The following is a 72089-nucleotide window of genomic DNA, read 5'->3' on the forward strand; positions in this document are numbered from 1 at the left end:
TATGAGACGTACTAATTATTTCCAAGGTGAAGCCCTGTAAATGTTATTGTCAGCCTTAAAGCTGAGATCAGAATTATGCAAAACCATCAACAGTTTAACATGCATATCTCCTGAACCAATTGCATTTCATAAAATTAATCAGACCAGTAAAATTGTGCAACAGTCTCCAGCATACTGTGTCCAGATGAAGTTTTTTTTAAAAAAATGATAACATTATTATTCTAAGTTAAGAAAGGGAGTACATACACCAATTATCTACTCTCATATTTCTACTCTCATGTTCAACTGAAAATGTACCTGATCTTTTTCCTGTGTAAATAAGCACAAATTGTGTTATTTGTAACCTCTGCAATGCTGTTTAATTTACTACAACTAGATGAGAGCCCTGTTCACTCCCTTGGTAGCTTACTGAGTAAATGCACCTCCCAGTGATGCACTGAGTTACAGACATCAGAAACAGCAAGGCCTTACTCTTTGTTCTGTTTTAAGTTAGGAAATTGCAGCAGGATAAGCAGTTAAATTGCTGTAACTGGTTTGAAATTATCTAGGGTTCTCACTTATGTTTGCTACCATGTAATATTTGCTGAAAAGCTCCTGCACGCAATATGAAGACACACTCTGGCTTGGCTTACATTCCATAGTGAAATGCCCTGCAATAACTTACTAATATTTACTTGAAGGACAACAACTTGATTGATACACTGGATGATCATCACCCTCGTTTCCGAAAACTGTCAAGAGGAGTCACAAGGTTTGAAATTTGTAGTAGTAACTATTCTTTGCCTGAGGTAAATTATATTTACTTGCATTTATTTTCAAGTCAGAAATTAAACAACTATGAAATAGCTAATGTGATTCTGAGCATGTAAACTTCAATATGAATATTTCACTACATGTACACTTACCAAATTAAAAGGCTGTAAAATGATGTCAGAAATAGTGAAATATTGAATATTCACAGCCCAACAAGAAACCATTCATCTCACAGTGTCTGCGTTGGCAAAGAAAGAATAAGATGGCCTAATCCAACTTTTCAGATCTTAATCCATAGCCTTGTAAGTTTCAGTACTTTAAGTCTATGTCTAAGAACATTTGAAAAGTTATGTGCACGTCCCATTGTTTCCAACCACGTGTTCCAGATCCCTCAAAACTCTGTGTCCAGCTGCATAAAATGCATACTTCTATGAACCAAGATACAGCTTGAAATAAATCGTGGATCACTTAAATTGCACCTCAATAAAAAAGCTCCATTATTATGCACGCATGTTGGATATCAATGTGGTGCCAGATATACGTTTAGCATACTGTACAAAAAAAATCAGTAAAGCCAATTTATATAACTTGAATACTGATAATTCTTATGCATACCTTAGCACAGTTGCCTTCAGCAACTCCAATAGACCAGTTGTAGGTGGTATTATTGTTCTTAACCAAATGAACTAGCTTTTAGGTTTAATATCTGGACTATGGGGCCAGTAGGTTATTCTATTCAATCACCATTTTTGGAGGCATTCCTAAGTGGTAGGAAAGATGCAGTTAGATATACCTGTGCACAGCAAGGTGTAATATCTGCACCTTCATAATAATATGCAAGTTATTACTTTCTGGAGAAGAAGAGAAAGGGGGAAAATGGAGGATGAAAATGAAATGAAAATAATTTTATTCCATGTGAAAATGCCAACTTAGAAAACATAATAAGTATCATTGTAATAACCGTGACTAAAATTGTGAAGAATATTTCCTCTAAGATGCATTCTAGTAATGTTAGTTAGCAAAATTTCTTTATGCTGTCATTAAAGTTAATCTTTAATCACTGACAAAGTAAATCAAAACATCTAAAAATTGGAGTCATAACAATGTATTAAAATATTGTTCCAAATTTAAGTTACAACAATTATTTTCTTAGTCTTCTTGGAGTATAGTTGAACTAAACAAATCTTTCAATTTTCACAGCCTGCGACAAACAACTTAATAGTTTCTACATCAATTTAACCTGATTGCTATTATGCAGTTTTTAACATTGATGGGGCTGTCAACTGCTCCACTTGAAGAACTAAAATATTAATCTTGGTGAGTCTGATGTGCAGGGATATGAACATTTGATTGTTGACAGTTTCAAAATCCTGCCTGTTTGATCAACAGAAAGAATACGGACTTCTAAACGACAAAATGGTTTCTCTTTTGTATGTATCTATCACCTTTAAGCTCCTTTAAGTCTGGTACAGGCGTATTTCCCCTGTGGCACTTTAGAGTTGTATTGCAATATTACTGAATCATTACCCTTGCCGTGTTTCAAATGAAGGATATTATTCAGTGTACACAGACCTTACCTGAGTCAACAATATTCACAGCTACAATATCATACATTCCAGTGGTTAGTCTTGCAAATTAAACCACCCCCCATATGCAGGGATTTAAATCAAGAATTACAGCTTGCTTACAGAGTTAAACAGCTGGTACAATGATTTCTGTTGAATTTTTAATCAGGTGAATAAACCATTTGCAAGAGATGTTTTTCAGACCTCCTGCAACCTTAATACAATACGCAGAAAGTCAAATAACAGTCAAAAGGTGAAACAGCCTAATATTCAGGCATAATCCATCATTGTATGCGCTAATTAGAATCAGCCCCCTCCTGTCATTTAGTTTCAAACCAGGTTTAAAGGCTCAGTACATTCATTCAGCTGTTAGCTGACATGCTCCAGTGCATCCTTGTAGGATCCGCCTCATCTCCCTCTGGAGAAAATTTGTGCATGCATAGAGTATGTGAACTTTAGATAAATAAATAAACAAGAGAACAGCTTCCAGATAATTGAAAGTGAGTGAAGGAGGGAGCAGAAAGAAAACAGCCTCTCAGAGGGGGGATGCAGAAGAGTGTGACAGGTGTGATTAAATTCCCAATGATTTATGACAGGTACATCACTAACAGGATGCTCAACCCCCTTTAATGTTTGTTTGCATTCTAGAATAAAGATGTGTATTTTGCTTCAGGTTGTGCTCAGGAGATAAGGGGAGTTCAGTGCTTAAGAATTCCTTGTGGCTGCCTGAGCAGTAATTTAGCAACTACTCCCTGTCAGCATTAACATGTCAATTCATTTTAATCGTCTGGGCATGCTCATTGGGTGAGCTATTGCTTAGATGCAAAGCTGTGATTCTCCCATGAGCCCCTGAAGTGCAAGAGTATGTATTATGGCCTGTTGTTGCTCAATAAGATTTGTGGGTTCTATACTCTAGGTGATAAAAGATCTTCTGAGACAATTAACATAAAGCATTGGAAATTTAGATATGCATTATTTTTGACATTAGGCTATGCTGGATACTAAACTGCAGTAATTATTCATGTATACACATTGACTTTGATAGAAGTCAATTTAGGAACAGAGGTTGGTTAAACTACGCTTCTCCTTCAAAGCTTATCATATCCATGGCCACAGTCCAAAGGTACTGTGCTTCATATTTGAAAAACAGCTTTAAAAGTCACTGGAATGACAATGTCATATTAGCATTATGTAGTACTGGCACTGAGTTTGAATCAGGTGCATAAATTGATTGACCTAACTGTATAATTTGCAAAGCAATAAAGTCAAGAGTGGGTTATGTTAGGCAAGGCCATTTGCACCATGTGAATTACGGCCAGAAAATCACTATGTGAGATGCTGCCATATAAACTCTGTGAGCTATTTTAACAAAATATCAACCCATTTATGTGACCATTATAATAGCAGAGGAGTTAGTTGAAAAAGTATTCAATACTCCTATGATAATATTGAACAATATCATTTCAAGACACATTTTGCTGAGAATATCTGTGTATTTTAAATACTACGCCTCAATATTACATTTACTACTGAAGATGATATACTGTAAGTGCTACAACTAAAGAACATGTACAGAATGCTGTGTGACATGAAAGACAGCCAGCTTTGTTAATACAGCATTCTGCATCCAAGGAAAAAGAACAGGTGTTTTTTTTAGTTATTTATTCACCTGATATTGTGGACCAAATGAAATTAAAGGTTCATTTTAGTTTTTGAGTATAATCATGTAGACCTACTTATGCTTTTCCCTTACTGAATACTAGATCTTGCTCCTTAATCTAACCATATTTTCCGCTAAACTTCTTACTATTTGGAGAAAAAAGCATTTCAATACAACATTATTAGAGAGTGCATGGCGCATAGAATTCATCTTTATTCCAGGGAACATTTAAATTTAAACCAATTATGTAAGACTCATAAGAATGTGCATCCATCAGCAAATCATTCTTTCTTTTAATTGTTATGTGTTGAAAATATTAAATTTTACTTACAAATAAAAGCAGTATTTAAAAAAAATTACACAGAGCTAGGAGACATTTCATCTGCACTAACGGTGCAAACTTTGGCCGTATCCTGCATGAAAGCATTGATTGACTGTGGCCTTGAAATTATACTGTGTCGTAGAGTCATAGCATCATACAGAATGGAAACAGAACCGCCAGTCCAACTATTCCATGCCAACCACATTCCCAAACCAAACTAATCCCATGTGCCTGCGTTTGGCCCATATTCTTCCAAATCTTTCCTATCCACGTATCTATCCAAATGTCTTTTAAATGTTGTAATCGAACCTGCATCAAACTGTATGAGTGCCTGGTGTTTTGCTCTGCAATACTTTAACAGAGCTGTTAACTGTTCCAAATAAGTAGGCTACTAACTCAGGGCATTTGGCTGGTTCAGTTGGCAGGATGCCCAAAGTGTGATGCACAGTGAAGACACTAGGCTGCATTTAATTTCTGTATTGATTATGGCAGCTTATGGAGGCATGGCTTCTTGTCTTGCTTAACACATTTAGACTGATATGCCTGAAGTTGTGTATAACCAACAGTCTATCTGACGGAAAGAGATGCATATAATGCTTTGTGGACTACAGCTAATATCTAATGTTGCCTAATATTTCCAAATACCAAAAGAATTGATCTGCTAACATGAAGTATGCATTGTCAGGTGTATGATATCAGAATGGCACCAACACAATAAAGGTGAAATCTCTGCTATCCTTATAACACATATCATGTACATCATCTCTCAACCTTAACCTTAATGGATGTGGTCACTCTAAACAAGCTGTGGCTTTTCTTTTGTCCATTGATGGACAACCCATACTGGACAACTTGTCATCAAACTAGGAAGTCTTAAAAAAGACCAAGGAAGAAAAACTACAGAAGCAATCATGCATAGATTCCCTTGTCACCCTGAAACACGGGATTAACATAATCAGACAAAATTACGGAGTGAGCATATTGATGGTTTATTGTAGAGATCTTTATTTCATATAGTTGTTACCAACAATAAAAGCAGACTGAACAATTTGTGAAGGCCCATTATTGCTAAGGTGAACAAAGCAAAAATGTGCTTGAAAATACAAATTGCCAAGGAATTCAAAATATTAGCATTTCTCAAAATGAGCTTCGGTCAGAGAATTGCTTCAAAAATGCAACCCATCTCCAACAGTGTTCATTCCAATGCTTTCGAGACAGATTGATTAATTGACCCTGAAGTATAAACTTGGAGAATCATTAGAAAATTTGAATTTGCACTTCCAAGAAAGCATGTATTAGTATAACATCCATACACTAAATAATGAACTTGACTTTTATCGAGGTTGTATTATATATGAAGATTCCTTAATGAGCAGCCGCATGAATGGAACATTGTAAAAAATCTGGATAATGTTTTCTGATGAAGGGCAATCCCTGAACAATTACTTTGTTGCTTCTGTTCAGCAACACTATGCCTGGATTACTGAATGGTTCCAATATGTTCTACTTCCATTGTTAAAGGGAATAGAGATAGCATTATATTGACTGAGACAACCAATGAAAATAAATAAGGGTCAATATCCCAAAAGAGCTGGAGGGAAATGTCAGTGTGAATTCAAAAGCTGAAAGAGAGTCAATTTTCTGACTCAAGTGTTCCACTGTTTACATACATGAGGAATAGGGGGGTGGGGGGATGCAAATCCAATTGAATGATCAAGTAAAAACCATGTTTAAATACTCTACTGTGAGTAATTTTGTATAGAAAAGGAAAATCACATTTCAAGGAATGGTAAATAATATAATGGAGGACAATGCATTTAGAAAAACTCTTGAATGTCTTAAAAGATGTTTTAATTTATCGACAAATTGTCAATGGCGATGATATGGTTCAAGTAGTGGCAAGCAAAAGTTGAAAGAAAAGCAACTCTAAGTCCAACCATGAATTACATGCATGAAACAGTAAGGCTGTACCTTGAACCTTGTTTAATATTGGCTGAAGTCTGAGTGTTTTTAACCCTTTCCTAAAATGTGGAGATTGTGGACGAGGTCTGCATTTGTTGCTCATTTCTGATTGCTCTGGACAAAATGCTGGTGATCTACATTTTGAACCACTGGAGTTTATTCTGAGCAGGGAAACCCAAATTGCTGCTCTGAAATGCATTCCTGAACTTTGACCCAGCAACAATGAAGCCATGGTGATAAACTTCCAAATTAGGATGGTGTGTTTCTTGTAGAGGGATTACAGGTGGTCATGTGTACATGTATCTGTGTTCTTCTATGTGATAAAGGTCACGGGGGAATGTGCTAAGAGGTGTTACAAGTCACTACTCTGTGTCTTATAGCTGATACCCACTGCTGTCATTGTGAATTGGTGATGGAGGGAGTAACTGTATAAATATCTGGATTCGGTGACAATCAAATGGACTTTTTGTCCTTAATTTCAAGCTTCTTTGAGCATTGTTGGAACTGCACTAGTACTCCATCACACCCCTGACTTGTACGTTGTCGACTGTGAACTGACTTTGGGGAGCTAGGAGGTGAAATACTGCAAAATTCATAGCCTCTGACCTGCTCTTATAGCCACAATATTTGTAAGTCCTGTGTTGCATGCTTGTTGTACATATTTATCTCTCTGTTGATACAGATCATGCTCATCATCTGATAGGTAAAGAAGGGTTTGGCTGAAATGATTGGAAGCACTTGATTGGCCATGAACTAATATATGCAGTCATTTGGAGAGTTCTGAAGAACTAGGCACGCTCAATAATAAGTCAGATAAAGTAATAGTGGATTGAAGTTTGGAAGTGCACCTTCCTTTAAGTAGTCACCAGAATGTTGTGGCAGGGGCCCAACATTGCCATAATTTTGTCTGTGGCCTCTCTCACGCCTCAAGTGGTTTATCGTGGCTTATGATACTAACCTCTCATCTAAGTACAAGAGTTTTGTTGAGTAAGCAATGTGAAGCTTGTTGCATCACTGTAACAATTTGTAGATTACCTACATTACTACAGAGATTGTAAGAACATAAATTTACAAAAAAAACTTATGTAAAAAGAGTCACGAATTAAATTGTTTTCAAGAGAATATGGTTGTCATGAATATAATAATGAAAGTTCTAAACAGTCAGACAAACGCAGCAATTTCATCACCTGAAGTGATATTGAATAATTAAATTCCCAGGTCAGTGTACTGTACCAAAGTTCTGCACATTTGGTTTGCAAGATGTGCCCTAATATTGATGTAAACTGAATTGTAAATTGAAATTGTGGTAATGAAATTAAGAATCTAATACAAAACAAGACTGAAAAAACTGGAGGTTTGTTATTATGTACACTAACCCTAACAACAATAAAATCGAAGAATGGTAAGATGCCTTACTAACAAAAATGAACTTCTACTGTGTCCAGGAGGGAAAAGATGTTTTAATGAGAAGTTCATGTTAACAGTTTGTGGAAACAAAATTCTGATGTAATAACTTCAGATTTTAATGAACATGGCATTTTTATTGTATTGGAGCTTACATTTTATTGTAGCTTGTTCCAAATTCAATTTCTTCACTCGCCTCAACTGCAAATACTAGCGGTCTCTTCACACTCAATATAGGTGTTTTTCGCACCTATTTTCAGTAAATGAATAGACGCCTAATTACATTATCATAGCAACAGGAATTGGCTATATTCTCCTCCAATTACATCAATTAAGCTAATGAATAATGCCCATTAGTGTAATTGCCAGCATGCATACATTAGTTGTAACATTTCAGTTCACCATCTTCATCCCTTTTATTGTCTGCACATCTCATTGTCACATCTATCTTCAAAACCCTCCTTGAATATTTTCTATATCTTTGACCAACCCATCTAACTCACTTACTTCTGTGTGGATCTACTTTCCAAATGAACGCTCTATGAGATGCTACATTATGGGGTCTATATAAATGTAAGTTATGTTTTTCAGCTGGCGTTTAGCTTCATTTTTCTGACAGTAAATTTAACTTTAAGATTTTATTTATGCAACCATCTGTATTCTTGAACCTATGAATTTGTGTATATGTTTTATCTGCACCATCACTTATCTGATTATGTAATCTTTGTAAGTAACAATCAGCTTTAAAAATAATGTTCTGTGTACCAAATCAAGAACCAAACAGAATCTCTATCTCTATTCCAATTTTCCCTACTTTGATATATTTACTAAAAAGAAAACAAAATCTTTCTTAACGTCAATCTTTCCTTTGCTGCTTTTCCTGGAACTCGTTGCCTCAATCAACCTCCAGATGCATTCACAAGTAATTAATGTTCATGAAAAATTCTACGTGTATATCATACAACAAGAAAGCTAATTAGTGGGAGAAGGTTGTTATCCTACTACAGATACTGGAATCTGACATGTATATGTAGTATGGCTAATCCGCAGCTTTAAACTACGATACTGGTTCTACCTCAAACTCTGTTGCAGCAGCAATATTCAAAAAGCTGTCAAACTTATCATATTTTTTGAACATCAAAAACATAGGAAAATAAATTCCTGAACTGATGAGCCGACTGAGCTCTTTACAACCTTACCTTGCTCGTAGATGAGATCACACAATTCCAAATGATATGACACTGCCTATTAGATTTGGTGTATTTTCTTCAGTGCATTTGAGAATAGATTGGTGATCCAAAGCTTGAGGATCTACTGATTGTTTTGGCTTACTATTTAAACAAAACAGTTTTATACCTATGTGAACACACAGTGTACTGTTAGCATAAATGATGAGTGAATGACATCAATGCTTGTGGAATAAACCATTTAATTTTGCTCTTTTTGTCAATAGCTCAAGTTGAACAACACCTGTTGTACATATTTTGCCTGATTAAAATACAGTTTTCATGGAAAACTTCAAGAATGAATAGTTAGCATATTCACAATATATCCCTACTGTTATGATCTCAGCTGGTCTTATTACTGGATATCAGATCCCAGACTAAAATCTGGCCTGATAGATCATATTTGTTTTTTGAATAAATGGCCCCTCCCTGAAATACAAACAGACAGTGTTGCAGTGTCAAGTTTAATTATAACATAAAAGTTTATTACACAAAAGAAATGAATTTAAAACAGAGTAAACAAACCACTTACATATAACACAAATGTAAGGGTTTTGAAAGACACGAAAAAATATAATCCCTGTAACAATAGTCACACTGGAGAGAGTTTCCTTCTCTTCCACGTCAACAAGCCTTTTAATGTAATGTTGTTTTCAATTCCCTGACTTGAAAATCTGTTAGCCCCTTTCTGGACTTTTCATATTATTGAGCTTAGATTTATTCAGCTTCAAGTAACATCTTTCGAGTTTTCATCAAACACTTTTGGCCTGGAACTTATGCTAGGGTAACTCTTTTTTAATAGTTCTAAAACTCCCTTCTTTTCTCACAAACAAATGATTTGTACATCTAGCTTCAGCAGTACTTCTACAAGCTGCCATAAACTCAAACTCAAGAGTTATTTTTATTTTTTTTAAAGCTTTGAGTGTTTCCCCTTAACATCCCCCTGCCAACAAAAGGAAACTATTCCAGAATGTTTTGTCTGATAGCCAAAATTACTGCACTATTTACTTTGTTTGCTCGTAAACTCTCGGTTACTCTCCCAAAATCTCCATGACCAAAGAAATACTTGCCAGTTCATAGCTAAACCCCTTCAAACACCGAAATCCATACACAATGGGATAAAATACAAAAGTCTGAAAATGAAGTATATTATATTGTAGGAATCATCAGCCCTGCATCAAAATACAGAGTTGGCCATTAAACTTGAGTATATATTATATTACATTGTAAATAAAAAACTGTAAACTGCATGTACAATGTAAATATTTATGTTTTCATGTGGGCTATTTAAATTTCCTAGCCTGTATTTCAACTTCTACATAGCTTTATACTCTGGTTTTATTTAACCTCCTTGCATTGTGATTTCTTACTCAGTACTATCTTTTTTGTCTGCAAAGAAAATTGATAATAGATGTCATCCAACATGTCTCTATGACTTATCTATTTATAACAGCAACTTTAACGTATTTGATATGCAATCTTAGTTTGCAATACTAAATGATATGATTTTCAAAGAACTGGCATTTCAGAAGCAGGACATTTTGGTTTCAGGCATTAATTTAGAATTAACTTTTTACCAGCAGAATAAAAATTTTACTGAAGGATAGTTTCCTGCTCATTTGAAGCATGCCAATTCTCTGAAAAAGAAGCAACTTTATTTCTGATAACAAGGTGTAGAGCTGGATAAACACAGCTGGCCAAGCAGCATCAGAGGAGCAGGAAGGCTGATGTTTCGGGCCTGGGCCCTTCCTCAGAAAAGGATCTAGGCCTAAAACGCCAGCCTCCCTGCTCCTCTGATGCTGGTTGGCCTGCTGAGTTCATCCAGTTCTACACCTTGTTTTCTCAGATTCTCCAGCATCTGCAGTTCCTACTATCTCTGATACAGCTTTATTTAAGGTTCTTCACATTTCCAATAACTTTTTCAGTGGTCAGCTTTTTATTCAATTTCTTTTGAAAACCTGTAATGGATTCAGACTTCAATATTGTCTCTGGTTGAGCTTTTCAAGTTCAAACAACATGTACGTATTAACAAGTTTTCTTCACCTCTTTATTCAATATTTGGCTGATGATCTCAAATGTACTGTTTCTCACCATTCACTAGCTCGAAGAAATAATTCATCTTGAAACTGATACACTGTACCATAAATTTTGAACAGTTTTATCATATCCTCTCTTGTGAAAACAGGAGGTTATGCCCTTTGGCAGGAAAAAATTGAGATGGATACTATTTAAATAGAGAAAATCTGTAGAAAGCAGCAGCACAAAGAGGTTTGAGAATCTGAATGATGAATCATAAAAAGCTAGCATCCAAGTTCAGCATGTAATAAGGAAGATAAATGAACACAGGCCTTTATATCAAAGGCAATAGAGCAGAGAAATAGGTAAATCATGATAACACTACAAAAGACACGAGTCAGACCACAACTGGAATATTCTGCACAGTGTTTGTCTTTTTATCTAAAGAATGATATACTTGCTTTGGGGCAGTTGAAAAAAAATGTTAACTGGTTCTAGATAAGGAGGGAATTTCTTATGGGAAGAATTTGATGAGCTTTGTTTGGATTCATTAAGATTTAGAAGAATGAGAGGTGACCCTATTGAAATATTGAAAATACTTAGGAGGCTTAACAGCGTAGATGTAGAAAGATGAGCTGGGCTAGTTGCGTCATGCAGTGGGGGGAGGGGACGAACTGGTCTGATTTTGGGATGCGGTGGGGGAATGGGAGATTTTGAAGCTGGTGAAGTCCACATTGATACCATTAGGCTGCAGGGTTCCCAAGCGGAATATGAGTTGCTGTTCCTGCAACCTTCAGGTGGCATCATTGTAGCACTGCAGGAGGCCCATGATGGACATGTCAGCTAAAGAATGGGAGGGGGAGTTAAAATGATTCACGACTGGGAGGTGCAGTAACCATTTTAACTCCTCCTCCCATTCTTTAGATGGCATGCCCATCATGGGCCTCCTGTCGACTGGGAGGTGCAGTAACCATTTTAACTCTCCCTCCCATTCTTTAGATGAACCATTTTAACTCTCCCTCCCATTCTTTAGATGAACCATTTTAACTCCCCCTCCCATTCTTTAGATGAACCATTTTAACTCCCCCTCCCATTCTTTAGATGACATGTCCATCATGGGCCTCCTGCAGTGCTACGATGATGCCACCCGAAGGCTGCAGGAACAGCAACTCATATTCCGTTTGGGAACCCTACAGCCTAATGGTATCAATGTGGACTTCACCAGCTTCAAAATCTCCCCTTCCCCCACCGCATCCCAAAACCAGCCCAGTTCATCCCCTCCCCCCACTGCACCACACAACCAGCCCAGCTCTTCCCCTCCACCCACTGCATCCCAAAACCAGCCCAGCCTGTCTCTGCCTCCCTAACCTGTTCTTCCTCTCACCCATCCCTTCCTCCCTCCCCAAGCCGCACCTCCATTTCTTACCTACTAATCTCATCCCACCTCCTTGACCTGTCCGTCTTCCCTGGACTGACCTATCCCCTCCCTATCTCCCCACCTATACTCTACTCTCCACCTCCATCTTCGGTCCACCTCCCCCTCTCTCCCCATTTATTCCAGAACCCTCACCCCATCCCCCTCTGTGATGTAGGGTCTAGGCCCGAAACGTCAGCTTTTGTGCTCCTGAGATGCTGCTTGGCCTGCTGTGTTCATCCAGCTTCACACTTTATTATCTTGGATTCTCCAGCACCTGCAGTTCTCATTATCTCTGAGACTGTTTCCTGTTGTGGGCCCAGAAGGCATAATCTTGGACTGAGGGGGTCAGCCATTTAAACCAGAAATGAGGAAGAATTTCTTCTCTCAGGGGGCAGTGAATCTGTGGAGTCATGGAGGTGTGTTGAGGCTTAGTCTTAAGGAATATTAAAGGCTGAGACAGATTCATCTCAAATAACAAGGGAATCAAAGAGAAAACACAGGCAAATCCAGTTGAGCATTATTTAGTGAACCATAATCACATTGAATTGCAGGGCAGATTTGATGGACCAAATAGCATACTTCTGTGTTTACATTTCACCTGTCTTGTCTTCAACTTCTATTGTTCAATGAAAACAAATTCAATTTCTCCAGTCTTTCCCTAATAACAAACCAGCCAATACTGGCGATCACTTCAGCAAAATCTCCTCTAAATTCTCTGCATGGCTTTGATTTCCTTCTTACTGACAATAATGATGAGAAACAACATAACTGGCAAATGCATTAACCTCTCCACACTCTGGTGGCTCAGATCTTTGGCCACCTCTTAAATTGGACTCATATGTTATTTTATGCTGTTCAGCCTATGGAAAGAGTGTAACATTGTCTTTGCAGAAAAGCAGTACTTTGTTCACCAATTGAAACTTTACTTATTCTTTCATGTGATGTGGGAATGATGGGCATTTATTGTCTATCCTTAATTGTTATTGAGCTGATTGGCTTGCTGAGACTATTTCAGGTGATAGTTAAATGTTAACCACAATTCTGTGGGCCTGAAGTCACATCAAGTTCTAAAAGAGTAAACAGAGAAGATTCCCCTTTCTAAAGGATAGCAGTGAACCAGATGGACTTTTAAAAGCAATTGATAGATTCACGTCCTCTCACCCACCTTCCTGCAAAAATGTCATCCCCTACTTCCAATTCCTTCACCTCTGCTGCACCTGTCGCTGAGATGAGGCATTCTACTTCCGGACATCCCAGATGTCCTCGTTTTCCAAGGACCTCAACTTACCCTCCACAGTGGTCGAAAAGGCCCTCAGCCATGTTTCTCACATTTCCCGCAACTCATCCCTCACACACCCTTCCCGCAATAACAACCAAAACAGAACCCCCTCAACCTCATGTACCACCCCACCAACCTTCGGATCCAACGCATCATCCTCCGGCATTTCTGACATCTGCAATCTGACCGCACCACCAAAGACATTTTTCCTTCCATACCCTTACCTGCTTTCCGGAGGGACCACTCTTGCCGTGACTCCCTTGTCTGCTCCACAGTCCCCACCAGTCCCACCACACCGCCCACCCCCCCCCGGCCCTTTTCCATGCAACCACAGGAAATATTACATCTGCCCCTACACCTCCCCATCACCCCATCCCAGGTCCCAACAAGGCCTTCCACATCAAACAGGTGTTCACCTGCACATCTGCTAATGCAGTATACTGTATCTGCTGTTCCTGATGTGGCGCCCTCTACATCGGGGAAAACAAACAGAGGCTTGGGGATTGCTTTGTGGAGTACCTACTCTCGGTTCATGAAGAAATGACTGCACCTCTCAGTCACAAATCATTTCAACTCCCCCTCCCACTCCTTGGATGACATGTCTATCCTGGGCCTCCAGTACAATAACGATGCCACTCGAAGGTTGCAGGAATAGCTTCTCATATTTAGCTTGGGAACCCTTCAGCCCATTGGAATCAATGCGGACTTCACAAGCTTCAAAATCTCCCCTCACCCGACCGCATCCCAAAACCAGCCCAGCCAGCCCCTGACCCCAACCTGTCCTTCCTCACACCTCAAGCTCCACCCCTATCTCCTACCTACAAGCATAATCCTGCCTCTTTAACCTTCCTGTCCTCCCTGGGCTGACCTATCCCCTCCCTAACTCCCCACCTACACTCACCTTTACTGGCTCCATCCCTTTTTCACCTGTCTGTCTCCTCTCCACCTATCTTCTCCTCTATCCATCTTCTATCTGCCTCTCCCTCTCTCCCTATTTATTTCAGAATTCCCTTCCCCTCCCCTATTTCTGAAGAAGGTCTAGACCCAAAACTGATACTGGAGAATCTGAGATAACACAGTGTGAAGCTGGATGAACACAGCAGGTCAAGCAGCATCAGAAGAGAAGGAAAGTTTGACATTTCGGGTCGAGACATTTTGGTGAGAGGAGACAGGCAGGTCAAAGAGGCGGGGTTAGAGCCAGTGAAGGTCAATGTAGGTGGGGAGTTAGGAAGGCGGTAGGTCAGCCCAGGGAGGACGGACAGGTCAAGGAGGCGGGATGAAGCTAGTGCGTAGGAGATGGAGTGGGGCTTGAGGTGGGAGGAATGGTTCGGGAGGCGGGGACTAGCTGGGCTGGTTTTGGGATGTGGTCGGGGAGGGGAAGTTTTGAAGCCTGTGAAGTTCACATTGATACCCTTGGGCTGCAGGTTTCCCAAGCGAAATATGAAATGCTGTTCTTGCATCTTTCAGGTGGTGTCATTGTGGCAATGCAGGCCCGAAATCTAGACCCGAAATGCCAGCTTTCCTGCTCGTCTGATGCTGCTTGGCCTGCTGTATTCATCCAGCTCTAAACTTTGTTGTCTCAGATTCTCCAGCATCGGAGTTCCTACTATCTCTGATAGATTCATGGGATGTGACATGACTAGACCCTGAAAAATGTGCACATGGTGAGAAATCTGGATGAATAATGTAAAAAGTTATACAAGGCCTCTCTCAATGACAGAAGAATCTAGCTGCATCTTCCAAAATACCTCAGTGCATGAAGATAAGTATCTCACTGGGCAGTGAGTTTCTATTAATGAGATTCATTGCTTGCTTTCACTCTGACTAAATGCAAATTTTGCCTCTTTAATATGCAGATTTCTATTGTACCACCTACCACAAGAAAACTAAATGCAAAATTTCATCCAACTCACTGATTTCTTCTCCACATTGCCAACTTGCACACCTGGCACCAGCCTCTCAGGACACGCTCCAGGGCAGTGACCACATACACCCTAACTCTATAGACATTGGCATTCAACACATTCTAACCTCCCTGCTCCATTTCCAACCTAATTAAAGTATAGCTCTGTACTGTAATGTTGCACTTTGGAGCACACCTGGCAACTATCATTGGCATACACCTGCATGGACATTTCGCAGTGACCCAGCTCACAGATTCAACCAGGCTGCATATCAGGGCTATGAGCACAAAAGCTGACGTTTCGGACCTAGACCCTTCATCAGATGAAGGGTCTAGGCCCAAAACGTCAGCTTTTGTGCTCCTGAGATGCTGCTTGGCCTGCTGTGTTCATCCAGCCTCACATCTTATTATCTTGGAATCGCCAGCATCTGCAGTTCCCATTATCTCTGCATATCAGGGCTGCTAGCCAGCTCTCATAGAGCTCAATCACTACTTCAAAACTTACAACATGGCCTTGCTTTTCCGTTTTACACTTTAGTACCGCAAATATAGCTTAAGGGCTCAAAGATCTGTTGTATTTCCTTGCCGTTTACATAAAGCCAGGATACTTTTTCTGAAGCTCTGAAGAAGGGTCACTGGACCCGAAACATTAACTCAGTTTTCTTCCCACAGAATCTGCCAGACTTGCTGAGTTTTTTCCAGCAAGTTTTGTTTTGTGTCTGAGTTTCAGCACTTGTAGTTCTTTTGGTTTTTTGTGGTACTTGTCATGATTGTTAGCAGCCAGAATATTGCTTTATCGCACTATGCTACTTCAATCTCACAGCTGTACCGTGGTCCAGCAACATACACAGCAAACACAGTCAATGTGCTGTCAGCAAATGGCCAGGTCTCAATATTTTAGGGGGCACAGTGACGTCTGAAGATATCAGCACGGGGGCAGCATTTGATATCAATCTTTGGGTTGGAAATGGCTAGTTATTCGATTTGGAAGCTAATGATCGGGAAATCGTATCTGTACAGTTCGGGAAATGGGTTACGGTCAGTCCTGTGGGTCCAAAGCAGCCAAACAGGGGAGTTCTGGAACACAGTCAGGGAGTTGTACAGATACCAGTCAAAGTAGGTCGTCGCATAACACCAGATTATAGTCCCGAGATAATGGGAGCTGTAGATGCTGGAGAATCTGAGATAACAAAGTGTGGAGCTGGATGAACACAGCAGGCCAAGCAGTACCTTAGGAGCACAAAAGCTGATGTTTCGGGCTTAGACCCTCAGGTTTATTTGAAATCACAAGCTTTTGGAACATAGCCCCTTCATCATGTGAAGACTTGACCTGGTGAAGGGGCTATGCTCCGAAAGTTTGTGCTTTCAAATAAACCTGTTGGGCTATGACCTAGTGTCATGTGAATTCTGATTTTGTCCAGCCCATTCCAACACCGGTACCCCCACATCATGAATATTAGTCAAGAGTCATTGCTTGGAGCTAAATCGCTCAAAGTGATTTCCTTTTTACATGACTAGAGTTCCTCAAGCTTTGGAGGCCATCCCTGTTCAGGATGGTGGCTTCAGACCAGGCTCACAGCGTCAAATTGTATGGCGTCCTCTGTTAGTCCTGTACAAAGAGGACATCTTTTCCCTATACCACCCCATCCACTGCAATACCAAAATCCCTGTCCATAAAGCTGGGTATGAAATCCCCTCATCTGTCATCCCATTGCCAAACTGGGTGCAGCCGTACAGGGCAGCTCTGGAAATTCAGCATTTTAGAACATAGAACATAGAACAATACAGCGCAGGACAGGCCCTTCAGCCCTCAATGTTGTGCCGACCTGTGAACTAATCCAAGCCCCTCCCCCTACACTATCCCATCATTATCTATATGCTTACCCAAGGACTGTTTAAATGCCCATAATGTGGCTGAGTTAACTACATTGGCAGGCATGGCGTTCCACGTCCTTACCACTCTCTGAGTAAAGAGCCTGCCTCTGACATCTGTCTTAAATCTATCACCCCTCAATTTGTAGCTATGCCCCCTTGTACAAGCTGAAGTCATCATCCTCGGAAAAAGACTCTCACTGTCCACCCTATCTAATCCTCTGATCATCTTGTACGTCTCTATTTTATCCCCTCTTAGCCTTCTTCTCTCCGTTGAGAACAGACCCAAGACCCTCAGCCTTTCTTCATAGGCCCTGTGCTCCAGACCAGGCAACATCCTGGTAAATCTCCTCTGTACCTTTTCCAATGCTTCCACATCCTTCCTGTAATGGGGCGACCACAACAGTACACAATATTCCAAGTGAGGCCACACTAGCGTTTTGTATAGTTGCAGCATGACATCACGGCTGCGGAACTCAATCCCTCTACCAATAAAACCTAAAACACCGTAAACCTTCCTAACAGCACTATCAACCTGGGTGGCAACTTTCAGGGATCTATGGACATGGATACCAAGATCCCTCTGCACATCTACACTACCAAGAATCTTTCCATTGACCCGGTATTCTGCCTTCCTATTATTCCTACCAAAGTGAATCACCTCACATTTATCCGTATTAATCTCCATATGCCACTTTTTGGCCCAATTCTGCAGTTTATCCAAGTCTCCCTGCAACCTGTAACATTCTTCCACACTGTCCACCACTCTACCGACTTTAGTGTCATCTGCAAACTTACTAACCCATCCACCTATGCCTGCGTCCAAGTCATTTATAAAAATGACAAACAGCAGTGGTCCCAAAACAGATCTTTGTGGCACACCACCAGTAACCGGACTCCAGGCTGAATATTTTTCAGCAACCACCACTTGTTGCCTTCTTACAGACAGCCAGTTTCTAATCCAAACTGCTAAATCTCCCTCAATCCCACGCCTCTGTATTTTCTCCAATAGCCCACCATGTGGAAACTTATCAAAGGCTTTACTGAAGTCCATGTACACCACGTCAACTGCCCTTCCCTCACCCACATGCTTGGTCACCTTCTCAAAAAACTCAATGAGGTTTGTGAGACATGACCTGCTGTTGACGAATCCATGCTGACTATCTCCAATCAAATTGTTGCTTGCTAGATGATTATAAATCCTATCTCTTATAATCCTTTCCAAAACTTTTCCTACAACAGCCATAAGGCTCACAGGTCTATAATTACTTGGGTCATCCGTACTGCCCTTCATGAACAAGGGCACAACATTTGCAGTCCTCCAGTCCTCTGGTACTAAACCTGCAGGCAATGAGGACTCAAAGATCAAGGCCAAAGTCTCTGCCACCTCTTCCCTAGCTTCCCAGGCAATCCTCGGAAAAACCCCATCCGGCCCAGGGGATTTATCTACCTTCACACCTTCGAGAATTGATAATACCCCCTCCTTACTAACGTTAATCCTTTCAATTCTAGTAACTCGTAACTCAGTCATCTCCTCTACAATATTCTCCTGTTCCTCAGTGAAAACAGATGAGAAATAATCATTTAGCACCTCTCCAATCTCCACAGGGTCCACACACAATTTCCCACTTCTATCTTTGACTGGCCCTATTCCTACCCTAGTCATCCTCTTATTCCTCACATACCCATAGAAAGCTTTAGGGTTCTCCTTTATTCTACCTGCCAATGTCTGCTCATGTCCCCTCCTTGCTCTTCTTAACTCTCTCTTTAAATCCTTCCTAGCTAATCTGTAACTCTCTATCGCCTCATTTCCATCATTATCCACCTGCTTATCCAAGGACTGTTTAAATGCCCCTAATGTGGATGAGTTAACTACATTGGCAGGCAGGGCGTTCCACGCCCTTATCACTCTCATTTCCAGGTACAGACAGCTTTTCAAATATGACATTGACACCAGGAATGCCAAGTCTATTCTACGACATCTGCTCAGCGGTAAGTTCCTGTAGCTGCAGAGAGTGGGAAAGTCAGACAAAAAGCATGCCATCCGATTGTCGTAAGTAGTTAATCAGATGTGTCTGCGATGGTTGTGTGAGAAAACTTGCCAGGTCTTACGGGGATAAAACCTCTATGAAACTTGATGAAATTGACACCGCAAAAATATGGTAAGGTTCAGTGCATGGTGATCATTTACTGAGACTAGTTTTAAATTTCACATTTATTCATTGAATTTAAATTTCACCAGCCACCATTGTGAGAGTTGGGTCTGTGTCCCCAGAGCAATAGCCTGGGCTTCTAAATAACTAGTCCAGCAACATTAACACAACACAATCATTTCCCCTGTGCAGTGGGGACCACTTCATATTGTAAATAGAGCAGTTTAAACAGGTTGAAACTGTACATTCTGCTGTACATTTGAACTGTCTGCTTATGTTTATTAGATAATAAAAATAGTGAAAAAATAATATTTTCAATTCTTTGATAAATAATGTTGTGAGTGAAATGGTCCAATGAAATTGTCTGATGCTTTTTAGCAGTAGTTTCAATGCAAATATTTTTCTTTTATATTTTTCCTGGGAGTATTCATGTATAATTCTGCCTGTGTATATATTATGCAATGTTTGTGGAAATAATTTCTTTAACATTTTTAATCAATTGATTGCATCAAGCTGTTCAAGTGAGCAACTTTCTTGAAAAGCGATAAAGGTTATTTTTTTGGACAATATTCACGAAATACCTACAGATGGAGTTTCACCAGTTTTCTTTTGTTAATGTTGTGGGAGTGAGTGTGCCAGGTGACAATATGTATACGCCATCACTGTTGCTGTGGGAACCTGTCCAACTCTCTGCCAATCAGCTCATTAAGAGCTGACAGGTAAGTGTGGGTGAGTTTCCTACCTAACCATAGGCATTAATATTGTTATCCTGGTCACCAGAAGCTGTCGCCCAATCAGAGGCATGCACCTTCTGGATGAAAAGGTCAGCTGGTTGAGGCCCAGTTCTTGAAGAATCCAGCAATGAAAAGTTAAGTACCTATTATACTCCTCTCACAGGGTGAGGTTTGTGGGGGGACGTGAAGGTCAGACCAAGGGCAGGATATGGCTTTCTGAGCCCACTACTTTATCCTCATCGGATTCAGACAATTGGAGGCTCCCCTCCTCAAACCAGCCAGTGGATCACCGTGGTTTCCCAGTTGGTGAACTAGCATCATTTCTCATCCACTTGGTAAGTTGGTTGTTGAGAAAGTAGAAACTGAAGCTTTTAAGTAGCCAAATATTTTGACCGCATGAAGGGCTTAGTTGGTGACAGAGAGAGATGTTTGCCTATGTCCCTTCTTGTGCAGAATTTACTCAGCAAGATGGTGAATTTCTCTCTAGGGCCAACTCACCCAATTGTTAACATCTCCCTCAGCATTCCAGAGAGGTAAAATTGTGCCCTTTATGTCTTGTCTTTAATAATTGTTGGTCATATACATAATTGCCATTTATGGCTAGACTGACAAAAACATTTAGAAAAGACTGATGCACACTTACCGCACAAGGCTAGGCATTAAATCAAATTGTAAGACACCTTAGCTTCCCAAGCTAGACTTTTGTCAAGATTAATTAGCAGTTTTTTAAGTCTGATCACATATTCTGATGCTGTCGATGTATCTGTCAATGAATTAAGTTTCAATCTGGCATATACTTGCTTTTAGTTGTTTAGTGGCCCTAAAGATCACCTGTCATATTAGACCTTTCTTTACCATTTTGATTAAATACACAGGACGGCACTGAATAAAGAATTCCGGTTATTGAGTTAGTTTTATATCCTTTGCAAACGTACTGCAGCTTCAAGCTGATTCAAACAGAACCACTTACTGGTTGGGTTAAGTACAGAACTCATGTTCTCCTCCTCTGGCTTTTCACTCCCTCCTACATTTTTGGTCATGCCTGCCATTTGCAGTTTAGGATATACTTAAGGAGATATAATTTAATTTGCACAGCCCTGTTTTGCTGGTGAGCCTAAGACGGTAGTTAAACTACTGGCCAAATAATACTGGCAACAGATATTGAATTGACATAAGTTTTGATCCACACATGTGTCAACAATTTACACTTGTAACACTACCCACAAAGGTGAATTCAACTCTCACTTTTCTTCACTGGTTCAGGTGCATCACACTGTGGTTTAGTAGGAAAGAAAAAGGTTCATTCAGAACTACAACCTTTCAAAGCATTCGGAGAGGTACATACATATGGAAGATTTAGGGCGATATGGTTTCAATGCAGGTAAATGGGAATTGTTCAGTTTGGGAAACCTGGTCAACACAGACGAGTTGGGCCAAAGGACGAGCATGACTCAGACTTGATCTAAAGCAACTCACAAGCAAAGCAATAATTTGGCCATCTCTACAAGCAACATTAGGACAGGCTTAGATCAAATGAATTAAATTGCCATGAAGGTGCATGAAATTACAGCAACATTACCAATTATTTATTTCATCAAAACACTTTATGTTCTGACTTATTTTGTTGTAAAGGAAGAACGAGAAATAAAACTTCAGCCTGCCGAAGAGTTGCACTTCATAGAAGTGTTAAGAAGTGAAAGTCAAACTTAAAGTTAATATAACATGTCTGATATCTGGCCCCGATCTCACTGGCCAGCCAGTTATTAATGGTCATTAATCTGAAAATTCTTTCTGTTTTTCACTACACAGATGTGGCCCCACCTGCTAGGCATTTCAATAAATTTCTTTTGCATTCTGATTTCCTGCATGTACACCATTTCTGAACATCCTGGAGCCTCTTCCCTCAACAGACATGATTGGAAATTGGGAGACAATGGAAATATTATTATCTAACATTCATGTATTTCTAAAAATGCACAATTATAATTCAGTAAATGCCAAATGTATTGGGATAAAATGTATAAAAATAAGGCTTTGTACTGGAGTTCTCAATTGTAATAAAGGCACTTGAAGCAAGTAAAATATTAGGTGCATTTAATGTTCAGAGAGCAAGTATGTGACTGCAGATTGTGACTTCTGTCTTTGTAGAATTTATTTTATTCAAGTCATGTTCAGTTATAGCACTTTTATCTTTCTGTCATCCCAGGGACTTAAGCCCATTATTAACATGATGCTTCAGTAAACTATAAGGGAGTGGTACATTATTGAGATGCTGACTTTTGGAAGAGGTCTGCCTCACTTCTGGGTGGATGCAAAAGATCACAATACACAATGCACAAATCGAAGAAGACTCAAGGTGTTTTCCTGATGTGCTGGCCAAAGTACCTGTCATTGATTTCATTACTGTTTGTGAGACCGAATTGACTCCTGTATTAATCTGGATTACAGGAATGAATACAGTTCATAAAATACTTGTGGACAAATGGAACACTTGGAGATATCCAGAAGACTAAGAGAATGCCACACTTTCCAAGATCTTCCACCTTTCTCAGGAAAGTTATCTGGCTGGTTAATGGAAACACATTTCTTATTTAAGACTGCTTTGTTGAGAACAACGAACATGCTGTCCATGTATTTAATACTTTATTAAATGATATAATTTTATTTATACATTTTTCAATATTGCTTACAAACTAGTTGTAATAGCAAATAAATGGCAATTTTTCCCCTGATGTTAATTTATTTCAGTAAGGAAATCAGTACAGAAAGCTTTTTAGTATAAATTACCACAACTTGCTTGCCAAAATTATAAAATATATGTTAATATATTAATATAACAACTCAAGCTCTGCATACCATATTCATTGTACAATGCAGATCTCCTCCACCTTCTTTGCTCCCCGTCATGTGTTGGCTCCTTAGTGATTGCGGAAACTCAGCTTGCTTCCGGCAACAAACAGTTAAAGGGAACAGGTTTTGCAGGTTATCAGAGAAGCATTAATGATATGATGTATGCTGTTACAGATTTAAGCAGCAAGGTACCGCAGAATTTTTCACACGAGATGTCACAGCTTGTATGTGCTAAAATAACACACACCTTCAGCTTCATTACCATCGTGAAGAGATTACACCTACATCGGTACTGCACCTCAGCCAATTTGCTACAACAAGAGTTGAATTGAAAAATAAGAGTTTAAATTACCAAGCTAGGGTGATGGGAACAGCACAGAAAACATCTTGTAGCATGTGCAATTCTACCTGCATCACATATTTGGAACAAAACACAGGAAAGTGAATGTAATTGTTGATGGCAAGCTGTGGGACAGGGAATAGCTTGCAATTAGTTGGTTATATTACTTCCCAAAGTCAGGTGCTGAATTATCTTTGTGTACAACAAAGGTCTATACTTTACGTATCCCACAAGCTTTTGCTATAGAATGCAGATACAGACATAGAACACTCCATTCAGTTGGGATCTAAGTTCACGTAACATCATTTTCACCATAATAAACACGTCAAATAAGTTTCTGCATACAAATTACATCTTCATATAAAATAACCTTTGGCCCTGAATGTAATGCAGAAAATTTCTTTAATGCTTATAACTACTGACAGAATTTAGCTAACATCATTTTTCACTGCACTGAGAATATATTGTAATTACAATGCACTTACTCTGACTCATTGTTTATTGTACTGAGACACGAGCAAAGTTGTTATGCTACTGGATGAATATTAATTTTCAAGATTTCTGTAATGGCAATTATACCATTACCATTTTCTTCCATTTGTGCCTTCAGATTATTCATTTTGTTACAAATGCCGTGACATTCAGGTAGTGTGCCCTTAACTTTGCCCGTTTGAAATCATTCCGCACTTGAGACGTTCTCAATGATTGGCTTTGTTTCTCCTGTCTTCTAGTCTGCCTCACAGCTTTTCTACATCCCATTACCAGATTAACCCCTGTCCAATTTGGTTTAATTCTCGCGATCTTAATTTATTGACATGCTAACCAACCCCATCCCACCAGCAAATCTGTTTCAATCCTGTCAAGATGTGATCTGACCAGCTTGCACAAATCCAACCTTCCCCAGAACTGGTCCCAGTGATTTAGAGAATGAAGTCATTGTTCTTTCTGATGCACATCCTAATTTTCCTACTCAGTGCCATGTTGTAGCTTTCAAGGGTTCCCTTTTTGGGCACTTGCCTTAGGTTTTTCCCCAGCTATCCACAGTAAAACACCATATGATTAAAGGGTGGTCCTCTGTCAGTGAACCCCAGCCCTGAAAAGCATGGAATACTCATGTTGAGGAAGCATCTTGTGGCCTTCATTGACATTTAAACATCACTTTTGAAATTTTGGGACATGAAGGTCTCTGACAAGGAAAGCAATAGGATACCACTACATGGACCTTTCACATTGTAGACCTGATTCAGATGTATGCTGCCTGAGCCATTTTCCTCCAAAACAATAGGAGATTATAAATGTGGTAAGACAAAGAGAGCTTCTTCCTTCCCATTCCCATCTGAAAATTACTCCAAGAAGACAACATTGTATTTCATATAATGGTGTGCTCATTTTATAGTCCAAAAGTGAAGTAAGCAGCTCCTGGAGCTTGTGCAGGATATAAAATCTTGGAAAGTGTTTGCCAATTGTAGATCAAAATTTACAACTCACTTGAGATTACTTCTTCTTCATGGACATTACTAGGATTAATTTGTAATGTTCAATTACACGGTCAAGATTGTTCGTGGCCAGGATTTTCAGTTGAACAATGTGGTCAGGGCAAAATGTTCACGTCCTGAATTCTGTGATAACAGATGCCTTTAAGCTGTAATGTATCTGATTAATGTAATTGACCCTTGAAGATCCTGAAATGGCTCATCTTCTCAGAAATGTGAAAAGTACCTAGTTTATCCACTCCAACTATGGTAGCAAACATTTTTCTTTTTTTTAAATTCATTCATGGGATAGGTATGTCGCTGGCTAGGCCAGCATTTATTGACCATTCAATGACTGCCTTTGAGAAGGTGTTGCTGCTTTCAGAACTCCTGCAGTCCACTTGTTCTCCCGTAGAGAAAGAGTTCCAGGATTTTGACCTAATGACACCATGGTGCGGTGTAATATTTCAAAGTCAGCATAATGAGTATCTTGGAGGGAACTTGGCAGGGTAGTTGTGTTCTACTGGATGAGTTAGCTTTACCTTTCGAGATGCCAGTTGTCATGGGTTTCGAAGGTGCTGTCTAAGGAGCCTTGGTGAATTTCTGCAGTGCATCTTATAGATGCTGAACGCTACTGATATTGAATGTCAGTGGTGGAGGGAATGGATGTTTGTGGATATGATGCCAATTGAGATGGCTGCTTCTTGAGTGTTGTTAGAGCTACACTCATTCAGACAAATGAGAAATATTCCATAACATGACAGACCTGTGCATTGTAAAGAGTGTGATGTAGAGGTTCTAGTGTTGGACTGTGATAAGGTCAAAAATCACACAATGACAGGTTACAGTCCAACAGGTTATTTAAAGACACATGCTTTCAGAGAAAGAATGAAACTCTGAAAGCTTGATTCTTTAAAAAAAAATCTTTTGGACTACAGCCTAGTGTCATGTGATTTTTAACATTGTAAAGTGTAGACCGACTTTGGGGAATCGAGAGTTCCCTCTCTGCAAGGTTCCTCGTGTCTGACCTGCCTTCATCATCACAGTATTTCTATTGATAGTCCACTTTAGTTTCTGAACAATGATATCACGCAGGACGTTGATACTCATGGATTCAGTGATGATTTGATTTATTTATTGTCACGTGTACCTAAGTACAGTGAAAAGTTTTGTGCACGGGCAGTGAAGCAAATCATAGTAAGCAAGGACATAGAATAGCTATGAGAAATGTTAGAGTTAGATCTGCTGTAGGGAGCTTGCAAGGAGCTAGACTGTGTTTGCACCATCTTGAATCATTGATGATATTCATGAATGCCAAGAAGTCATGGTCAAATACTCTCTTGTTGGAGATGATCATTGCCTGACACTCCTGTGGTATGCTGTTCCTTGCCACTTGTCAACCCAAGCCTGCATAGTAAATTATCAGAGAATGTCCCCAGTTATCACCATGTGATAAAGGCAAGGTCATTGATAAAGCAGCTGAAGGCAATTCTACATAGAGCACCCTCCTGAGAAATTCCTGTACAGCTGTCCTAGAGCCAAGATGAATAATCTTCAATCATCATAGCCATCTTCCTTTGTGCCAGGCATGATTCTAACCAGCTGGTATATTCTCCAGGTTACTATTGACCCCAGTTTTCCTTGTGCCCCTTGGTGCTACAATCAGTCAAATGTGACCTTGATGTCAAGGACACTCACTCTCACCTTCCCTCTGGAATTCAATTATTTTGTCCAGACCCAAGTCTGTCATGAGGTCAGGAACTGAGCTACCCTTGTGGAACTCTAACAGAGTGTCAGTGAGCAGGCTATTGTTCAGCAGGTGCTGCTCAATAGCTCTGTTAATGACCTCTTCCACTACTTCACTGATGACTAAGAGTAGATTGATGAAGAAATAATTAGCTTGACAATATTCATTCTGTTTTATGCAAGGACACACCTAGGTAATTCTGCACAGTGTTGGGTAGGGTTGTAGCAAGTTCTGAAGCACAAATTTTCAGTGCTACGAAAGGAATGTTTTCAGCGCCAACAGACTTTGCAGCATCTCATGCCTTAAGCAGGTTTTTGGTATGCATGGTGTGTGGTTTCAAATTATGTTTGAGTAGAATTCTGCTGCTGCTGCTGATGGCTACAGTGCCCAGTTGAACACCCAGTCCTGAGTTTCTGGACCTGTTCAAAATCTATCCCATTTTGATTTGGACGAATTTGGAAGATGACACAGTTTGTGCACCCAGTAATGAGTTGCAGCCACAAGACAATCTAATGAATCACCAAACCTTTGAGTTCCTTTATGCCTTCCCCTCACTGTCAACTCCATCAGATTTAATTTTCCCCACCTTCCCATCCTTTTTTTAAAAAATTCTTCGTCTTCCTAGTTTATCTCCTGATCTCCAGGCATATAGTTTAGTTATGCCAAACATTGTAATGCAGTGCCCACCCAGTGAAGCCAAAATGGTGGTTACTGCCAATGACTTCCATCTCCTCCACATTACCTCATGCTCTCCTATGTTCATTTGCCATCCTTATACAATGATTGCAACCTTCACAACTGTCATCTCCTGTGTATCCCAGCATGTTGTATTCAATCCCATAATTGATTTCCTCAACTTCACAACTACAACAATTGCCCCAATAATCCCCTTTAGATTTTCAGTGAACAGAATGCCAGGAGTGGCCATGGTCCAGCCTCCAAATGACTTGCATGGGCAGCTCTGACAATGTCTAAATGGAACCCTGACTAACACCTTTGCAAGTCCCCAACTGACTTACGATGACTTCCCTTACTGGTTGCACTGGATCAGCAGGACCTATAGTGGCCTAGGCTATAGTGAAACAGAATCTCTGACCATTACTGCTGCAAGCAGTTAAATGATCATGTTGAAGCCCCGGACTGATATCACACATTGCTCTTGACTGACAGTCTTGGTACCCACTGACTGAGTGCAGTTGTCTTCACTTCATAATGGACTATTCCCATTCCACATTGAGATATGTCCATTTGGCTGAAGCATATTCAGTGTGTTGGCTGTACACTGGTGACACATCGTGCAGATGTAACAGTGACATAGCATGGTTTCATGCAGCAACATAGCCCCCACTTTAACTAATCACTTCTAGTAATCGTGACAAGTTGCCTGGGATTTGTGTCTGTACTAAAAGACGAAGCAAGACACAACCTCTATGAGCCTGCAAGTTCTGAATATTGCCACAATGTGCAAAAGAGCAAGGCGAGGAAGATGTGAGCATCCAAGAACGACAATGAAGACCTCTGAGAAGAAACATATTCTGATTCATGAAATGGGTACCTGTCCATGTCTGCAATCTGCCACCTGCATTGCAATGCAACTTATTGGTGTAATATTGAAGTGTTGAACTGAATTATAAGTGAGTTGGAGGTGGGTTCTGAGGATGTGGTACTTGTCTGATGCTAACCTGCTTGGATGAAGGATGAAGGATGCAGGTGGTCACTGCTCATAGAGTGTGACCTGAGATACTGAGGAACTCTAGACTAGACCCTGTGAAGATGCCAGAGAACTGCAGCCAGTAGATGCCCACTTAAGATTTCATGTTAGAATTTGTCATCATCTAGATTCTGTCCATTGCCTTGAAAAATAGCAACAAGCACATACATGACACCGGATTAGGTAACAATATGTTGTTAACACGTGCAAATAAAATCCTTGCTGCTAAGTAGTGAGGTTTTTGCAAAATCAGACCTGCTTCCCTCCAACTCAAAAATCATATTCTTCTGTTCTTGCCATATTTTTGTAGTTGACTTGCTATTGATCCCATTGTTCAGGGCCTGGGAAAATTCTGCTCAATGTTTCCGTCTACACACATTATGTAATAGGATGTAAGTGTGGTACCAAAGTACAACTCAGCATCTTACATTGGCTGGTTTAAATGATATTGCGAACTCAGAACACTTTCAGATATTCCTATCGTATTATTCAGAATATCCTTAAATGACATTTGATCAGTGCATTGAGTATAGGAGTTGGGAGGTTATGTACAGTTGTACAGGACATTGGTTAGGCCACTTGTAGAATACTGCATTCAATTCTGCTATGGGATGGATGTTGTGAAACTGAAAGCGTTCAGTAACGTTTTACAAAGATGAGGATTGGGGGGGTTTGAGCTATCAGGAGAGTCGAAATAGGTTGAGGTTACTTTCCCTGGAGCATCAGAAGATGAAGGGTAACCTTATAGAAGTTTATAAAATTATGAGGGGCATGGATAGGATGAACAGCCAAAGCCTTTTTCCCAGGGTAGGAGAGTCCAAAACTAGAGGACATTGGTTTAAAGTAAGAGAGGAAAGACTTAAAAGGAACCTAAGAGGCAATATTTTCATGCAGAGAGTGGTGTGTGTATGGAATGAGCTGCCAGAGGAAGTGGAGGAGGCTGGTACAATTACAACATTTAAAAAGCATCTGGATGGGTATATGAAGTGAAGGGAATAAGAAGGAAATGGACCAAACACTGGTAGATGGGAGGAGATTAAGTTAGGATATCCGGTCAGCATAGACAAGTTCCACCTAAGGGTCTATTTCCATGCTATACATCTCTATGACTCTATGACTTATGACATTGAAAAAAAGTTGCTGCTGAAGACACCTTTTATATTGTTTGCAAATTTCTTGGGTGTCAAATTGTAGCCAATCACTGCTCCATATGATGATAAGTAAATCAGGGGCCACTGCACCCTGTCATATGAAGCAATTAGAGTTTTACTCTATTATAAGCTAACGTGTTATCTCCTGGGTTACACAATTTCCAGCAGCCATTCAAATGACCATTGTATTGAATTTTCAAATGTCCTTTACCGTAACATATAGCACCTCTTGAAATGAGATAAATTCAGGACGCTTCACCTTCATATAAAATGAATAATAATGGTTCAGCTTATTTTCAGATTAACTTCAAAATTTAAGTTTATTGTTTTACTATCCTGGAGCAATGTTTTGCCCATCAAATAATTGCTACGTAAAAAGATGTAGAAAGAACAATTTCATTAAATTGATGTATTCCTCACTCCTTCCAAACTCTTCTTAAATTTGCAGCTCAACAAGGCCGAAGGTTAAAGTTTTATCTGAATGAGTTCTCCAAAGAAAAAGAGGTTTGCTGTTTGCTGCATAGTTAATTGAAGACAGGTTAGTCTTTTGGGATTGGTCATCACAGGAGGACATCTGGACAACAACAAAATAGCCTTTGAAATATTCCTAGTAATTCCTGCAGCTCCATCTGTATTAAGGCACAGTTCTTAACACAGACTCCTTATCCCCTCAAAACACCTTCCACATAATATTCAGTCTCCCTCTCAAATGTCACGCCACCTGGGCTTTACATCTGTCAAACTGCAATGGGAGATGGCTGGGACAGGTCCCAGCTTGCCAGTCAGAAGATACTGTCACTAAAAATCAAGCAAATGAAGTTGCAAACATGACAAGGAGAGCAGGGTTGTAGAAGGCTGCATAACGTGGGGTCACACAAATATTGAGCGTAAAGAAGGATTTTAATTTCTTCAATTTGCAATGCAAAGTAAACACAATGCTGTTATCTTTATTGGATGTGTTTTAAGCCATATGTGAAAATGTGTAATTTCAAACAAACATACTTGAACTTGCTGGATTTAGGAATATTACCAATATCCTCAGCTCTGGGAAGATTGCTGTCAGTTAGATCCTAAAGAACGCACATGGAATTGTTTTAGCAACATTTGTGGCATCAGTGAAGCATTAACAAACACCAGCAAATACTGTGTGGAAACAAGGAAAATCAGCGATCAAGCAATAAGCATTCCATTGTACTCTGATATGACAAATTAGAATTTGCTCTGATATTTAAGCTGTTCATTGCCATGTAACAAAGGTGATGGAAGACTGGTTCCAGTTGATAGGCTAGATGTAGTTTTTTAAAAGTTAGAAACTTATGGTCACCTTTAACAACCCACATTTGTTGTCAGTGATTTTTTTTATGCTATTGGCCATTTTCCTTTCTTGAACAATTCACACAGAATAATATTAACAACCTATTGAATAGATATTTGGTACATTAACTTTTATTCTTAACATCTTTAGTAAACCAAAAGGTTTCTCCTCATAGTAACAGAGCACATAAATAAGATGTAACTGCATCAATAATAACTGAAGCATGGAATCAGTACATTATTCCATAATTGGATACGTATAGCAAAGATGATCTTTTTTTCTAAGTGTTTCACTAGGCAAATACAGCTCATTCTAATTCATTTCATCCAGCGAGGCCATTAACGAGTCATATCAAACAGCATGTCTTTATACAAACATTAAGGGGAATCAAGAACTCTCTCCCTGAAATTCTGTTGAGGTGAGACAATGTAAGACTGAGGTTTGCTAGTTTTTTGTTAGATAAGGATAGTAAAGGTTACATAACCTAGGCTGACATTGGAGTTAACATACAATCAGCCATGATCCAATTGAATGGTGGTACAGACTTGAAAAGCTGCAACTCGTTTCCCACATCAAACTGCGTGTAAAACATTTCTCTGCGTACTTCATTCCACGCGTTAAACTCACTCAGATCAAATTTCACCTGTTTGGTGGAAACTAGGAGCGCAAATGCCAAAATGCAGGTCAGTCCCTCCAGGTTCAAAGATGGTGAGGCCCAAAAGACTTTGACACTCAGATACCATTTGAATGCACCAAGTCATATCTACTGCTAAGTGCAATGGATGTCAGTGTTGATAGGAACGAATGGAAAGTTATGCGTTCAGGTTATTGCTTGGGACCCATGGAAGTTGACACTCAGAAAGTCAAAAGAGAAAAAACGGGGAATTGGAAATGATTGTAGTGTTAGATGGGTGGTTAGGGGTGCTGGTTTGTGTAGAGTGAGAGTAGAAGATCATGGCAAGGATTATCCATGTAGGAGCCTGAAACCCTCTTCTCCCACAAGTAATCCAGGTAAAAAAAAATACTTCAAACTTATCTGGGTCTCCTGTGGCCACTTAATGGAAATTTTCCTTGATTACAACACTGGGGCTGTCCCGATGCTATTCTTCTGAGTACAGAAGTAAATATGTGTCATGATACTGGAGGCATCATTGGACATTTTCGGTAGGTTTTAAATTAGTCTTTTGCCTGCTTGTAAGTTGGAGTGTCTGCCATTGTAGAGTTAGTGAAGAATTAGTATAGCCCCTCAGAATCAATGTTTCTTCAGGGTCGTGAACAAACTTAGTCTATTATGGCTTAGTCTATTCTCCTATATATTATTATCATCAGACAACGAGATTTAAAGTTGATCCAAATGAAATTAATAGCAATGCATCAGAAACTTAGTATGGCCGAAGATGATCTTTAGTCTTTTGAGAATTAAATTAAGGTAAATTATGACTCATTTATGAATGAATGTTTTACAAAATCTATCTTGAAAGTTTGTACTGAATTTATCTTTATGATATCTTTGATATGGGTAGAGCTGAAGAATATGAATATTTCAATTATATTGCTTGAATGTAATATATAGAACACCAGTTAGTAAGAAAGGTATAGAGGAAGAAATCATAGAATCCTTACAATATGAAAACAGGCCATGCAGTCCAACAAACCCTCACTGCCCCTCCAAAAAGCATCCCACCCAGACATCACTGGGCACTGTAGCATAGCCAATCCACCTATCCTGCACATCTTTGGACTGTGGGAAGAAACCAGAGTACCTGGAGGAAACCCACACAGACGCAAGGAGACTGTGCAAACTCCATACAGAGGGTTGCCTGAAGCTGGGATCCTAGCATTGTGAGGCTGCAGTGCTAACCACTGAGCTACCGTGCCATCTGCAAGGCAATTACAGAGAAGTGTAAACATCACAGATTAGTCATAATAGGGGTTTTAGTAATTCCTTTATTGACTGCAATAGTGAAAGTGTAAAAGGTAGCAAGGAACAGAAGTACATAGATTTTGTTCAGGAGAATTTTGTGTCGAATAAAGAAGCATGTCCAATAAAGTGATCCATCCAATGACAAAGGAGAAAATGCTGGGCCTGATTCTTAGGCATGAAGTGGGACAAAGAGCTCAAGTGACAGTGGGGAAACATTTAGGGGACTGTGATTATTGTATCATAAGGTTTAACATGGACAATAATGTTGGTCAAGCCAATCAACTTGCAGAAAGCAGACTTTAATGGGTGTAAAATAGAACAGGGCTAGACAGACTGGAATCAAAGACTGGCAGGAAGAATAATGGCTGAACAATCCTCAAAGAGGAGATGGTGTTTTGGTGATGATCAGAACCAATGTTTCCTCTGAGCTGCGAGGCGATGCATGTGTGCAGCCACTCCAATATTCCACACACAGTGATTGGTGTCGACACAGCCATTGTAGAATTAAATTCTGCTTCTGGAAGAATCTGCAGTGCACAGATCTCAGAGGTCTACACAGCCATAAAGAAAATTAAAGGCAATGCTGATCAGTTCCCCTAAGTACTTATAAACATTTTAACTTTGAATCCCAAAATGTACTGTTTTCATAAAGTTCACTACCAGAGAAAAACTGTGAAAATAAATTGAATAATTGTCTTGCCTGAAGCCAGTGGAAAGTCACACATATAAATTGATGGGAAAACTTCAAACAGGGAGTGGCTTAACAAGAAGACACAACGAGCAAGCTGACTATCTCTGCCCTCTCAGCAGAAAGGTACCTATTACAGATATCAGAAATAGTAAGTACTGCAGATGCTAGAGTCAGAGATAACACAATGTGGAATGGAGGAACACAGCAGGCCAGGCAGCATCAGAGTAGCAGGAAAATTGATATTTCAGGTCAGGACCCTTCTTCAGAAAATGTGAATTGCATTTCTGAAGAAGAGACCTAACCCAAATGTCAACTTTCCTTCTCCTCTGATACTGCCTGGCCTGCTATGTTCTTCCAGCTCCACACTGTGTTACCTATTTCAGACATGTCTGTTTTATAATATAATAAAAAAGTTGAAATAACAGTTTCAGTTCTCCTGGACTGGACTAGTGAGACTGCACACTCTTGAACGCACCAGCCTCTGTCTGAACATTAGCATGCTGTGATGGTAACAGTCAAACAACTATTGCCTAGTTGCCCCTGGGTTGACTCTAAGTGCTACAATCCAATTACAAATGAATAGGGCAACAAAGACTCGCTCTCATGCTGAGTTTTGGAAGTCCATCAAGATCAAAAAGCATCAGAGTTATAAAACCTGAACTAATCTGCAAAACCAACAATAATGACGGCTGAGATAAAAATGTGTAGAGCTGGGTGAACACAGCAGGTCAAGCAGCTCATAGGAGCAGGAAAGCTGACTTTTCGGGCCTAACCCTTAATTGTTCAGGCTACTGTTTGCCTGACAAGCTCAATGCTACCAGAAAACCTCCAATGCAGTAGCCACAACATTCTTTGTGAACAATTCAGAGATTGACACATGTATCTGTCTTTTTTTGACATTTATCTTTTTGGATCCACATCTTATTTCTATTTCACAATTTGAAATTGCTGGAAAAGCTCAACAGGTCTGGCAGCGTCTGTGGAGAAGATTCTCGGAAGGGCAGCATCGTGGCTCAGTGGTTAGCACTGTTGCCTCACAGTGCCAGGGGCCTAAGTTCAATTCCCCCTTGGGCAACTATCTATGTGGAGTTTGCATGTCCTCCCCATGCCTGTGTAAGTTTGCTCCAGTTTCCCCCTACAGCCTAAAGATGTGCAGGCTAGGTAGATTGACCATGCTAAATTGCCCAAAGTGTCCAGGGATGTGTAGGTTGGGTGGGATGCTCTGAGGGTTGGTGTGGACTTGTTGAGCTAAAGGGCCTGTTTCCACACTGCAGGCAATCAATGGATTAATGTTTCAGATCCAGTAACCTTACCTTAGAATTCAATAATTTTGGTTCTTGTTTGTGTGCATGTATCATGCTTTTATTTCATATGTAGTAATTAATAAACTCACCTATTTTTATTAATTTAAGAAAGCCAGGTTAAATTAGCTCCTTATTAAACAGAAGTTAATTTGCGTCTGGGAGAAAAGTATCCACAACTGAGGGATCCTTTCTAACTTGACCTCATTGCAACCAACTGAAGGTTGGATGAAAAAAAGAAGGGGAGCCAATTCCTCCTTCCTGACTCAGACCTGAACAGTTTGAGGTATGCCGCTGAAACAATGATGAATTGGGCAATCGTCTAAATGGCCTGAGCATAACAAAACAAAAGTGGGACGAAGAAACATAGACCATTGGATGACAAAGGAAATAGACATTGAGTTAAAGAAGGAAACATAGACAGATAACAAGGTGTGGGGCTGGATGAACACAGCAGGCCAAACAGCATCTTAGGAGCAGGTCCTGCTCCTAAGATGCTGCTTGGCCTATTGTGTTCACCCAGCTTCACACCTTGTTAACTCTGATTCTCCAGCATCTGCTGTTGCTACTATCTCCATACAACACAGAGTAATGACAGGCATCAGGTACCAAATACAGTTGAGAAACAAGCTAAATCCAATAGGTTCAGAAGGTGAATACACAATTCTGACAAAGCAGGAATATGAAAAAACATAGGAAACTGACAAAAAAGGGAATTCAAAACTCTTTACAAGTGCGACAATAGACTTGGGTGATTCAAAGAGGAATAGGGACTATTAGAGATAGAAATGGTGATTTATTGAATTATGGTTGAAATATTTAAATGAATACTCTGCATCTGTCCTTGCCTACAAGGTAGCTATTAACCAAATCATTATGACAGGGGAGGAAACTTAGTCACTGTAATAGTTAAAAACTGATAAGGAACAGTTATCATGTAACTATCAATACTCAAATTTGATAAGGCACCCAGAATGGGTGAGGGTACTCAAAGTTGAAGGAAATGAGAGTGAAAATTGCAGATGCACTGGAAATTAGCTCTTAATCTTCCATGGATTGAGGGTGGTGCTGAAGGATTGAAGGATTGCAAACATTACACCTTTATTTAAACCTTGTTTAAAAAGGTTGCAAACAGCAGTCCAACAAGTACAGACCAGTCAGTTAAACTTCAGAATTGTAAAAACATCTAGAAGCAATTATTTAGATTACAGTTAATAATCACTTGGAAAAATACGGATTGATTTGACAAGATCAGTGTGAATTTGTTAAGGCAAAATTGTGCTGAACTGACTTACCATAAGTTTTTGAAGAAGTTGTGAAGAAGCAGCCTAGATGACCATAATCCATTGTTGATTGTTGGAAAAGTCCATCTGGCTCACTAATGTCCTTTAGGGAAACAAACTGCCATCTTTACCTGGCCTAGCCTACATGTGACTCCAGATCCACAGCAATATGGTTGACTCTTAACTGCCGTCTGGGGAAAAAGGGATGGGCAATAAATCCTGCCTAGTCAGTGATGCCCTCATCCCGTGAATGAATAAAGAGAAAATGAGCCCATAAAGGGATTTAGATAAGTCTAGTGAGTGGGCAAAGTTCTGGCAAATGGAGTACAAAATGGACAGGCGTGAAATTACCCATATTGGCAGAACAAATTAAAAAGAGAAGCATATCATCTCAATGATAAATTGCAGAGCTCTGAAATACAGAGGGATTTGGGTATCATAGTGCCAAAATTGCTGAAGATTAGAATGCACTAGCAGCAAGTAATCAGGAAAGCTAATTGAATGTTATGTTTTATAGAATAGAATAGAACGCGTACAGTGTGGAAAAGGTTATTAATATGAGGCGAGTTGATTGTAAGAGTTATTCTTCAGTTGTACAAGGCATTGGTAAGGCCACATCTAGAGTAGTGTGTACATTACAGCCCATGATACTCAACGGAAGCGTGATTATATATTGGAAACAGTTCAGAAAAGGTTTACAAGACTAGTACCTGGAATAAATGGATTGTCTTATGAAAAAAGGCTAGACAGGCTAAGCCTGTTCCTCTGGAATTTTCAAGAGTCAGAAGTTACTTAATGAAACATAAAAAGGTCCTAAGGAGATTTGACTGAGTGAATGTTGAAAGAATATTTCCTCTGATGGGGCACTCAAGAATTAGGGATCATAGTTTTAAAATTAGTTGTTGTCCATTTAAAAAAAGAGATGAAGGATTTTTTTTTTACCTTTCAGATGACTGTGAGGCCTACGAATTCACTTCCCCAAAAGGCAATTGATACAGACTTTTTACATTCTTTAACACAATGGTAGATAGATTCATAATTATCAAGGGGTTTAAATATTATCAGGTACATCCAGCAAAGTAGAGTTGAGGTTAAAATCAGATCAGCCATGAGGGTAATGTTCTAGTCCCAACTATCTTCAGTTGCTTCATCAATGATCTTCCCTCCATCATAAAGAATGCAGGAAAATATTTATTCCAATGCTACCTGGATTGGAAGTTTGAGTTAGACAGAGAGTTTGGATAGGCTGGGACTTTGTTCCCAGGAGGATAGGAGACTGAGGGGTGCCCTTATAGGGATCTATAAGAGAAGCATAGATACTATTGATAGCAAACAGCTTTTCTCCATGGTGAGGGAGTCTAAATTAGAGGGCATAGGTATATAGTGAGAGATGAAAGATACAAAAAGGATCCAGAGGGGAAATCTTTTTGCACAGATGGTAGTGTGCATCTGAAATGGGCTGCCAGAGGTAGTGATGGAGGCGAGGGCAATTTGGTCCTTTCAAAAACATTTAGACAGGTACATGGATGGAATGGGCATGGAGAGATGTGAATCCAATGGAGGTAAATGGACTAATTTAATTGTGAAAACCAGTTGACATGGGCAAGTTCGGCCAAAGGACCCTTTCCCATGCTGGAGGCATCTATGACACTATGATCTTATTGAATGACGTACAGGGCCAAGTGGCCTTCTCTTGTTCCTTGCTACTCTGTTTGTATGTAGGCAAAATGTGAATTAACGAGAGGTATGCTGTGCTGAGGTGTACGTGAACTTCCAAAAGGCTTTCAATAAGATTCCACATGACCAGCTTGTTAAGTATCAGTAACACGATTAAACAAACAGTAGCAGTGTAGATATAAAATTAGTTGAGGGATAGGAAATAGAGAAATGGTTATTTAGTATCTGGGTTGTGCAGGGGACAATTTAATTGTTTGTGGGTGCAACAAAACCTAATGGAATTATAACCTGTGAGGAGGACAACATAGAATTTCAAAGGAAATTTTCAGTTTGGTGGAGCGGAGTAGGTCGATGAAGTTCAATGTGGAGAAATATCAAGCATTGCACTTTGGAACAAAGAACATGGAAAGATAGTATAAAATAAAGACCATTATTCTAAATGGTGTACAGAAGCGGAGGGACCTAGATGTATATGTATATATGTCATTAAATGCAGAAGGCTTCATGGGGAGAGCTATTAGCAAAACATTGTATATCTAAAGAGCTGGTGCATGGAGTACAAGAGCAGACAAGTTGTGATGGACTTCTATAAGAGACTGGTTAAACCTCAGTTGACTATTGTGTACAGATTTGGAGACACTGAAAAGAGGATGTGAATGTACTTGGATACAGTCTAGAAGAGGTTTAAGACGATGTTTCTAAGATTGAGACATTTCACTTCAGATGAAAGAGAAGTTGGGACTTGAAAAGTCAAAGGTTAGATTGCACATTGTTCAACACCATTTGCAACTCCTCAGATCTGACAAAAGATTTCAGAATCAGGAAGGGTCTGGACAGAGTAGATCAAGAGAAACTGTTCAGACTCATAAATGGATTGAGATTCAAAGAGCACAACTTCAAATATTTTGTAAAAGAAGGATATGAGAGGTGAGAAAAAGTCTTTTTCACACAGTGAGTAGCTAAGATTTAGAATGCAGTGCTTGGAAGACATTCAAAAGGGATGATTATTAAAATAGAAACAATATGTAGGATCTTAGTGAAAGAAGGAGATTAACATTAAGTCAAAATGCCGAGACAGCCAGAACAAGCATGATTAACAGACTTTAAATAATATGGGCATATGTGAGAAAGTGAGGAAAATTGAGTATGATGGCCAGCCGGGATTTTCTTGATACTGAGAGCAGAAAGTCCCATCTTGCAGAGATAGTAGGAACTGTTGATTCTGGAGAATCTGAGATAACAAAGTGTAGAGCTGGATGAACACAGAGCGCCAAGCAGCATTGGAGGAGCAGGAAAGCTGATGTTTTGGATCTGGACCCTTCTAAAGTCAGACAAGTATCTCACCAGAGAATAGTTAAAGACCGATTTACATTTATTAATCATCATCTGAGTTCTGAAGAAGGGTCTTTCAACCCAAATCATTAACTCTGATTTCTGCCCAGAGGTGCTGCCAGACCTGCTGAGCTTTTCCAGAATTTTTTCTTATTTTTGCACAATCATCTCATTATTTTGTATTTTGGCTAAGTTCTGTGTGTAGGTTCCCATTCTCCCTCCTACTGGATAGAAATGGGGCAGTCAAAATTCCTGACGTGAAAATCAAAGCAGTTACCTGGCAACTCCTACTGAACATTTGCTCTTCTAGATTTCCTACTTGCACATCAGTCACCAAAATCTTGGGGCATTATTCATGTAAGCAATGGCAACTGACATGGACCAGCCTCATCGCACCCTCCGGACAGATCTGCAATCCACGTACAATATAGTTTTACATTTCATTGTTGGACTTTGGGGTGCACTAGCATGTTTCATTGTCTTGTTGCTGCAAAAATGCTGAACATACAGTAAACACACTCAACTCATGGATTTGACTAGGGTGCATTTCAAAACTGCACACTTAATTTTGTTAGCACTCACTCACTTTGGATCAATTAGTGCTCACAGCACCCTGGCTTACACTTGCATACCATGTTTTTTTAGTCTCATTAACCATACCTTCAAGGCTCACAGCATTTCATCTTACCTGCCATGTTTGTCAGCAGTTGTCAGTAAAGGGAATGGACATGTTTCTGTACAATACCATTCTCTGTTAATTTCATAACTACATCGTGTGCCAGCAGTGTGATTCAACCAAATGGCCATGTTCCAAAGTCTAAGATGTCCTCAGTTAGACCAAGGGAGACAGAATTTAATCAGGACTCCTGGAAAAGTAAGTCAAGGGGATCGTCTGATATCAGTCCAAGAACTTGGACATGGGTGGTCAGCTGCTTGGATCGATCATAGTTGGGGTGTTTGTATCACTGCAGTTGAGGGAGTAGGCTGTGGTAAGTCTGCAAGTTCATCTCAACTAATCTGGGGAGATGTAGTAAATCAATTAAGGAGTTGTATGCAAACCAGACAGGGTCCTGGTCAGTCATTAGTCAAAGTCCATAAGGCTTTGGGCATAGTTATGTATGGGTGTCAGCTGAATGAATATCAAGAGGGATCATTAGGGCCTACTACTGTAACTAGGAAATGGGGAAGTCAATTCTGGCATTGAAGCGTGCATGTTGCGTTGAAGAGAGGGCAATAACATTGAAGGTGGAAAATTTAACACATAAGGTGGAAGGGGTTGAGATGGCAGTGAATTTGTGCATATTGCATATTAGGAGAAAGGGGTGCTTATTGACAGTCAAACCCTTACAGCTTTAATGCTGGGGGATGGGCGTTGTGGATGATGGTGATTCTCAGAGAGGAACTGTTAGGTGCTGAATTTGTAGGTCAAATTGGCATATGAGAATGTATGGAGGCTCAATACTGATCAGCTGCCCTGGGAAGGTTAGGAAGAAATTGTCATGAGACAGGGATGGTATTCCATAATTACCAGGCTGAGCCTGAGACTCGCAGTGCCAAGTGTGACCTACATTGCCTTCCATACTCATGTGACTCCTAAATGAGTACTGCAAATGGCAAATGCTCTTGACTACACCTGGAATGGATGGATTCAGCATTTGTTTTCTGTTTGAGCACTCGTGTTCTCCAAGGGGCAATTGCGTTAATCAGGCGCTTCCACAGCACAGGCTGAAGTAGTCTGTAATCAAGCATTGTGAGTATGAAATGCCAACAGTGTACAAATGTGTGGGGTACAAACCCTGCCCACAAACAATCTTAATCATATCATTGGTCACTGAAGATTGAAAATAATCACTTCTGTGAAGCACAAGTAATCACTGGCAAATTTAAATGTGACACCTGCAGTCCACAAAGCACAACTATAATGTAAGATCTTATAGACGGCGTAGGAGCATGGAACTGATTCCTTCTCACCTTGAACTGTAAGTATTCAGCAACATGCAAAGATGCCTTTCTAGGGTGATATGAAGGTAGGAGAACAGGTTCTCGGTATTCAAACATTACTTACAAACGCCAACTATCTTGTTGCAACTTGACTTGTGCTGCATCTATCAGTATAGAATCCCTATGTCAAAATTCCAAGTAGAGATCTTCCATGGCCCTCTTTGCTTGAGTCCTCCATGTCCCACTTTATGTAGGACTGTGCTAAACCATAAATTGTAAGTGATGTGAATGCTGGGTACTCGCATTACCGAGGAACTGTTCTGTATCTTACATTCTTCACAAAAGCTCATTAGGACCATAACCAAACGATTCAAACACAGCAGGAGTTATTGTCACTTTTGCTATGATGCAACAAAACTGCAGAGAAATTGAGGAGAAACGTTCACATCAGTATTGTATTGACAGAGACTCATGTCACAATGCAGCTGATTTATCAACAGAACACTCAGAGCACTGCAGCATCAAGTGCATCAAGGCAGACTGGGCTCACAAAATACCCAGCTCCAGGAGATGTCAACCAGGTGTAATGTTTATTTACTGACTGTACATTTGTTTGTGTTTGAAAGGTAAGAAGTTCCTATCTGTTCCCAGAGATAAATGAACCCACTTTCTGTATTTTTGTTCACTTTTGTTTTTACTGAATATAAATCAATGTTTTGAACTATTTGAAAGCTTTCCTGTATGTGATGTTCCCACATTTAACAATAAGAAGATTTTGGGCTAAAGGGGCAATAGGGAAAGAGCAACATTCACTTAGGGTTGTCAGATGTCATGAGCGTAAAGACCGGTTAGCTGTGTGGTTTGATTCCTGAATAGCAATAGATGTAAGAAAGTGCACTTGTATGTGTAATGAAATCTCATCGAGCTATGTGCTCCATAAAGAGAGTGTGGAGCTGGATGGACACAGCAGGCCAAGCAGCATCTTAGGAGCACAAAAGCTGACTTTTTGGGCCTAGACAATTCATCAGAAAAGGGGGATGGGGAGAGGGTTCTGAAATAAATAGGGAGGGGGGGAGGTGGATCGAAGATAGATTGGAGAGGAGACAGACAAGTTAAAGTGGTGGAGATGGAGCCAGTAGAGGTGAGTGTAGGTGAGGAGGTAAAGAGGGGATAGTTCTGTCCGGGGAGGATGGACAGGGCAAGGGGGTGGGATGAGGTTAGTAGGAAGGAAATGGGGGTGCGGCTTGAGGTGGGAGGAGGGGATAGGTGAGAGGAAGAACAGGCCAGGGAAGCGGGGATGAGCTGGGCTGGTTTTGGGATGCAGTAGAGGGAGGGAAGATTTTGAAGCTTGTGAAATCCACATTGATACCATTGGGCTGCAGGGTTCCCAAGCGGAATATGAGTTGCTGTTCCTGCAACCTTCGGGTAGCATCATTGTGGCACTGCAGGAGGCCCAGGATGGACATGTCGTCCAAGGAATGGGAGTGGAGTAGAAATGGTTTGTGACAGGGAGGTGCAGTTGTTTATTGCAAACCGAGCGTAGGTGTTCTGCAAAGCAGTCCCCAAGCCTCTGCTTGGTTTCTTGATGTGGAGAATGCCACAACAGGTACAGCGGATACAGTATACCATCGAACAGGATACTGATTGTGGATGATTAGCCATGATCATAATGAATGGTGGTGCTGGCTCGAAGGGCCAAATGGCCTACTCCTGCGCCTATGGTCTATTATCATATTGGCAGATGTGCAGGTAAACATCTGCTTGATGTGTAAAGTCTTCTTGGGGCCTTGGGTGGGCGTGAGGGAGCTGGTGTGGGGGCAGGTGTAGCATTACTTGTGGTTGCAGGGGAAAGTGCCAGGTGTGGTGGGGTTGGAGGGGAGTGTGGAGCGGACAAGGGAGTCGCAGACAGAGTGGTGTCTCCGAAAAACAGACAACCCTGCATCGCCAGTTTCTATCTCCCTCTCAAAATCCACAAACCCGCCTGCCCTGGTTGACCCATTGTCTCCGCCTGATCCTGCCCCACCGAACTCATCTCCACCTATCTGGACTCCATTTTCTCCCCCTTGGACCAGGAACTCCCTACCTACATCCGCGACACCACGCATGCCCTCCACCTCCTCCAGAACTTCCAATTCCTGGGTCCCCAACGCCTCATTTTCACCATGGTTGACCAGTCCCTATACACCTGCATTCCCCATGCACATGGTCTAAAGGCCCTCCGCTTCTTCCTGTCCCGCAGACCCAACCAGTCCCCCTCCACCGACATTCTCATCTGTCGAGCCGTACTCGTCCTCACCCTCAACAACTTCTCTTTCGATTCCTCCCACTTCCTACAGACCAAGGGGGTGGCCATGGGAACCCGCATGGGCCCCAGCTATGCCTGCCTCTTTGTAGGTTACGTGGAACGGTCCCTCTTCCGCACCTACACTGGCCCTAAACCCCACCTCTTCCTCCGGTACATTGATGACTGTATCGGCGCCGCCTCATGCTCCCACAAGTAGTTTGAATAGTTGAAGAGAACTTCATGTTCACCTGGACTTTCTCTAACACCTCACTCACCTTACTGGACCTCTCTGTCTCCATCTCAAGCAACCACCTAGAAACCGATATCCTTTTCAAGCTCACTGACTCCCACAGCTACCTAGAATACACCTCCTCACAGCCACCTTCCTGCAAAAATGTCATCCCCTATTCCCAATTCCTTTGCCTCCACCGCATCTGGTCCCAGGATGAGACATTCCATTCCTGTACGTCTCAGACGTCCTCATATTTCAAGGACTGCAACATCGTCATTCTTTTATTCCTTAAATACCGAGAGAAAGCGTTCGGGTTTACCCTGATCCTATCTGCCAAAAACTTTTCGTATCTCCTCCTGGCTCTTCTGAGCGCTCTCTTTAGGTCTTTCCTGGCTACCTCGTAGCCCTCAAGTGCCCTAATTGAGCCTTCACATCTCATCCTAACATAAGCCTTCTTCTTCCTCTTGACCAGAGATTCCACTTCCTTCGTAAACCACGGCTCCTGCACTCTACAGCTTCGTCCCTGCCTGACAGGTACATACTTATCTCAGACACACAGGAGCTTTTCCTTGAATAAGCTCCACATTTCTAATGTGTCCATCCCCTGCAGTTTCCTTCCCCATCCTATGCTCCCTAAATCTTGCCTAATCTCATCGTAATTGCCTTTCCCCCAGCTATAACTCTTGCCCAGTGGTATACACCTATCCCTTTCCATCACTAAAGTAAACATAACAGAATTGTGATCGCTATCACCAAAGCGCACACCTACTTCCAAATCTAACACCTGGCCGGGCTCTTTACCCAGTACCAAATCTAATGTGGCTTCGCCCCGGTTGGCCTATCTATATACTGTGTCAGGAAGCCCTCCTGCACATACTGGACAAAAACTGACCCATCTATAGGACTCGAACTATAGTGTTCCCAGTCAATATTTGGAAAGTTAAAGTCCCCCATGACAACTACCCTGTCTCTCTCACTCCTATCGAGAATCATCTTTGCTATCCTTTCCTCTACATCTCTGGAACTATTTGGAGGCAGATAGAAAACTCCCCACAGGGTGACTTCTCCTTTCCTGTTTCTAACCTCCACTCATACTACCTCAGTTGACGAGTCCCCAAACATCCTTTCTGCAACTGTAATACTGTCATTGACCAACAATGCCACATCTGCCCCCCTTTTACCATCTTCTCTGTTCTTACTGAAACATCTAAATCCCGGAACCTGCAACAACTATTCCTGTCCCTGCTCCATCCATGTCTCCGAAATGGCAACAACATCGAAGTCCCAGGTGCTAACCCATGTTGCAAGTTCACCCACCTTATTCCGGACGCTCCTGTCGTTGAAGTAGACACACTTCAAACCAACTTCTTGTTGCCGGTGAAATCTTGCATCCTTGAAACTTTATTTCGGACCTCCCTACTCTCAACCTTTTCTATACTCGAACTACAATTTTGGTTCCCATCCCCCTGCTGAATTAATTTAAACCCACCCGATCAGCCTTAGCAAATTTCCCCCCCCACGATATCGGTACCCCTCTGGTTCAGGTGATGTTCAGGTGACGAAAGTAAGATTAGGGCCAATCAAGGATAGTAGTGGGAAGTTGTGTGTGGAGCCAGAGGAGACAGGGGAAGCACTAAATGAATATTTTTCAATAGTATTCACTCTAGAAAATGACAATGCTGTTGAGGAGAATACTAAGATACAGGCTAGTAGACTAGGTGGGATTGAGGTGCACAAGGAAGAGGTTTTAGAAATCCTTCAGAAGGTGAAGATAGATAAGTCCCCTGGGCCAGATGGGATTTATCCTCGGATCCTCTGGGAAGCCAGGGAGGAGATTGCCGAGCCTTTGGCATTGATCTTTAACTCGTCATTGTCTACAGGAATAGTGCCAGAAGACTGGAAGATAGCAAATGTGGTTCCCCTGTTCAAGAAGGGGAGTAGAGACAACCCTGGTAATTATAGACCAGTGAGCCTTACTTCAGTTGTTGGTAAAGTGTTGGAAAAGGTTATAAGGGATAAGATTTATAATCATCTAGAAAAGTATAAATTGATTAGGGATAGTCAGCATGGTTTTGTGAAGGGAAGGTCGTGCCTCACAAACCTTATTGAGAAGGTGGCCAGGCAGGTAGATGAGAGTAAAGCGGTTGATGTGGTGTATATGGATTTCAGCAAGGCATTCGATAAGGTTCCCCACAGTAGGCTATTGTACAAAATGGGGAGGAATGGGATTGTGGGAGATATAGCAGTTTGTGTTGGAAATTGGCTTGCTGAAAGAAGACAGAGGGTGGTCGTAGATGGGAAATGTTCATCCTGGAGACCAGTTACTAGTGGTGTACCGCAAGGGTCGCTGTTTGTCATTTTTATAAATGACTTGGATGAGGGCATAGAAGGATGGGTTAGTAAATTTGCAGACGACACTAAGGTCGGTGGAGTTGTGGATAGTGACGAAGGATGCTGTAGGCTGCAGAGAGACATAGATAAGCTGCAGAACTGGGCTGAGAGGTGGCAAGTGGAGTTTAATGCAGACAAGTGTGATGTGATGCACTTTGGTAGGAGTAACCGGAAGGCAAAGTACTGGGCTAATGGTAAGGTTCTTGGTAGTGTAGATGAGCAGAGAGATCTTGGTGTTCAGGTACACAGATCCTTGAAAGTTGCCACCCAGGTTGACAGAGCTGTTAAGAAGGTGTACAGTATTTTAGCTTTTATAATAGAGGGATAGAGCTCCGGAACCAAGAGGTTATGCTGCAGCTGTACAAAACTCTGGTGCGGCCGCACTTGGAGTACTGCGTACAGTTCTGGTCACCGCATTATAAGAAGGATGTGGAAGCTTTGGAAAAGGTGCAGAGGAGATTTACTAGGATGTTGCCTGGTATGGAGGGCAGGTCTTACGAGGAAAGGCTGAGGGACTTGAGGCTGATTTCATTCGAGAGAAGAAGGTTCAGAGGTGACTTAATTGAGACATATAAAATAATCAGAGGGTTAGATAGGGTGGATAAGGAGAGCCTTTTTCCTAGGATGGTGACGGCGAGCACGAGGGGGCATAGCTTTTAATTGAGGGGTGAAAGATATAGGACAGATGTCAGAGGTAGTTTCTTTACTCAGAGAGTAGTAAGGGAATGGAACGCTTTGCCTGCAATGGTAGTAGATTCGCCAACTTTAAGTATATTTAAGTCGTCTTTGGACGAGCATATGGACGTACATGGAATAGTGTAGGTTAGATGGGCTTGAGATCGGTATGACGGGTCGGCACAACATTGAGGGCCTAAGGGCCTGTACTGTGCTGTAATGTTCTATGTTCTATGTTCTATCTCCCCTGCAGTGGTCAAGAACGCCCTTGAACGTGTCTCCCGCATTTCCCGCAACTCATTCCTCACACCCCACCCCCACAATAACCACCAAAAGAGAATCCCCCTCGTGCTTACATACCACCCCACCAGCCTCCGGATCCAATGCATCATCCTCCGACATTTCCGCGATCTGTGATCCAACCCCACCACTAAAGAGATAATGGGAACTGCAGATGCTGGAGAATCCGAGATAACAAGGTGTGGAGCTGGATGAACACAGCAGGCCAAGCAACATCTTAGGAGCACAAACGCTGACGTTTCGGGCCTAGACCCTTCACCAGTATGAAGGGTCTAGGCCTGAAACGTCAGCTTTTGTGCTCCTAAGATGCTGCTTGGCCTACTGTGTTCATCCTGGTCCACACTTTGTTATCCCACGACTAAAGACATTTTTCCTTCCACAACCTTGTCTGCTTTCCGGAGAGTCCACTCTCTCCATGACTCCCTTGTTCACTCCACACTCCCCTCCAACCCCACCACACCCGGCACTTTCTCCTGCAACCGCAAGAAGTGTTACACATGCCCCCACACCTCCTCCCTCACCCCCATTCCAGGCCCTAAGAAGACTTCCCACATCAAGCAGATGTTCATCTGCGCAGCTGCCAAAGTTGTATACTGCATCCTCTGTCCCCATTGTGACCTCCTCTACATTGGGGAAACCAAGCAGAGGCTTGGGGAACGCTTTGCAGAACACCTACGCTTGGTTCGCAATAAACAATTGCACCTCCCAGTCGTGAACCATTTTAACTCCCCCTCCCACTCCTTAGATGACGTGTCCATCCTCAGCCTTCTGCAGTGTCACAATGATGCCACCCGAAGGTTGCAGCAGTAGCAACTTATATTCCGACTGGGAGCCCTGGAGCCTAATGGTATCAATGTGGTTTTCACAAGCTTCCCCCCCCACTGCATCCAAAAATCAGCCCAGCTCGTCCCCACTTCCCTGGCCTGTTCTTCCTCTCACCTATCCCCTCCCCGACCTCAAGCCGCACCCCCATTTCCTTCCTACTACCCTCATCCTGCGCCCTTGACCTGTCTGTCCTCCCCAGGCAGACCTATCCCCTCCCTACCGCCCCACCTACACTCACCTCTACTGGGTCCATCCCCGCCTCGTTAGCTTGTCTGACTCCTCTCCACCTATCTTCTCCTCTATCCATCTTCAATCTGCCTCCACCTCTCTCTCTATTTATTTCAGAACCCTCTCCCCCTCCCCCTTTTCTGATGAAGGGGCTAGGCCCAAAAGATCAGCTTTTGTGCTCCTAAGATGCTGCTTGGCCTGTTGTGTTCATCCAGCTCCACACTTTGTTATCTCAGATTCTCCAGTATTTGCAGTTCCCATTATCTCTGCTTTGTAAAGAGCTGGTTTGTGGTAGCACTCTCACGATATGCATGATAAAGGGCTGTTCCAGACTGCAGTGCTTAACCAGGTGACCGTCTGGACTTTAAAAATGATGCCATGATCCTGGGATATCCTTGCAGTCATGAGCTCATGTGCCTACAACCAGTTTGAAAATGTGATGAGTGGGGTGGGATGAAAAATGTTAGGTCCTGTGAAAAGAAACCCTCAATGAAACTGACGAAAATTGACACCATGCCAATTTCTGGTAAGCTTTAGCTTGAGTGAGCCCAATAGCTTCTTTCTGAGCAGTAATAACTCAGTAATTTTATATTAATATCTTGAAAACCACTTAGGACTCCTCTTTTCAATTTCTGGGTGTTTTCTTAATTCAGTTTTCAGATATTAGAGATCACCCTTGTGATTTTGCATTCCCTTTATTTTTAACTGTTTCCATTCAGTTTCATTAGGATTTAAATGAATTTTCTTCTCCAATAGCAGATCAAGTGAGTAACTATAACTATGATTACTCATTCAGAAGCCAAATTCAGCTTTTGAGTTCATGGGAAAGATTTATGGAGAATTTTAGCCAGTGAAGGTTTCTCTCATGCTGTAGAGTTTAAATAGTTGCAACGGTTTTGTTCGGTCATGCTTGCATTCAGACAGTGTACAGTAATCCATCAGAATGTCTTTTCTTCAGGTTAACATCGCATTCATGTTTGACACTGCTAATCAGAGTAAGATGCATTGTGTAAATGGTAAATAGGCACACTGTTCTCTGTGAAGAACAGTCAACTAAATTTATCCTGATTGGGATGCCCATGAAATCAATTAGGGCACAAATTAGTGCACTTAATTTCTATGACACTCCTGAATTCTTTCAATGTAAATATTTGAGACCATCATGAGATGATTCATCTAGCAGTCCATTGGAAACCAATAATCTATCTTAGCATGTGGTTTTGAATGACAAACAGCCTTAAAATGAGAACTCATGACTGAGATGTTTCAAAGGGTTGTGATAGACAGCCATGCGCAATGAGTCACGCTATGCTATTAAACACACTATTTAATTACTTTTGGTTGTCATGGTGAGATATCAAATTATGTTAGAAAAGAAACATTTTTGCTTTCTGCAATCCAAAAAATCCAAGTATGCAGGAGGTAGATAGTAAAACTCTCACTACCCTTCAAAGTGTGTCTTAACCAAACCAACCTTACCACTTCCCTGTCATCATCCTTCTATTCAATGATAACTGGTTTGATTCTATCACTCAAAATCATGGGGTGATTTCAAAATGCTTACTAGTTGTGCTGATATACACATTTCATTTTTCTGTGTTATGTCTTTGCTCATACATTCGGATTCTTCAAACTCATTTACGTGACCTATAGCTACTTGAGAGAGGAAACTTTCATCTAATCAACTTGGGCTGGATTCCTAAGCAAAATTTCCAGAGGTGTAAGATTATTACTCTCACCTAATGTGCCATCCAGTTTCCTGCAATTTGCTTTTGAATTCACTGCAGCTTCCTCAACATTTTCTCCTAAAATTAAGTGGCACAGGGTCACAGACCCAGCCATGACCCTCAGATCTATTGTGTTCCCTTATTCTTAAACATGAAAGTTCAAATACAGTCCAAAAGAAGGCTTTCAGTGCAAGAAGAGAGCCTTCATCTTTCACATCACACCACATTGGGAATCTACAGACTCATGACTGGAGTCGGAAAAAATAAACATGAGCACATATAATTTGTTCATTCTTACATTTGCATCACTGATTGCTAACTATTTAAATATTAGCTGAATATTATGGTTATGAGTCTGTTGTACCCCTGATATAAATTAACATTATAAATGCCAGCATAATCCACACAGCACCACAGAATGCTCCCACCTGCCAAACACCTGTTCCCGCTGTTTCAATACTCTTTGATTACAGCAAATGCTGGATCTCTTCTGAAGTAATGAGCAATTTTTACATTTTGCATGATTAGAAACAGATGCTGACAAAATCTAGCTCTGCAGTTGTATGCTTGAGCAATCGCTGATATGTTTATGATTAGAAATTACAAGAAGTCAAATCAGTGTTAATGTTATAAAGTAAACACCATATTTAAAAAAAAACAAAAATTCTGATTCAGCATCTTCCTCTACTAGTTAATAAAAACACGTTAACAGGACAATAAACCTATCAAAACTTAACTCAGTATGCGGAACAATTGCCTCCCCAAATTTCACCACCAAAACCTGATCAACTGAATTGTCTATGATTGTGCCTCAACCAACTCAAGTCTCATTGAGGTTGGTTGGCTTGCTGAGCTGGTTTGTTGTTCCGCAGACGTTTTGTTACCATGCCTGGTAACATCCTCAGTGCAGCCTCTGATGAAGCATCGGTATGTTTTCCCGCCTGGCTTTTAAACTCTGGGGCCCATTGCGATGGATTGCCTCACTTCCAGGTTTCCTCTGTAGTGGAACGATACCTTTGTCATCATTAAATGGACCAAATTAGAAGAGGCGCACAAACTCATTAACAACACCCTCACCGGAATAAAATTCATCAGACAGGAGGAGAAGAACAAACAATTCCCATTCCTGGGCATCATGGTAGAGCACAAGACAAATGAGGAACTGCAAACAAAAGCACACCGAAAAGCCACACACACAGACCAGGTATTGAACTTCAATAGTAGCCATCCCAGCACACACAAATGAAACTGCGTGCAAACACTATTTAACAGGGCAATAACACACTGCAGCTACACGTAGCTATGCCAAGAGGAGGAGGAATACCTCTTCCAAGTATTCAAAGATAATGGATATCCAAAGAACTGGGTCAGGAGATGCCTACAGGAACAGCATCAGAAGGATTCTACACACCCTGACACACTCACACACTACCCTACATCAGGAACACATCAGAACTCATCACAAGGCTTCTACGACCACTGGGCATCAGAGTGGCACACAAACCCACATCAACCCTATGACAAGTGCTCACCCAAACTAAAGACCCATTCCCCACAATGGACAGGGCCAATGTCATCGACAAGATCCCCTGCAGAGACTGCGAGAAACACTATATCAGACAAACAGGAAGGAAACTAACAACAAGAGTACATGAACACCAACTGGCTACAAAAAGACACAACCAATACTCACTCAGCTCAATCCACATGGACAAGGAGAACCACCACTTCGACTGGGACAACACCAAGCTCCTGGGACAGGCTAGGCAGAGACAAGCACGAGAATTCCTGGAAGCATGGCACTCCACGAAGCAGGCTATTAATAAACACATTGAACTCGACCCCATATACATTCCACTACGGAGGAAACCCGGAAGTGAGGCAATCCATCACAATGGACCCCAGAGTTTAAAAACCAGGCAGGAAAACACACTGACACTTCATCAGAGGCTGCTCTGAGAACGTTACCAAGCATGGTAACAAAACGTCTGCGGAACAACAAACCAGCTTGGCGAGCCAACCAACCTCAATACCCACAACCCGAGCTACAGATCTAATCCAAAATCAAATCTCATTCCCAATGAAAGCAAGTGAGAGGTGGTGGAATGGAAAGAAAGAATGTTAGAGTTTAAAGTAGCTTTGAGATAGGAAAGGTTTGAGGCTTAGTTGAAACTTGTCCAATCATGGAAATTTCCTACAGTTTCAAAAAGAGCAACTCAAGAAGATTGGTTATAATTCAATGTAAAGTTTAAATGACTTGGAAAAAAATGAAATATATGCCCTATATTTCATACAAACGAAGCTGAAATAGCTAATGATATTGTTACAAAGCATATGCTCATATCAAATATTCATCTTTATTTCATTAGCCAGTGACAGACTTTAGACCTTTTTTTAAAAATGTAGAATGTTTTTAAATGAAACAAGAACATTGGCTGAAAATAAAAATTGCTGTCACAAATTGCAAACCTCTGTCATCCTCTTTCCATTCCACCTGGATGGAAGCACAAGGTATATGAAGATCCCACCCGAGACAACAAACCCCTGGATGTATATAAACAGCTTTCTTCATGCTCTATCATAATGGAGACATTTATAATCTTCAACCATGGAAGAGTGAGTTGTTCAGAAGTTAACTTATTAGAGAAAAGACCTTGATCTTCTTAAGATAACAAAGGAGACATGAGCTAACTGAAGCTGTCATAGAGTCATACAGAATGGAAACAGACCCTTTGATCCAACCATGCCAATCATAATCACAAACTAATCCCACTGCAATTGTCCCATATCCCGACAAATATTTTTTATTCATGTTACTTATCCAAATATCTTTTAAACATTGTTACTGTATCTGTATCCACCACTTCCTCTGGAATTTCTTTCCACACACAAACCATTCTCTGTGTCTTAAAAAAAAGTTGGGAAGACGTTGTGTGACTCATAACTATTTGCATGTGCTTGCCAACCCAAAAAACCAAAGAAAAACAGTGAAACTGGTGAATGTGTCATACTGATCAAGTCATTTTGTATTTCTCAAAGTAGGGGTCCAGTATGACCATTACATTGATCCCCCAGTATTACTGCTTTGCTTTTACTGTGTATTTCTCTCTGGAAAGAACATGCACAAGATGAAGACCACTAGCAGTGTAACTGGAAACTGATGCTCTCTCATTCATTCTCTATCTCCAACTTAGATGGCATTCTAATTATTGAGTTACATTGTGTCTATGTTCCTACAAGCAGACAACGAGCTGCTAAAAGATAACTTCTGTTACCACAGCAATATTTACAGGAAAAGGAGAAGACGTCAGCTACAATCTTAACGACTAGCTGAGGAGCAAAGTTTTTGGATAGCTACAACTAGATCAGGCAGGCAGACAAGCTTTACTCATCCCTTTCTATATTGGAAAATTAATTGAGCTCGAATTAACGTCCTTTCTTTCTGCAGCTTGTGTTTTAGTATGTTTGGTTCAAGTGTGTGTGTAGTTGCAGAAGTAAGCACATAACATTTTAATTCTTTTTACCTGGGTGGGCTTTAGTACAACAAAGCTAACCTTCAATTTGTTTAATTTGAAGAAAACCTGTCTGGCAAGTTCTTTATGATTACAGTACTTAATTGTTACATAGGCACACTAAACTGGCAGATGCATCCTTTCCAAATTCAAAAACCCTGTTGCAATAAAACAACAAGTGTGAAAAGAGAAAAGCCTATCCACACCTGGTCCAAACAAAATACACTCTCATACTACGCAGTTGAAGGGCCAGAGCAAATTCGAAACAAGTGAAATTCAACTTAAAACATATTGGGGACTTAATTCCATTACCAAAGAAAAATGGAAAATTGAGCAGGAGTAGCCCTTTGAGTCTGCTTTGTCACTCATTATGATTATGGTGGATCATCCAACTCAATAGCCTATTCCTGTTTCTCCCCCATATCCTTTGATTCCTTTAGCAATTTCTATATCCAATTCTTTCTTGAAACCTTGCAATATTTTACTCTCGAGTACTTCCTGTGGTCATGAGTTCCACAGGCTTATCACTCTCTCGATGACAAAATTTCGCCTCATCTCAGTCATAAATGGTTTAGCCTTGATGCTACTTGTATGGTGGGAGTCAGTTAGCTGAGATGGCTGGTTTGCAATGCAGCGTGATACCAAGAACATAGGTTCAATCCCTAGACTTGCTGAGATTACTATGAAAGACTCTCCTTTGAAACCTCTCCCTTTACCTGAGGTGCGATGAACCTCAGGTTTCACCATCACCAGCCATCTTTCTCTAATGAGATCACTGCATTATGGTCTTGTTGATCTATGACAACTTCATGTATATGGTAAAGCTACTTTCTTCTCATCACATTTGGCCACCCTATTTGGCATTTTATTGAGAATATACCGCCTATAATTAATGGGCTTGACTTTTTAATTCTCAGGTTTTAGTTTTAACTTGAGAGAGCAGTGTTATCAGGGTGTTCATGGCCATAGGTTGAGATTAGGAGGCTTAAACAACCCATTAATAACAACCTTGTGGTCTCCAATAGTGTTTACAGGGCACTTACTAATGGGTGGTCACTTGCTTTGGTCAGCAAGTCCTTTTTAATATGCTTAGAGATTGGATGATAGGTACCAATTGCCATTTTAGGGCAAAATTGCTTGGAGAAGGCAACGTAAACCCTAAACAGTTTTCCTGGCAATTCTGGCCAACAATGCTCTGGAAACATATGTGGAGTGGGACAAAAAGGCTTGGCCATTGCCATTTGAATGCCTGCATCCCCGCCCCTCCACCACCCATACTTGACTGCCTATATCTCCTGTGAATTTTACAGAATCTCGTAATAGTTGAAGATTGAATTTCTGGTCACCGCATTATAAGAAGGATGTGGAAGCTTTGGAAAGGGTGCTGAGGAGATTTACTAGGATGTTGCCTGCTATGGAGGGAAGGTCTTACGAGGAAAGGCTGAGGGACTTGAGGCTGTTTTCATTAAAGAGAAGAAGGTTGAGAGGTGACTTAATTGAAACATATAAAATAATCCGAGGGTTAGATAGGATGGATAGGGAGAGCCTTTTTTCCTGTGATGGTGACAGCGAGCACGAGGGGGCATAACTTTAAATTGAGGGGTGAAAGATATAGGACAGATGTCAGAGATAGTTTCTTAACTTAGAGAGTAGTAAGGGAATGGAACACTTTGCCTGCAACGGTCGTAGATTCACCAACTTTAGGTACATTTAAGTCATCATTGGATAAGCATATGGACGTACATGGAATAGTGTAGGTTAGATGGACTTGAGATCGGTATGACAGGTCGGCACAACATCGAAGGCCTAAGGGCCTGTACTGTGCTGTAATGTTAAATGTTCTATTGATATAAGGACAGACATTGGCAGTGAGTTCATGTACACGTGAGGTTAGGAATGAGAAACTATCAACAATTTACGAATGCAACAAATTCTGAATGGCCATTCAGGAGACCTTACCAATAATAAGCCTTGAAAGCAGGGGGGATGCAACGGCCTATTAGTATTATCACTTAACTATTAATCCAAAGAACCCAGCAACTTTTTGGAGATCTGCATTCAAATACTGTCACAGCAGATGGTAGAATTCAAATTCAATAAAATTCTGGAATTAAACATAAGGATGATCATGAAACCATTATTGATTGTTGGGGTTAAGCTCATCTGGTGCACTAGTGCCGATTAGGAAAGGAAATTGTCATCCTTGCCTGGTCTGACATACATGAGACTCATGACACAAAACAATGTGGCTGACTGTTAACTGCACTCTGAGCAATTAGGGATTGGTCATAAATGCTGTTCGAGCCAATGTCACCCACATCCCATGAATGAATTACAGATAAATCAGGTAAATAATTGAAGTTAACAAAATGTTGTGTTACCATTTTATTCGTCAAAGCCAAAATTTGTAGTGTGTCAAGTTTTAAATAAAATTTTAAAATGTTTAAAAAATACATATATTACAGCCACAAGAATAATTTGACCAATGGCTTACTTTTCAATGACTTGGCCATGTTTTTACTTCAAATCCTATTATTTTCAAAAGCTTGGGAGTTGACTGTATATGTTATTCGCCACAGTATGGAATTAGGAACATCATTCATTTTCACTGGGTATGTGTAATTTGGTGAACTTTCTAGCATGGATTTTTTTTCTTCTGAGCATGTGCGGTCGGCAAGAAATCACAGCATACATCAGACTGTGAAGTGAAAGAGGAGGGTGCATCTCCTCGACCTTTCAGTATTTGCAATTTATTTGCTTTTTCCAAAAGACTTTGAGACAAGCTGGTGATTGAGTTTACAAAGCTTTATTTTAGGCAAATGATACATTTTAAAATTAAACAACTGCTCCTTTTCAAATATGAACTGCTCAGTTTTACCTCACAGACAGTTAGATAACACCTGCGAATAACATCACCTGTTTTCTTCTTTTCTTGCCATTTAAAAGGAAAACACAGAATGTTTATCAAGAATTGATTTCTCCTTCTCAGCGTAAACAATTTCAGTTTGTTTTTCCAAGTGAATTAAATCTACCTGGAAGATACTTTTAAATGATTCCGATTCTACCAGTCAGAATGTATTTATAGAAATTATAGTGAAGCCTTCATATTGACTCAAAATTGATAGCATGATCTGAGACCGACCATAAACCGATTTTACAGTGAAAAAGCTGTCCAATTAGCCCATCAAGTCTAAACAACAATCTGGAGAGCATCTTACCCAGACCCATCCTCCTTAACCTTATTCCTGTAATCCTGCATTTCCCATGGCTAACCCACCTAGTTTGCACATCCCTGGTCACTATGAGAAAGTTAGCACGGCCAATTCACCTGACCTGAAAATCCTTGGACTGTGGGAAGAAACCTGAGCACCCAGAGGAAACCCATGCAGACACAGGAAGAAAGTACTCGAACTTACCCTGCCTGAGGGTGAAATCAAACTGGGGTCCCCGGTGCTATGAAGCAGCAGTGCTAACCACTGACCCTCCATTCTGCATCAATGGAAATATTTGTATTATAGACTGGGTAGGGTTTACACTAGGAACTTTTGAATGCTTAATAAGATAATTTGTTTATTGCTAAATCCAGCGCGTCATTATTTTTCATGAGGTGCACATTTAATGATTCATGTTAAGAATCTGAAGGCAAGAACTAATCAACAATGGAAAATGCATTCACAGTCGGTTGGGGAGTTATATAATAGCCAAAAGAAACTTTAGCTATATTAAGGAAGAAGAATAATAGGCAGAAAATCAACATTTATCAAGTGAGAATTTCCAGGATCATCAGGATCACTCTAGAGATCTCTATAAATTTGAGATTCCTCATCGCATTAACTGATCCCAAAGATTTCATATTTCTCTGACACATCTGATCATTCCTTCTCAAACTTCCATTATCTGCCTTTGAGATCACAGAACCCGATCCATGGTTCAATTCCAGATCCCGGTCTGTTGTTAGTGAGTTTAAATTAGCATCGGCTAACAGTATTACTTGGCAACATTTCCCTGTTCAGCTTAGCCTTGTACATAAATAATACAAAAAAATGGCAATGTGGGTTAACATTAAAAGCGAGCATTACAAAGTGCAGAACAAAAACAGACGTTCCTTAATCTCTGAATATTATCGATTAATTCCACAGAACCCCTACAGAGTCGGGACAGGCCATTAGACCCAACCAGTCCACACCAACCCCTCAAAGACACCCACCCAGACCAATCCCCATAACCCTGTATTTTCCCCCATAGCTATTGTACTTAACCTAAACATCCCTGAACACTATGGGAGATTTAGGATGATTAATTCACCTAAAATGGACATCTTTGGATTGTGGGAGGAAAGTGGAACACCTCAAGGAAACCCACACAAACACAGGGAGAACATGCAAACTCCATACAGATAGGTGCCTGAGGGTGGAATTGAATCTAAGTTTCTGGGGCTGTGAGGCAGCAATGTGATCCCCTGAGTCACCCTACAACTGCTCCACTGTACGTTGTTCCCTTGCCTTTCCCTTCTATCTGTTCATAACCTTCATAATATTGACTTGCAGAAGATTTCCCCCTTGATTTGTGTGGATTTGAGACAATAGAACTGTTCCAAGGGGAGAAATTAGATGAATAATCTTCAAAGTCAAATTCTGTCTCACCATATGGAAAGTATTTAGTAACTAAGCTCCTTGGTTATTTCTGCTCACCTGGAACCTACTTGTTGTTCTCCGTGTAAAAACACTGGAAGAAATTTGTTTCAACTGCAACACCATACAACTCCTGAAACCAGTGAACCACAAGAAAGGTGAGGCTGGATGAACACAGCAGGCCCAGCAGCATCTCAGGAGCACAAAAGCTGACGTTTCAGGCCTAGACGCTTCATCAGAGAGGGGGATGGGGTGAGGGTTCTGGAATAACAGCCTAACCTGTCTCTGCCTCCCTAACCTGTTCTTCCTCTCACCAATCCCTTCCTCCCACCCCAAGCCGCACCTCCATCTCCTACCTACCAACCTCATCCCACCTCCTTGGCCCGTCCGTCTTCCCTGGACTGACCTATCCCCTCCCTACCTCCCCACCTATACTCTCCTCTCCACCTATCTTCTTTTCTCTCCATCTTTGGTCTGCCTCCCCCGCTCTCCCTATTTATTCCAGAACCCTCACCCTATCCCCCTCTCTGATGAAGGGTCTAGGCCCGAAACGTCAGCTTTTGTGCTCCTGAGATGCTGCTGGGCCTGCTGTGTTCATCCAGCCTCATTTCATTATCTTGGATTCTCCAGCATCTGCAGTTCCCATTATCACCACAAGAAAGGAACATGTTTTAACTCAAAAGGTGAAAATGAAGAGAACAGCTGGAGATTATAAAATCACTTTTAACTTGTAAGTGCATAATCCACGTATAAATGTGATTTGTACTAAAAGTGTTATGAAGTGTTATCAGAGAAAATACCAGGATTAAGGATTAACTTGAGTTATTTGATGGTTTAGAATCTCTCGAGTCAAGAAGTTGGAGGTTCAAGAGCCAAACCAATAATTTGATGTTGTCGTGTCGTTTGTGAATACTGTCTTTAGGAATGTTTAGAATTTAATTTCATCCATGTTGGAAGAAGAGTAAGAAGATCCTGTAGTGTCCTGGATAATGTATTTCTTCAATACACATCTAAACTAACCAATCATTTACTTCATTTACCCATAGCCATCCCGTCTGCCTTCTAACCCAAAGAAAATATGTTTGTCATATTCCTAATGAATAAATTGCTTCGAAATCACCTTGAGATGTTACTGAAATACAATTAATTAATTTTCTTTCTAAATCCATGTTCTTCCCCCTTCTCATATTTTGCTTACTTTCTCTATTTCCTTCGTGTGGATAAAATTTGAACTTAAAATAAATCAAAAGTTCACATTACATAAATTCACTGCAGTCCATGATCCAGCATGCATGGGATAGACAAGCAATGCCCTCCAAGCCCTTGCCTCAATGTCATAAGTTGAATTTTTGACAGCTCAAAGACATACATTTGGATAATTTGGCATAGAAAATAATTTGTAAGTAAAGCATTAATATATACAAACATTTTAAAATACAATTGACTTATCTTTCAAACAAAAATGTTCTGTAAAATATGGTGCACAGCTGACATCCTGTTCTGGAAACAAGCAGCATAAATTCTAAGAACAAAGCCAAACTCTTTTTTTTCACTATAAGCATAAATGCAAAAAGTGGGTTCGCTACAATGTGTTTAAACTTGCAACTTTCTTTTTAATTGGTGAGAAAATCGAGAGAAGTGACAGCTAATATCTTTCAAAAGAAAATATTAAATCTCTAAAATGGTGCTTCTGGCGAGTTCAGTGAGGATTCTCCACTCAAACATTCATCCATGTTTGTGCCTGTAACTGAACCTGACAACAGCTGTAATATTTCATCTAAATGGATAAAACATGATGAAGTGTTAGATAATACAAATAAAATGTTGAACTCAGAATTCCAAACTCTGGAAGGAGGCCAAACTATTAAAAAAATAAAGATTGTAGCACTAAATCCTCAAGACTCACAAGGTCCTTCAAAAATAATAATTATTTAAGAAATGAAAACATCACCTTGAAGATGTCTCAAATTTTGATTTTTGCAAGTTGTAATTTTACACTGGTGGACAAAGTTAGCTTTCAATCATAGTGAACCATAAACTGATATTACCCATAATAATGCCACACATGTTTTGAACTCTCCACCTCATCATGTGTACAAAAACATGACACATGCAGATTGCTACCATTCCTACATGCTCCCTGTGAGTGCAAGTTAAATTTTTAAAAAGTGAATAGTTAGTCTGCATCTCTGTAAAAAAAATTGAAAGTTACAAAACCAAAAAAAAATTCATCAGCTTGCAAGCAGAGAGTACAAACACTTAAGTTGAGTGAATTATTTCCTCTGTTTTTATTTTCCTTATTTTTTCATTATTAGGAAATCTGATGCATTATCGGAAGGAACGTGAAAGTAAATTTGCTCTATCTTAAATAACAAGGAGTAGTGCTGGATGAAAGCTTTCCTGCTCCTAAGATGCTGCTTAGCCTGCTGCGTTCATCCAGCTCTACACCTTGTTATTTCAGATTCTCCAGCATCTGCAGTTCCTATTATCTCTTGTGCTATCTTAGCCCACTCGTCAAGAAAGATCCAGCAGATCCCTTATTATGGGGTCTGATTCACAAGAGAGTCTAGTTTTTTTCACCTCCGCCACAGATAGAACATAGAACAGTGCAGCACAGGGGCAGGCCCTTCAGCACACTATGTCTGTGCTGACCATGTTTCCATTCTAAACTAACCGCACCTGCATGCAAGTGGCCCATATTGCTCTATTCCCTGTCTGTTCATGTGTCTGTCTAAACGTTTTTTAAATGTTGCTAGGGTATCCGTATCTACCACCTCCCCTGGGAGCGCATTCAAGGCACTTACCACCCTCTGCGTAAAAAAAAGACTTGCCTTGCACATCTCCTTTAAGCTTTCCCCCTCTCACTTTAAACCTATCACCCACAGTATTTAATATTTCCACCCTTGGAAAAAGACTCTGACTGTCCGCCCGAACTATGCCTCTCATAATTTTATCTACAACTATCAGTCTCTGAGGATTTTCTAAAAACAATCCAGGTTTATCTAAGATAATAAAATGTGAGGCTGGATGAACACAACAGGCCAAGCAGCATCCTAGGAGCACAAAAGCTGACGTTTCAGGCCTAGGCCCTTCATCAGAAATGGGGGAGGGGGAGAAGGCTCTAAATGTGGCCGAACTAAAGTTTTATACAGCTGCAACATTACTTGGCAGCTTTTATACTCAATGTCCAAAAAAATTATTGCAAGCATGCCACATGCCTTCTTTACCTCCTTATCAACTAGCGCGACTACTTTCATGGAGCTATGGACTTGGTCCCCAAGATCAACCTGTATGCCAATGCTCCTCATGGTTCTGCCATTTACTGAGTAGTTTCCTCTTGCATTTAACCTCCCAAAATACATCACCTCTCACTTGTTCAGATTAAACTCCATCTGCCATTTCCCCACCCAGCTTTCTAACTGATATGCACCCTGCAGCAACCTTTGACAGCCTCACAATTCATAACTCCATTTAATTCAGTGTCTATCCTTTCCATGAGGTTGTGAGGTTTCCTGCCTCGACTATACTCCCAGGCAGTGCATTCCAACTTCCTAACATCCTCTGGGTGAATTTTATTTACCTTCAAATTTCCTCTAAACCTCCTGCCTTTCAACTAAAGGTTATGCCCCTTGTTATTAACCCTTCACCCAAGGGGAAAAGCTGCTTTTTATCCATCCTACCCATGTCTTTCAGAATCTTATATACCTCAGTCGGCCCATCTTTCAGCCTTTGCTGCTCCAGAGGAAAGATGATGGTCCAATAGTGTTAGCACTAGACCTATAAATCCAGAGAACTGGGTAATGTTCTGGGGCCTTGGGTTCAAATCCAGTCAGGGCAGAAGGTGGAATTTGAATTCAATGGAAAAAAATCTGGAATTAAGAATCTAATGATGACTATGAATCCATTGTTGAGTGTTAGAAAATCCAGTCTGGTTGACGATTGTCCTCTGGTCTGGCCTACATGTGACTCCAGAGCCACAATAGTGTAGCTGACTCTTAAGCAATTTGGGATGGGCAATAAATGCGGTCTAGACAGTGAGGCCCTCATCCTGTGAATGAATTTTAAAAAATGAACTGAACTTGTCCAGCACCTCTTCATAATTAAACTGCTTCGTTCCAGGCAACATCCTGGTGAATCCTCTCTGCATTTTAAGCGCCTTTTTTAAGCCTGCAAAGCCCAAGACTTTTTCTAGGGCTCAGGATTTAAGAATGATATACATAAACTCCAAAAATGTTGATGTCATAATAATCTCAGTTTCTGTTCAGGCTTCTGTGGCAGTTCTGCATTTAATGAATAACTGGATGTTATGCACCCTCTGGATTTGGGTTGGGAGGTGGGAGACTTCATAAAATAATGGCAGAATCTGACTGGAGGTGAGCCTAACCCCCTCATACCTTCATAAGGTCTTCACAATGGCAGGAATTACAGCATCATAACAGCTCATCAAAAGGAGCCTGGCAGCCAACTAATTAATTATGAAGAGGTGCTGGACAAGTTCAGTTCATTTTTTAAAATTCATTCACAGGATGAGGGCCTCACTGTCTAGACCGCATTTATTGCCCATCCCAAATTGCTTAAGAGTCAGCTACACTATTGTGGCTCTGGAGTCACATGTAGGCCAGACCAGAGGACAATCGTCAACCAGACTGGATTTTCTAACACTCAACAATGGATTCATAGTCATCATTAGATTCTTAATTCCAGATTTTTTTCCATTGAATTCAAATTCCACCTTCTGCCCTGACTGGATTTGAACCCAAGGCCCCAGAACATTACCCAGTTCTCTGGATTTATAGGTCTAGTGCTAACACTATTGGACCATCATCTTTCCTCTGGAGCAGCAAAGTAATTTGTGGATTAACAGCAAAGATGGGTTTTGGCTATGTGGGGACCTTGCCAGGTAAACGTTAACAGCTTCAAGCAGTTTTTAAAAAGTGGGAACTATGCTTTACTTAAAGGCACCTCGTTTGCACATGGCCACACTCCAGCAGCAGTGGTGATATTCATGGCTTTCACCCTTCAACAATTCGCTCCTCTAAACGCCAGCTGCTTTGCAATATCCAGTATGTTGAAATAATGCCTATATGGCATAAGTACCTTTGACACAGAAGACCCCTCTCCCTCTCCCTATAGTCTCAACTGTAGCTACCACTAATGATGATGCTGTCAAGCAGCTAGCCCTCTTACTGGTTGAACAGCTCTGAAAAGAAAGCCATCACATTATATTCCATTTTGTAGATCCCGTACCACACATTTAACTTATCTAGATCTATTTATAACTTCCTCTTGCCCTCATCGCAACTTGCTCTCTCACATTTCTTTGTGCCAACAACAAATTTAGCAACTACGCCTTTGGCCCTTTCATCTATAAAACCAAAAGACTGTTGGAAATATGAACAGGAATGGAACCCTCAAGCTTGCTCCACCATTCAATAAGATTATGACTAATCAACACTCCTCACTTTTACATACCTGCTCTGTCCATTTCACCTTTGGTTCCCTGAATGATCAAGAGCCTACATATCTCAGCCTTAAGTACTCACAATGACTCTGCCTCACAGATCTCGAAAGCATATAGTTCCAAAGACTGTCAACCTTCTGAGAAACTCCTCCCCACCTCAGTCTTAAATTGGCACTTCTTAATTCTGACAGTATGCCCTCTGGTCCTGGACTCTCTTGTGAAGGGAAGTATTCTTCAGTATGTATCTTGTCCCGCCCCTTAAGAATCCTATATGCTTTAAGAAATCAGCCCACAATCTCTAAATCCTAACAACCAGAATGCCATCTTTTTAATCATTGCTGAAAGACAATACTTTAAACAGGGAACTTCCTAATGAACCTTCTCTGAACTATCTCCATTACAATAGTTTTTTTTTAAATAAGGAGCCAAAACCTGCTCACAAGACCCCAGATGTGGACTCCCCAGCACCTTGTATAGTTGCAATAAAATGTCCCTACTCTTATACTCCAAACAGCTGAAATATGAGCCAATATTCCATTAGCCTTCCCAATTACCTGCTGTACCAATGTATTAGCTTTCAGTGTTTAATGCACAGTGTTCCCATGTTCCTTTGTGTTGCAGATTTCTGCAGTTTTTTCTCCATTTAAATAATACCTCCAGTAAATTATTGATCCACAATGCACATCACTTATTACAATTTGCTGATCAGAACATGACCCAGTTATGATCACCTCTAAGAGCTTTATAGCCAATGAAAATATTTTTGATGTTTAAATGTGTGAAAATTTAGCAGCCAGTCTCTCATAGGGAAAGGAAATGTAAGACAGAGCCTCAAGACATTTGAAATGAGACCATCTCTGTCTCATCATACACCAGTGTCCATGCAGATAACCATAGGGATTAGCATGCAAACAGCCTTTTAGGCAGCAAACTCATGATACATTCCTGGGCAATCTGACTCTTTTCTTCATTTATGTTTTTAATATTCCCTCATCTAAATGGGCCAAGTGAGCTGGCAGTGAGACCTATCTCTGAATTCTAATAGATGAATATTTGTACAGTTAGTGGGAGCTAATGGGATCATTTTCATTCTGTTACAGCAAATCAACAGTTACAGAATTGCCATCTGTGGTTTTGGTAACCTGCATCAGATGTGAATTCTGTTACTGCAAGGTAGAGCAGCTTGTTTAATGATTCCTAATCTTTTTTTTAATTAAATCATTCAGTCAGCCTTACAAAATGTATCTGAAAGCAGCCACAAATTGCTGTTCTGAAAGTAGCAGCAGGATATTTAACTGGCATAGGTTGCAACTTCAAATGTAACGAAAATAATGAAACCATTTTTATAAAATACACTGATTTATGTATCGGCCTACCTTCTTGTATGAATAATTAAAAAGTCACAGAAGATGTTAATTACTTTACACTGATAAAAATAGTTAATCAATGTTAACACAAAAGTGCATGGAGAAGTTGTCCAATAAAATGAATATGTTGGCTTTTACATCCCATGCTTTTGGCAATGAAGAGTTAGGGATAATCCCTAATCCATAGTTGATGAGATGTACAAACTGAAGTTAGCCATGCCATTCATTTAAAAAAACATTAATATTAATTTCTGCACTTCAAAAACTCATCATTTATTGGAGACAGTGATTTTCATTGTTGTGTTGGACTCTGCTATTGTTGCGCTGTGGTTGTTAGAGATTGCTGCCAATATTCCTCAATTCCACTATAGTAAATAAACTCACAATTCAGGAGAATATGTTTTAGGGGCATAGTAATATAAATGAAAAATTGTTTTGAGGAGCAATAATACACTCTGTTGCCCATTGTTCATGGAAAGCATGAAGCGTACTGGTGGACATCACTTGGTTCTATTCCAAGTCAGCCTGGCAATGGCAAAACCATGAAAGTGAGGTGCGAGGGTGCAATAATCCCCTTCATGGACCACTGCATTCAATTTTTAATGGCCACCTTGTCCAGGTCCAGAAGGAGATCCATGAAGAAATCTGAACCAAAGATCAGGAACTGGGCTCAAAAGCAAACAGAAATAAAATAACAATAGCCTGTACTTTTTTAAAGTAAACAATTACAAGTAGGATCATAGTGATCTACAGCCATTGTAAAGGCCCTTTGGCCCATTGTGTCTACATGAGTCAAAAACAGCCACCTAACTATTCTAATTCCATTTTCCGGTACTTGGCCCATAGTCCTGTCTGCTTAGTTCATGGACATCTTCCTTTTTTTATATTTCTAATCAAAACATTCAGTGTGATGTGGCTCACTTCTGGAACTGGTGGGACTTGAACCTAGATCTTCAGACCTATAGACAGGAACATCACCACAAAATTCCTCAATATTCTTAACCAGCTTTTCTGACAAGCTATTGCACACCCTGGAACAGGTGAGATGTGAACCTGGGCTCTCTGGTTCAAAGATGCGCAATGGACTTTTAAAGATGTGCAATAGATTCTGGTGAATTCTGGGATGTCTGCCAAATAGCAGTTGTTCTGCAAACTGCACATGATAAGATGGAGTGAAAATTGGACATTAGAGAAGCTGTGTGGCATGATCAGTAATTACTAAGGTGAGTTTGGTAACATACTGAGAGAGGACACATTAGGTCTCGTAACCGCCCACTACTGACTATGAGGCCCTTTCCACTTCCTAGTTATCTAGCTCACTAGAATGCTTGGCCCAGCATAGTTCAGTTGTAGATCATCACAATGCTGTAGTTCCCATTTGCTCCAGCATTAGTGTATGTGTCCCATGAGCTGCAACTCACTCCTCTCATTTCAGTCTTTGAGCCATGCATTCATTTCTTAAATCTTGCATGCCTTATTCAATTTTACTCATCACTCACATAATACTGGCTATACCAAACTTCTTTCTTTGATCAGTTTATATCATTCATGCCATATACACAGACCATTTAGACTGGATCCTCCTCCTCCACTGTCCTGAGCATATTTCTCAAACCCTGGCACTAGGCAAACAACACAGATGTCTAAACTCTTGCTGTTTGCTCCACAAATGAGTGACAATTCCCATCACTATATTATCCCCTATTGCAACCACTTTATTTTTGCTCGCTCTACAATGCACCATGGCATCATGGCCAGTTAGCTCATTCATCCTGCAGCCGCCACTCTCAACTAAACATGCCGAGATTACCACATTGCAAAGCCAAGGTTACTCCACTTTCTACCTCATTTGTATTCATACTCTCTGGTCCCTGGCTGCTGATCGAATCAGATGATCTTGTCATAAAAGCATGGCCATCTCCTCGAAGAAAACAACCAGGTAACCTTCTCCATCCTGATGTGTCAGAGTATCTGCACTTTAACCTTTGAACCATAGTTCCTTGAGCTGCAGACCTGCTTGTCCTGGATAACACTGGTATCCAGGAATCCCCACAGACTGTACTCAGAACATAACGAGTGTCCTGCCAGCTTTATTTTGGCCTAATTTATTTAATTTTATCAATCAGTTTGTAAGTAATGAACTCTGCTATGCCCAATATCTGTTATTACTGCTCCTAAACTTATGAATGAAACCTCACAATAATTAATATATTTCCTGAGCTTTAAAAGATAAGCGAAGATGACAAAATAGTCACCAATCATTTACGTGCTTCCATGTGAAGTGACATTTTATTCATAACTGAATGTGGTTTCTGGTTGTGAATTCCACAACTTGAACAATATTTGTCATCTATCTGATGTGATACAGCTTTTTCAATTCCCATTCTCTTAAAAGACTGGAGCCAGGCCCACCCCACCTCTTCCCACCAAACTCCCTTACTCACAAAACTCATAAGTTTACATTGTGCTCCAAATGTACTCCTGTACTTTCTCCTGAGGTGGACACAGAGTCTGTAAACTTCTCATCTTCAGCTCTTAGACTTGGGAGTAAAATTGCAAGCCTTGGTTCAAGAATAGGACAGGACCATGTATTAAGTATTCTCAGAAACAGAGTGCCCAGAAAAAGTAAGAAAGGGAAGAGAGGAGGGATAACTGTATTGTTGAGGACTGAAGAGAGGGAATGTCTGAATGAGATCAAGGATCAAAGCTATCTGGTTAAAACACAGAAGAAATAATGGTATAATTACACTACAAACCATGTTGCCTTTCTCTGAAAGAGTGTAAATGTTACAGAGGAACAAATCTAGAGAGAAATCACTGTGAGGTACAAAAACTGCAGAGTAGTTACAGTGAGATACTGTCAGTAGTATAGACTGGGAAAGTCAGATTGCAAAGAGCAGAGCGGGGAAAGAGCTTCTGAAGTGTGCTCAGGACAATTTCCTTTGCAGTAATCATATCCAGCAATTTAATAAGGATAACTTAAAAAATCATAACCTTTATCCTTTAAAATAATTGTAAAGCATTTCATTTGGGTCTTGGACACATCCTCAAAGAGTTTATTAATATTAAAACCCGAGATCAACCTTCAACTCCCCAAACATTTCATGGAGCAATTCTCAATTTTAATTATTCGGCAAAGATTGTCAGAAGCTGAAATTAAAAAAAACACACTTTATAACGTGAAAGTGAGTCATTTCATGCAGCACTCAGGATACAACATTACTGTATGGGTGAACAACAAGGAGTCCCATATTTAAGGTCCCATATAAAAATGGTTGATGCTGTAGATATGATTTCTAATGTTTTATTTTTGAATTGAAATAAACCTAATCTAACTCTAAACATAGAAGGACTTTAATTTTCTTGCACGCTTTTCTCCAATAAAGCAAAATTTATTTTGTAAACTATCTGCCAGTTACAAGGCAGTATTAATCTGATGTCACTACATCTTAATAACTTGGAAAATGTTCTAGAACTGAAGATTCAAAAATACATTTTAACAGATATGATTGCAAACTACATCCAAATTTCTAATCAATGCAGGAAACTATCAGCATTCTTTATACATAACAGTAAAGTCCTATACATTACATAGAAATCACTGAAATGCAGTAAAAGGTTCATTTGAGTCTAAGGGAATAGGTGATTTCAGATGAGGTAAGCTTAAACAAGTGAAGTTCTTAGATTCTCTATTGTTTGCTATTCAATTAAATAAGTCTCTTATTGCTCATTTTGGATAAACAACATGCAAGAGGATAAATGATAACGTGTTGGGCAGAAATGCATGCTCTCGCTGGTGGTTAGCTTTGCAGCAAGAAAGGCATTTAACTAAACAGGATAGCATCATACCTGAGCCTTACTACTTTCCTGCCTCAGCTAGATCTTTGTCCTGGTCATAAAGGTCCACGTGGTTGAACTTCCTGCCTCACTACCAATCCATGCTCTTAAATGGCCAAGTAAGGACCACTTGAACCTCTCATCCTGCTTCCATTGATACTATCCCTGCAAGTCAGTCTGTTGCCATGCAGCATACCTAACAGGCCCAGCTATGTTGGCTCATTGTCATCTTCCTTGGTAGGGGGTTTGGAGACTTCTCCTGAACAAAGGCAATCAGTATCTGGCCAATGGCATGGACATCAGCAACTTAGGGAACACACAACCTTCACTTCTGACTTCCCTGTACCTGCTTTCCATTGACCCTACCTGGTAACCTATGCTGCTCACAATGCTCAACCATGACCCGGGTTCCAAGTGATGCTGGGAATCCAGAGGCTGGCCTTTCTCTTGCAGTCATGACCTCCTTAGTAAGCACTATTGGCTGCAAGGGCTAAGGTCCTCTGATTGGTTGTTGATTTTTGCTAGGCAGGCCATCTTCTCCCAGGTTCTTGTCTCTGCAGGTGTAATAACATGGTAGCGAAATTGGCTGAGGGATAGGAAACAGAGAATAGTGATAAAGGGTTGTTTTTCAGATGGGAAGAACGTTTGTAGTTGAGTTCCCACCTGCCAGTATTACCACCTCTGTTCTTCTTGATACTTTATCAACAATGATATATATATCAACATCATAACATAACACTTGGGGAAAGTTTAAAACTTGAAAACATTACAAACTGTAACCATGATTGAGTAGAACTTCAAAAGAAAATAGACAGGTTTGTATAATGGGTGGAAAGGTGGCAACTGGAATTTAATGCAATAAGTGCAATGTGATTCATTTTTATCAGAAGAGAATTGGCAGTCAATATAAAACAAAGGGTACAATTCTAATGAAATTGGGGGAGCAAAGGGACTTGGTATATGTGTGTATAAATCATTGAAGATGGAAGGACAGATTGAGATCGCTCTTAGCAAAGTATACGGCATCCTGGGTTTTATTAAAGGCATTGAATGCTAAAACAAGCAAGTAATGTCAAACTTGTAAAAATCACTGGTTCAGCATCAGCTGGAATACTGTGTCCAATTTTAGGCACTAATCTTTAGGAATGACGTAGCTGCCCAATTCCTGCTCAATGAAGCAGTTGAAGCTACCTCACTGAATGTTTTTAAGACAAGGCCAAATAAATTTTTGAACAGTAAAGGAATAAAGGTGAGTGGGTGGGTAGGTGGAGCTGAGTCTCAAAAAGATCAACCATGATCTTATTAAATGGCAGGACAGGCTCGAGTGGCCAGATGGCCTACTCCTGCTCCTAGTTCTTATGTTCTTATGTGAAGGCTTGAGAGAAAGTACAGAAAAGATCCACAGGAATACTTCCAAGGATTAGATTAGATTAGATTCCCTACAGTGTGGAAACAGGCCCTTTGACCCAACAAGTCCACACCGCCCCTCAAAGCATCCCACCCAGATCCACCCCCCTACAACCCATTTACCCCTGAACACTATGGGCAATTTAGCATGGCCAATCCACTGAGCCTGCGCATCTTTGGACTGTGGGAGGAAACGGGAGCACCCAGATGAAACCCACGCAGACACGGGGAGAATGTGCAACCTCCACATAGACAGTTACCCAAGGCTGGAATCGAACCGGGGCCCCTAGCGCTGTTAGGCTGCAGTGCTAACCACTGAGCCACCATGCCGTCCCGGATGAGGTACTTAAGTTACTTCAATAAATTGGAGAAGTTGGTTCTGTTGTTTTTAGATTAGAGAAGGTTGGGGTTGACCTTGATAGAAGTAAACCTGGATAAACCTGCATATTCAAATTCATAAAGGGTCTGAAAAGAGTGGGTAGAGAGAATTATTTCCTATTGGTGAAAGGACTCAGATTTAAGATAATTGGCAAAATCAATGGAGACAGGGGGAAGAATGTTTTCCTGCTGTAGGTACTTAAGATCTTGTGTGAGGCAACATTTTATCTTAAAAGAAAAGGTGCACAAGGAGAGGCAGGAGAGGTGCAGCAGGTAAATGGCTTCTTCAAAGACTGAGCACAAGCATTCTCCTGTTCTGTAAACATTTTATGAATTAATGGAAGATTTATGATTTTCAATGAGTGCTTTGCTCATTATTGCATATACTGTCATCCCTTTGAGAAAAAAAACATGCAGTTAGGGTAAAGAAGATGGCCTTTGTGAAGAAGAGGAGGAAATATTAGAGGAAGAGTCTCCTCAAGCCATATTTTACATGCATTGACATTTCAAGTATGATAAACCTAGCCAGAATTTAATCTCAAAGTCCGACCTTAGAATGAACAAAGGCCAGTGAGACTCAGGAGAACAGAGATCCCAACTGTGGTACATCAGAGTTAGTTCAGACCTTCACACCTGATATATATTCCTACTTTGGTGTTAGTGTGAAGTGGTTTCAGCCCTGTTTCAAAATTAATGCATGGTTGCATGCTTTCTGAGAGCAGAAATTAATAGCAATATTCACAAAGTGAAGGGAAAAGTACTTACAGTCCCAAAAGAAAGAGATAAATGTGACAAAAGTAGGTGATAGTAAATGAATCAATAAATAAATACTGCTGGTCCAAAAAAAATAATGGTGGGATGAAAGTCCTTTGATCATTATGTGAGATTGAATTCCCTAACAGACATGCATTTAAATGTAGAAAAATATGATCTTTGTCATAGATAATTGGAAATAGAACAGTGTTGTGAATACTTCAGTAAGGCAACAGGGCAAAAATCACAAGTTCTGATATTAAAGAATTTTATCCACAATTAAAATGAGAAACAGGTGGATAAAAAATTAAGGAAATATAAACATGTCTTCCCTTTAAGACAAAGTCTACTCTAATCATAAAATTGTAAATAATAGATTGAATTCATTAAAAGACACTTAAATATATGAACATATAAACTTGTTTTAAATTCAAAATACAAAGTTATACCTTTTATTGTGGTAAATATGTTTTGGCATGAGGTGATATTCGAACAATGCATTAGAAATGAAATTGCACTTTATTGCCTACATTTAACTACTTCCAATCTTTATTTTTTTAAAAAAAGTGTTTCAAAATTTCTGTTCCTGTGAATAGCACATTTTCCACAAAATTATGCTCCATTATCGGGAATATTCACAGATAAAGAATTTGCAATTAGAGTGTCTCATGCTGCTATCACCTTAAATTTGGCAAATTGGAGAAATAAAAGTCACGCAACATATTATACAGGTAACTTAATGTAATTTTAGCACCACTAAAAGCTATTTGCTTTATATAACAGCTACAATGTTGTCGGTTCCAGAAACAAATGCAAATGGAGACAGAAAAACAGATTTATCTTCAGTTTAGGTCCTAGAAATGGTCAAATGTAAAGGCCACAGTGATTTCTTCTCTCAAAATCCTCTGTAAAATGGTGGACCTAAAAGTAAAATAACACTATTCTGACCACCAAAAGTGAGACAGAGCTGGATGGACACATCTGATGGATTTGATTGACCAATCTGGATTCTGTTTTGAACTGCAAGGCCAACTCCTTTTGAAATACATGAAGGCGATGCATGAGATGTGCTGGGCAGGA

The sequence above is a fragment of the Stegostoma tigrinum genome, chromosome 7 (assembly GCF_030684315.1).
Source record: "Stegostoma tigrinum isolate sSteTig4 chromosome 7, sSteTig4.hap1, whole genome shotgun sequence".
NCBI classification, from domain to species: domain Eukaryota; kingdom Metazoa; phylum Chordata; class Chondrichthyes; order Orectolobiformes; family Stegostomatidae; genus Stegostoma; species Stegostoma tigrinum.